Here is a 72,089-nt window from a genome sequence, read left to right as displayed (position 1 = left end):
AAATCCATGAAGCTGGGAAAAGCTTTCTGTGAGAGTGACCAGAGCTTTATCCATAGAGGAAGAGACAACTTCTCCTTTGAAGATCTCTTCTGCTGTACCCTGTGTTTCCTCTTCTCCTTGATATTCAAACTGTCTCTGGCCAACTCATTTCTACCTCAATCTCCTGTGTGATTTCACTGGCATCTGTTTTCATGGAGCTGAATCCCATTTATCTGAATTCCTGTAAGAAGCCTGTAACTGTGTTGATTTCTCTCCTCAGTGTATCTACAAACACTGCTGGACTCTGCAGAAGCTTGCTGACTTTACTGATGTTGTACATAACCTTGTACCATACAATAGTGCTTACCAGGAGAGGCCATGTCTGCATCTCCTTGAAGATCCCTCTGGCTGATGAGGCAACTTCTGCATCCCTCTTTTCCTTGGCATGGTCTTCTAGTTCAGTCAACGTCTTTAGGATGTCAGGAAACTGATGACGGACCGCTTTGACAGCTTCAATTAGACATTCTCACCTGGTAGACAGTGCTTTTAGGGTGAAGGTCTTGACATGGTCTTTAAGGATTGTCCAGCAGAGTACTGAGGAGCTGAAGAGAGAGTAGAGACGCTGCAACAGCCCAAAGAAACTGGCCGATGCCACAGATGACTTGGCAGCATCACCAACAACACGGTTTAGTGTGTGATCAGCACAGGGAACACATAATGCCTCGCTGTAGAGATCTAGCACTCTCCTCTGGACCCCCTGGTTCTTACCCTGCATATTGCTGCCATTACCATATGACTGGCCATAACAGTTAGCAAAGACCAAGCCTAGTTTTTCTAGGTGCCCTAAAAATGCCTGTGGTATCAGGGGCCAACACAATCTTCATGGACAGTGATGCCTTTTTTTAAAAAAAAAAATCCCAGTTTACGATTCACAGCCCCACTGAGAGCTGCTGGTTGTGACTCTAATCGGTTATACATACTATTATTATTGAACAATGTTGGGCTTTATTTACTCTACCAACAATTCCATCTGTTGTGCACTTGGCCACAAGTGAGATGACTTCATGTTGGATCCGACTACTCAGGTGGTTCTTTCAGCTTCTTGCCTGGTCAGAGAGACGAGCTCATAGCTGCAGCATCTCTGGGCGTCTTTCTCCATCTCCTGTCCAGAAACAAACTAAATTGGGCAGCAAAAAAACAAAAAACATGTCTTCATGAAGCTGTGTCTCTGCTGCCCACGAGCAAAGACACTCAGGAGACACTGAACTCATGTCTTGGGGGGAAATATTGCAGTTCTTTCTCCACAGATTGACCAATAAAATCACAGCAAAAATCTGTCACTCACCCCCAACCAGAGCGCCGTTAACTTGCATCAACATGAGCTGCGACCCTTGACCCCTCTCACTTAATAAACTCATGGTTCTGTTGAAACGACTCAAACTCTGTTCATCCACAACACTTCAGATCCAGATGCAGCTGCATTTAAAAGGTTTCAGGTAAAGAAAACCAGCAGCTTCAGTCATGCAGTGATGTTGGAGGAAAAGTCATTCTGAGAGCTGCTATCCTGAAGCTTTTCTCCAACACACCTGGATCAGACCACACATGGGTTTAAACGGCACCCTGTGGTTAAATGCATGCATTTTTAATATTGTTCAGTATTTATTTAAGCAAAATTAACATGATGAAGTCCAGATTAACTCCTAATTGAGACATAAAGTATTCATCTGGCGTGTGTCTTGTTTCAAAACTATATTCAGTCAGTGGTAATTGTTTTAGAACATGAAGCATTTTAATTTACCTGAAGGGAATTTAACTTAAAAAACCTGAGATCATTTTGAATTCAACCAAATAGTTACTTTTATTAGTTACTCCCCAGATGTCTGGTTATGCTCAGATATCAGGAAATACACATTAAAATGACCCTTTGTGACGCTACACTGAGGAAAATATCAGTTTAAAGGTTTTTAGTCAAAATTTGAAATTATGAGGAGTGTCTTTATGCTGAAGCAGATAAGATCTTTTCTTTTCTCCTTCATCAAGAACACACTCTCCTCACACTTAGATTTTATTATTGTAAAGTCTGAAAAAATCTTCTTTTAAAACCTCAACAAAACAAAAACAGATCTGGAAAAAAACTTTTTAGAAACATTAAATATTTAAACAGTGAACCAGTAGGTCAAAGGTTTGTCTAACAGCTCTGCTCCTTATCCTGCAGGCTGTAAAACCTGATAACCCTCCCTGTTCTTCCTGCTCTCAGACACTCCTTGAAGCTGGTGGAGCAACATCTGCTGGAGGTGAAAGCTGATTGGCTGCAGCCTCTCTGCTCTGACACGTGATTCGTAGATCAGAGCTCAGAGCTGTTGCTGTTTTCAGGAAATGAAACTCACACAGTCACTGTGACCGAGAGGAGAAATGGAGCAGAACCAGCTGGACCGAGAAACCTTCTCCTGTTCGATCTGTCTGGATCTACTGAAGGATCCGGTGACTATTCCCTGTGGACACAGCTACTGTATGAAGTGTATTAAAAACTTCTGGGATGAAGAGGATCACAAAGGAATCCACAGCTGCCCTCAGTGCAGGGAGACCTTCACACCGAGGCCCATTCTGAAGAAAAACACCATGTTAGCAGCTTTAGTGGAGCAGCTGAAGAAGACTGGACTCCAAGCTGCTCCTGCTGATCTCTGCTATGCTGGACCTGAAGATGTGGCCTGTGATTTCTGCTCTGGAAGAAAACTGAAAGCCACCAAGTCCTGTTTAGTCTGTCTGGCCTCTTTCTGTGAGAAACACCTTCAGCCTCATTATGATGTGGCTCCACTAAAGAAACACAAGCTGGTGGAGCCCTCCAAGAACCTCCAGGAGAACATCTGCTCTCGTCATGATGAGGTGATGAAGATGTTCTGTCGTACTGATCAGAAGTGTATCTGTTATCTCTGCTCTGTGGATGAACATAAAGGCCACGACACAGTGTCAGCTGCAGCAGAAAGGACTGAGAGGCAGAGAGAGCTGGAGGTGAGACGAGAAAACATCCAGCAGAGAATCCAGGACAGAGAGAAAGATGTGAAGCTGCTTCAACAGGAGCTGGAGGCCATCAAGCACTCTGCTGATAAAACAGTGGAGGACAGTGAGAAGATCTTCACTCAGCTGATCCGTCTCATCCAGAAAAGAAGCTCTGATGTGAAGCAGCAGATCAGATCCCAGCAGGAAACTGAAGGGAGTCGAGTCAAAGAGCTTCAGGAGAAGCTGGAGCAGGAGATCACTGAGCTGAAGAGGAAAGACGCTGAGCTGAAGCAGCTCTCAGACACAGAGGATCACAACCAGTTTCTCCACAACTACCCCTCACTGTCAGCACTCAGTGAGTCTACACACTCATCCAGCATCAAGATCCGTCCTCTGAGCTACTTTGAGGATGTGACAGCAGCTGTGTCAGAGCTCAGAGATCAACTACAGGACATCCTGAGAGACGCATGGACAAACATCTCACTGAGACTCACTGAGGTGGATGTTTCACTGTCAGAACCAGAACCAAAGAGCAGAGCTGGATTCTTGAGATATTCATGTGAAATCACACTGGATCCAAACACAGCACACAGTTATCTGTTACTATCAGAGGGGAACAGGAAGGTGACAAGGATGGATCAACCTCAGTCTTATTCTAGTCATCCAGACAGATTCACTGGTTGTTGTCAGGTTCTGAGTAGAGAGAGTCTGACTGGACGTTGTTACTGGGAGGTGGAGAGGAGAGAGAGAGTTAATGTAGCAGTCGCATACAAGAATATCAGCAGAGCAAGAGGGAATGAATGTTTATTTGGAGCTAATGACAAATCTTGGGCATTAAATTGTTACCAAGGAGGTTATAAATTTGGTCACGACAACATCTGGACCTCCATCTCAGGTCCTGGTTCCTCCAGAGTAGGAGTGTACCTGGATCACAGAGCAGGTATTCTGTCCTTCTACAGCGTCTCTGAAACCATGACTCTCCTCCACAGAGTCCAGACCACCTTCACTCAGCCGCTACATGCTGGAGTTTGGGTTTACTATTGGAGCACTGGAGGTTCTGCTGAGTTCTGTAAACCCAAATAGACAGAATCCACTGAAGGTTCAGTGAGTTTGATTCTGGTTTTTAAATCTCCAGCAGATTATTTTCTTGATGGTTGTTGTTTTATTTCTAAACTGCTCAGAAATCAATAGTCAGAGATTGTCAGCACTTGTTTTTCTCCAGAATTGATGTTCTGGTTCTGTTGGGTTTAAAATTTCTCATCATTGTTTTCTAAACCAGCTGATTAGCACCAGAATATTTTCTGTTTTTCCTCCTTGTTCCTTTTAGCAGTAAAGACTGTGAACTTACTAATAAAATGTGTTGGGTATCTTTCCTCTTTCTGTTTTTTTTTGTCCAGAAAATGAATTAACTGCACGAGCGATACGAGTTCTAAAATGCTACCAAACAATCCCCGCTGTCACTGTAATTTGTGTGTGGGGTGCAGAAATCAATCCACACACTTTGTTTTAATATTTAAGTAACCAAAACTTGGCCTCTCCTTCCTGACCCTCCCAGTTTCTCCTGCTCACCATGTGGACCTCTGCAGAAACATCTCCATGTTCTAATCTCCATCAGGACGCTGTCCTCTGTTCTCATAGAAAGATTCACTGCAGAAAAGCTTTTTATCGTGGTCTGATGGTGCTGTTATCACCGTACCCTGGGGCATCTCCAGACGGTAACCTCTGCGATGCTTCAGAGGTTCTTTTGGATCAGGAGACGGCCGTGGTGAACCTAGAACCTGCTTCCAGCTCCTTCACCCTCCCTGAAGAACAGAGCCGTGCAGAGACCACTGAAGGAGCAGGTGCTCAGAGTAAAAAAGGGATTCTAGAGATGAATATTAGCACAAATTTCACATCTTTACAGTTCAATGTACCATGATGTATTATAAAATAGTTACCAAAGTTATACAACAGATTTAAATCTAGAGGAAATGATAGAACACAACACCACACATAGGTTTGGTCAGTATTTTATTACAGTCAGAATTTAACTCTGCAGGACTGCTTTGATTACAGGGAGGTCATTAGAAACCTAGACCATAGAACATATTCTGGTTTTACACAACTGCTCTGCTAAAAAGATAAACAGAGTGGCCACAATAAAGCCTGATAATGAACTGTATTAAGATAGATAAGATAGGCTTTATTGATCTCACATCGGAGAAATTCACTTGACACATCGGCTCAGTAATCAATAATCAGAGGAAGGTGCCAAGAGTAGGAAAAGGTGCATTAGTTATATACAGTGTGTCCTCATATATACAGTGGATGAAAAAAAGAAAATAAGAAAAATTTGAATAAAAATACAAAACAAAATAGGAATAAAGGCAGATGTTGTCATGTAAATTCACAGTGACTTATATACATGTATTGACATATTCACGTGGTGATAGCAGCAGGAGTCACTTCTTTCATAGTGCAGCATTATATAATCTGGTAGCAGCAGGAATGAATGACCTGCGGTAACGCTCCTTCTTACAGACAGGGTGTCTAAGTCTGTCACTAAAGGAGCTGCTCAGCTCCTCTACAGTCTGGTGCAGGGGGTGGAAGGTGTTGTCCATGATGGATGTGAGCTTGGACAACATCCTCCTCTCAGCTACTTCCTCCACAGAGTCCAGAGAGCAGCCCAGGACAGAAGTGGCCTTCCTCACCAGCTTATTCAGCCTCTTTCTGTCCCGCTCTGCGCTGCCAGGAGCCCAGCAGACGACAGCGTAGAGAAGGGCTGAGGCCACCACAGAGTCATAGAAGGTCTTAAGCAGAGGCCGGCTCACTCCAAAGGACCTCAGCCTCCTCAGGAGGTGGAGGCGGCTCTGGCCCTTCTTATACAGAGCGTCTGTGTTATGAGTCCAGTCCAGATTATTGTTGACGTGAACACCCAGGTATTTGAAACTCTCCACGGTTTCTATGTCCTTCCCCTGGATGTTCACAGGTGAGTGAGGTGGGGGTCTTCTCCTGAAGTCGATCACCATCTCCTTGGTCTTACTGGTGTTTAAGCACAGATGGTTCTTCTCACACTAGTCCACAAAGTTCATGATGACCGACCGGTACTCCAGCTCGTTCACTGCAAAAACAGAACTAGAAATAAGTAAAATCTTCTTATAATGAGTGTATTTGTGCTTGATTTGTGCAGGAAAATAAGATGATTTGCCAGTGGAATAAGATTTTTGTACTTAAAATAGGAACAAATCATCTCCATCATCTTATTTCAAGTGCAGGATGTCTAATTATCTTATTTTAGGGTCAAAATACTCATTCCATTGGCAAATAATCTTATTTACCTGCCCAAATCAAGGATAAATACACTAACTTTAAGAACATTTTACTTATTTTTAGATCCGTTTTTGCAGTGTTCCCCTAAGACACACAGCCCACAATGGCCGAGTCATCAGAGAACTTCTGAAGGTGGCAGCTGTCCGTGTTGTATTAAAGGCCCTAATAATAAATTAGGCAGCCCAGATGTTCTCTACTTACAGTGGAGGTGTACTACTACTAGTAAACTGACTGTTTGTGAAATTCTACTTAGGTTCTCTACCAATACAAAGTTTTTCTAGTCACTGTACAGCTGGTACAGGGACTAGAAAAACTTTGTATTTTTCTTTTTACCTGTTGAACTCCTTCTAACCCAGCTGGTTAACGTCCCTTTGGCTGCCTCAAGCAGTTCCTCATTTTTTAGGTTAAGAAATTATTCCTTATGAGGCAACATTCACCTTAAAAAAACATTATACATGATAATCTAAAAATATTTTTAAATATAATGTTTTCACATTATACCCTCCCCACTGATTCATCCAAAAAGAAGTGTCCTCATCTGAAGAATGAGTTTCTTGTTGAAATAAACAAATAAACAATGTATTTGGTGCCCTTTACTAAATAACAACACAGCTTTCCTTTTAACAATTTCTTTCAAGCCCCTCACATTCAAAGAACCAACATAAATTTTAACATTCAACATGAACTCAGAAAAGTTTTAGGAAGTCACAACTTCTCTCCAAATAGAACAGTAAGAGATAAAAATTAAAAAAAGATTGATAATATTGATTGATAATGTCATTCACCTATTACATTTCCAATCATCGCCCTGAAAAAAGGCCTTCCTTCTACCTTCCACTCTTCCAGGTCTTCTTTTGGTAACTTCTGGTAATTTTAATGTTTTTAGGACCCTTTCTCTCTCTCTTAAAACTTTACTTTGAGAATCTTGGCATCAGCAAATCTTTCATATCTAACAATTTTCTCATTTGTTGCTCAAATGAAAGAATAGCCAGGGAGGTCAGCCTTTCCTGTGTCATGATGGTTTAAGATAAGATAAGATAGGCTTTATTGATCTCACAGTCGAGAAATTTACTTGTCACACACCGGCTTAATAAACAAAAGAAGGTGCCAAAAGGAGGAAAGGTGCATAAGGTATACGGTATATACATTGTGTTCACATATGTACAGTGTATCAAAAAAATAAAAAAATAAAATAAAAGTAATAGTACAAGGGAAATAAGCAGATATTTAGGATGAATTGTTTACACTCAGGAGACTCGTATACAAGTAGGATGATGTTGTGAATCAGGTGGTACCAGGTAAGAACAACAGTGAGGCAGTGAGATATCTATGCAGCTGAAGTCGCTTATTAAACAGGATTATTTAACAGTATTATTGCACAGTGTATTAAAAAGAATTGCATAGTAGTTATTACAGTTACAGTGCAGCATTGTATAATCTGGTAGCAGCAGGAATAAATGACCTGCGGTAGCGCTCCTTCTTACAGACAGGATGTCTAAGTCTGTCACTAAAGGAGCTGCTCAGCTCCTCTACAGTCTGGTGCAGGGGGTGGAAGGTGTTGTCCATGATAGATGTGAGCTTGGACAACACCCTCCTCTCCGCTACTTCCTCCACTGAGTCCAGAGAGCAGCCCAGGATAGAAGTGGCCTTCCTCACCATCTTATTCAGTCTCTTTCTGTCCCGCTCTGCGCTGACAGGAGCCCAGCAGACGACAGCGTAGAGAAGGGCTGAGGCCACCACAGAGTCATAGAAGGTCTTAAGCAGAGATCTGCTCACTCCAAAGGACCTCAGCCTCCTCAGGAGGTGGAGGCGGCTCTGGCCCTTCTTATACAGAGCGTCTGTGTAACCCACCTCTTATTTCTTTTAAGAATTAAATGTAATTTTGGGTTTCAGGTTTACAGTTTTGGACCAATCATCAGAATTGTAAGGTAACGCTCATGGAGCCCAGGACGAAACATCAACATTGACCACACTCACACACAACTTACGTTCAAAAATGTATTGTCAATCATGAATGTAAACAATATGAACAATATGACAACAATATGAAGAAATAAAGTTGCACAATGTAAAGAAAATTAGAAAATAAATGAGCTCAGTTTAGTTCTCGTTTGGTATCGTTGGGGCCCTCTAATGCGTTTCACTGGTCCTACCACACCGCAGGTTTGGGAGAGTCGCCATCCAGTTCTATGGATCTCGTCACTCCAACAGATGCTTGGAATCAGCCCGATGGCTATCCAACGCTGGTATCCTTTTTATTGTGGACCATTGGTGTCGCTGATGCCTCTCCCTCAGCGTCAAGAGTCACCAAGTCTTATCTCAGAAAAAAAACCTGACCTGTAGGACAGGCCACACTCATTCATTTATTCCGTAAATTAAAATACTACAGGCCATAATTCCTTAATTAAAATAAATAACACAAATATGACCTATATATCAATTTAAATGAATTAACAAAAATAGGTAATTCTCATTTCAGTCTTACTTCAACAGTGTAAATGAAATAAAATACTCAAATTACCCTCTCCTTTCATACAATACACACACCACTTTCGATAAAAGATATTCACAAATAATAGCCTAGTAATTTATCTGAACTACCCTGACATGTTAGGACTTAGAAAATTCGTCAGCTCTGTTAGCTGAGTTCAATGATAGTTCATCCTGGCTGCTACACTAACGGCTAACGCATATGGTATCGACATTAGCAGTTAGCGGCTAATTAGCGCTGACGTTAGCACACGTTTATTCGGTGTTACATCGCTCAAAGTGCATATTAAACTCACCGCCGAGTAGGCAACATCAAATATGAATCCTGGAATTTGCTTGCGAGGTTTTTTTCAACCGCTAAGTTTACGTATCAACTTTTTTTTTCTTTTTTTTCCGAAGCAGAGAGCCTCTCGTGCAACCGGAACATGTGTCCTCCTTCCAACTGTCTCTCAGAGCGCTGTGCGCAGCCGCAGTACTGAGACGCGCCCGTCTCTCTCAGCGCTGTACGGCTGAGTTAACCCCATAAATGCCAGCTCTCTCTCTCTCTCACACATTCAGACAAACTAAACAACAGGCTTTTACGTCTAACAGCTTATGAAGCCTGGGCTACATCTGTGTTATGAGTCCAGTCCAGATTATTGTTGACGTGAACACCCAGGTATTTGAAACTCTCCACAGTTTCTATGTCCTTCCCCTGGATGTTCACGGGGGAGTGAGGTGGGGGTCTTCTCCTGAAGTCCATCACCATCTCCTTGGTCTTACTGGTGTTTAAGCACAGGTGGTTCTTCTCACACCAGTCCACAAAGTTCATGATGACCGACCGGTTCTCCAGCTCGTTCCCCTCAGACACACAGCCCACAATGGCCGAGTCATCAGAGAACGTCCGAAGGTGGTGTGCATGTTTTTATAAGTTTTACTTTAGAACAGCTTCAACCAGAAGCTACAGTGACTGGGAGAGTAAGAAGGAGCTTGAGTGCAATGCTTAAACTTGGATCCAGGTCAACAATGTTCTCCTTCTAGATGGGATTTAGCATCTCTGATGGTGGGAAGGTGTGTGTGGGGAAGGAGTGAACTGACCCCTCTACCTCCAACCTCAGGTCCTGAGCTTCAACATCTTCTGCTGTCTGCTCTGATTTGTGGCAGCATTCAACAAGCCTCCCTTAATCCTTCCTGCTTTTCTTCTGCTCCTTGGAGTACAGAAATCCATGAAGCTGGGAAAACCTTTCTGTGAGAGTGACCAGAGCTTTATCCATAAAGGAAGAACAACTTCTCCTTTGAAGATCTCTTCTGCTGTACCCTGTGTTTCCTCTTCTCCTTGATATTCAAACTGTCTCTGGCCAACTCATTTCTACCTCAATCTCCTGTGTGATTTCACTGGCATCTGTTTTCATGGAGCTGAATCCCATTTATCTGAATTCCTGTAAGAAGCCTGTAACTGTGTTGATTTCTCTCCTCAGTGTATCTACAAACACTGCTGGACTCTGCAGAAGCTTGCTGACTTTACTGATGTTGTACATAACCTTGTACCATACAATAGTGCTCACCAGGAGAGGCCATGTCTGCATCTCCTTGAAGATCCCTCTGGCTGATGAGGCAACTTCTGCATCCCTCTTTTCCTTGGCATGGTCTTCTAGTTCAGTCAACGTCTTTAGGATGTCAGGACACTGATGACGGACGGCTTTGACAGCTTCAATGAGACATTCCCACCTGGTAGACAGTGCTTTTAGGGTGAAGGTCTTGACATGGTCTTTAAGGATTGTCCAGCAGAGTACTGAGGAGCTGAAGAGAGAGTAGAGACGCTGCAACAGCCCAAAGAAACTGGCCGATGCCACAGATGACTTGGCAGCAGCACCAACAACACGGTTTAGTGTGTGACCAGCACAGGGAAAAACATAATGCCTCGCTGTAGAGATCTAGCACTCTCCTCTGGACCCCCTGGTTCTTGCCCTGCATATTGCTGCCATTATCATATAACTGGCCATAACAGTTAGCAAAGACCAAGCCTAGTTTTTCTAGGTGCCCTAAAAATGCCTGTGGTATCAGGGGCCAACAAAATCTTCATGGACAGTGATGCCTTTTTTATTAAATCACAGTTTACGATTCACAGCCCCACTGAGAGCTGCTGGTTGTGACTCTAATCGGTTGTACATACTATTATTATTGAACAATGTTGGGCTTTATTTACTCTATCAACAATTCCATCTGTTGTGCACTTGGCCACAAGTGAGATGACTTCATGTTGGATGCGACTACTCAGGTGGTTCTTTCAGCTTCTTGCCTGGTCAGAGAGACGAGCTCATAGCTGCAGCTATCTGGGCATCTTTCTCCATCTCCTGTCCAGAAACAAACTAAATTGGGCGGCAAAAAAACCCAAAAAAAACATGTCTTTACAAAGCTGTGTCTCTGCTGTCCACGAGCAAAGACACTCAGGAGACACTGAACTCATGTCTTGGGGGAAATATAGCAGTTCCTTCTCCACAGATTGACCATAAAATCACAGCAAAATTCAGTCACTCACCCCCAACCAGAGCGCCGTTAACTTGCATCAACATGAGCTGCGACCCTTGACCCCTCTCACTTAATAAACTCATGGTTCTGTTGAAACGACTCAAACTCTGTTCATCCACAACACTTCAGATCCAGATGCAGCTGCATTTAAAAGGTTTCAGGTAAAGAAAACCAGCAGCTTCAGTCATGCAGTGATGTTGGAGGAAAAGTCATTCTGAGAGCTGCTATCCTGAAGCTTTGCTCCAACACACCTGGATCAGACCACACATGGGTTTAAACGGCACCCTGTGGTTAAATGCATGCATTTTTAATATTGTTCAGTATTTATTTAAGATAAATGAACATGATGAAGTCCAGATTAACTCCTAATTGAAACAGGAAGTATTCATCTGGCGTGTGTCTTGTTTCAAAACTATATTCAGTCAGTGGTAATTGTTTTAGAACATGAAGCATTTTAATTTACCTGAAGGGAATTTAACTTAAAAAACCTGAGATCATTTTAAATTCAACCAAATAGTTACTTTTATTAGTTACTCCCCAGATGTCTGGTTATGCTCAGATTATCAGGAAATACACATTAAAATGACCCTTTGTGACGCTACACTGAGGAAAATATCAGTTTAAAGGTTTTTAGTCAAAATTAGTAGTTATGAGAAGTGTCTTTATGCTGAAGCAGATAAGATCTTTTATTTTCTCCTTCATCAAGAACACACTCTCCTTACACTTAGATTTTATTATTGTAAAGTCTGAAAAAATCTTCTTTTAAAACCTCAACAAAACAAAAACAGATCTGGAAAAAACTTTTTAGAAAAATTAAATATTTAAACATTTTATTGCGAACCAGTAGGTCAAAGGTTAGATTTACAGCCCTGCTCCTTATCCTGCAGGCTGTAAAACCTGATAACCCTCCCTGTTCTTCCTGCTCTCAGACACACCTTGAAGCTGGTGGAGCAACATCTGCTGGAGGTGAAAGCTGATTGGCTGCAGCCTCTCTGCTCTGACACGTGATTCGTAGATCAGAGCTCAGAGCTGTTGCTGTTTTCAGGAAGTGAAACTCACACAGTCACTGTGACCGAGAGGAGAAATGGAGCAGAACCAGCTGGACCGAGAAACCTTGTCCTGTTCGATCTGTCTGGATCTACTGAAGGATCCGGTGACTATTCCCTGTGGACACAGCTACTGTATGAAGTGTATTAAAAACTTCTGGGATGAAGAGGATCACAAAGGAATCCACAGCTGCCCTCAGTGCAGGGAGACCTTCACACCGAGGCCCGTTCTGAAGAAAAACACCATGTTAGCAGCTTTAGTGGAGCAGCTGAAGAAGACTGGACTCCAAGCTGCTCCTGCTGATCTCTGCTATGCTGGACCTGAAGATGTGGCCTGTGATTCCTGCTCTGGAAGAAAACTGAAAGCCATCAAGTCCTGTTTAGTCTGTCTGGCCTCTTTCTGTGAGAAACACCTTCAGCCTCATTATGATGTGGCTCCACTAAAGAAACACAAGCTGGTGGAGCCCTCCAAGAACCTCCAGGAGAACATCTGCTCTCGTCATGATGAGGTGATGAAGATGTTCTGTCGTACTGATCAGAAGTCTATCTGTCTTATCTGTTTAATGGATGAACATAAAGGCCACGACACAGTGTCAGCTGCAGCAGAAAGGACTGAGAGGCAGAGAGAGCTGGAGGTGAGACGAGAAAACATCCAGCAGAGAATCCAGGACAGAGAGAAAGATGTGAAGCTGCTTCAACAGGAGCTGGAGGCCATCAAGCACTCTGCTGATAAAACAGTGGAGGACAGTGAGAAGATCTTCACTCAGCTGATCCGTCTCATCCAGAAAAGAAGCTCTGATGTGAAGCAGCAGATCAGATCCCAGCAGGAAACTGAAGGGAGTCGAGTCAAAGAGCTTCAGGAGAAGCTGGAGCAGGAGATCACTGAGCTGAAGAGGAAAGACGCTGAGCTGAAGCAGCTCTCAGACACAGAGGATCACAACCAGTTTCTCCACAACTACCCCTCACTGTCAGCACTCAGTGAGTCTACACACTCATCCAGCATCAAGATCCGTCCTCTGAGCTACTTTGAGGATGTGACAGCAGCTGTGTCAGAGCTCAGAGATCAACTACAGGACATCCTGAGAGACGCACGGACAAACATCTCACTGAGACTCACTGAGGTGGATGTTTTACTGTCAGAACCAGAACCAAAGAGCAGAGCTGGATTCTTGAGATATTCATGTGAAATCACACTGGATCCAAACACAGCACACAGTCTTCTGTTACTATCAGAGGGGAACAGGAAGGTGACAATGATGAATCAACCTCAGTCTGATTCTAGTCATCCAGACAGATTCACTGATTTGTGTTTTCAGGTTCTGAGTAGAGAGAGTCTGACTGGACGTTGTTACTGGGAGGTGGAGAGGAGAGTTGACGTTTATGTAGCAGTCGCATACAAGGATATCAGCAGAGCAGGAGAAGGGAATGAATGTTTATTTGGAGCTAATGACAAATCTTGGGCATTAATTTGTTCCCAAGGAGGTCATAAATTTGGTCACAACAACATCTGGACCTCCATCTCAGGTCCTGGTTCCTCCAGAGTAGGAGTGTACCTGGATCACAGAGCAGGTATTCTGTCCTTCTACAGCGTCTCTGAAACCATGACTCTCCTCCACAGAGTCCAGACCACCTTCACTCAGCCGCTACATGCTGGGGTTGATGTTTGGATCATTGGAGGTTATGCTGAGTTCTGTAAACACAAATAGACAGAATCCACTGATGGTTCAGTGAGTTTAATTCTGGTTTTTAAATCTATTCAATTCAATTCAATTCAATTTTATTTATATAGCGCCAAATCATGAAACATGTCATCTCAAGGCACTTTACAAAATCAAGTTCAATCATATTATACAGATTGGGTCAGATTATACAGAATGGTCAAAAATGTCCTATATAAGGAAACCAGTTGATTGCATCAAAGTCCCGACAAGCAGCATTCACTCCTGGGGAACCGTAGAGCTACAGGGAGAGTCGTCTGCATTGTACATGGCTTTGCTGCAATCCCTCATACTGAGCAAGCATGAAGCGACAGTGGGAAGAAAAACTCCCCATTAACGGGAAGGAAAATCTCCGGCAGAACCGGGCTCAGTATGAACGGTCATCTGCCTCGACCGACTGGGGTTACAGAAGACAGAACAGAGACACAACAAGAGAAACAAAAAAGCACAGAAGCACACATTGATCTAGTAATCTGTTCTACATTAGATGGTAATAGCGGGTGAGCCGTCTTCTCTGGATGATGTCACAGTTAACAGAACGCCAGACCAGGTGTACCTACTATGAAGAAAAAAGAGAGAGAGCAAAAAGTTAAAAGCTGAAATGATGACAGTCATTTCAATGTAATACAATGCAAAACTGGAGAACAGTAGAAATCAGTAGAGTGAGAAAAATTAGACCCTGATGTCCTCCAGCAGCCTAGGCCTATCACAGCACAACTATAGAGATAGCTCAGGGTAACATGAGCCACTCTAACTATAAGCTTTGTCAAAAAGGAAAGTTTTAAGATTAGTCTTAAAAATAGATAGGGTGTCTGCCTCACGGACCAAAACTGGGAGTTGGTTCCACAGGAGAGGAGCCTGATAGCTAAAGGATCTGCCAAAAAAAAAGGTAAAAAACAAAGCAACTGGACTTGTTTTCCGTAGTTGAAGACGTTTCGCTTCCTCTCCCGGAAGCTTTCTCAATTCAAAAAGTCTGGAGTAATGATGAGTAACAAGCTTTATATCATTCCAAACAAAGGCCTGTAATGGCTTAGATAACATGCAAATTCAACCGAAACAGGACCACCCCTTAGTAATGGGCGGTCGTTAAAACCATTAAGCCAGCGGAATGGACCGAAACTGGTCCACTCCTCTGTAACGAGGAGTCGTTAGAGTTGTTATTGGCTTGGCTTAAAGGAACAATGTTTTAATCACCTGAATGAGGGTGAGAGTTAAGTTGACGATTGGCTGGAATTAATCCTATAGCTGTGTTGTAAGTTTTTGAGAGTTTTTGAGAGCAACACAGCTATAGGATTAATAGGGTGTTTTCAGCTGACGTCACGCTCACGTGACTACTCAGCGCGTCCGCCATATTGGGTGGCAGTCGTTTCGCACCGTTGACCTGCATTGTATGACGCCTTAGGCAGTATTGGAAGTGAACAATGGGGAAAACGTGTTTAATGGTTGGTTGCACGGCCCGTGGAGGTGGAGATCAACGCTTTCTATCGCCTACCAGCCGTAATAGTGAATCAGTGTGAAAAAAAAAAAAACAGCTGTCTGAACAACGCTGTCACCTATGGCTGACACGGATATCCAGGTCCGATTTGGACGGTGTTAAGCTGGAATACGCCAGAGTCTGCGGTGCTCACTTTGTCACAGGTAATTAACTGTTAAGTATTTAAAACATATAAGAAGAATATATTAATAATAGGGCTTGGGCGTTATGACTTATTACTTTCCGCGGCTGTCGTGTTGACTGCCTCCGCCGCCTCTACTGCCTATTACTACCGCATACTGTACTCCCTCTCTCAGCCGTGTTTTAATTTGATTAATTTCACCTTAACTTGATTTCAACCATGGTAAACCGTTGCTGTATTGTGGGCTGTAACAGCGCAACACATGATCGCCATGGGAAAAACATAGAAACAGATTAATTTTCCACCGCTTTCCTGCCTGGAGGCGCAACCACGGAGAACAACTGTTAGCGATAACAAAGAGTCGTCGGCTCGCTTGGATCGCGGCTGTAAGTCGACCGAACATAACTTTCCACAGTATCCCGATGTCAATGAGAGTGTGTTCTAAACGTTTGAAACACATAGCAGCTAGTTAAAAGTACATTACATGCGCGAGTGGTTGTTAGCGCTAACGGTTAGCATGAGCCAGAGCCCGGCTGAGCACAGCTTACCTTTGAACGAGTTACAGAGATAAAGAGATCGTCGGCTCGCTTGGATCGCGGCTGTAAGACCGAACATAACTTTCCACAGTATCCCGATGTCAATGAGAGTGTGTTCTAAACCTTTGAAACACATAGCAGCAAGTTAAAAGTACATTACATGCGCGAGTGGTTGTTAGCACTGGCGGTTAGCAGCTACTAAACTAGCATGTGCCAGCCCGTCTGAGCGCAGCTTACCTTTGAACGAGTTGCTGTGTTCCCACTGTTTGCTGGCTTTATGATCTGCAGCTCCTACCGGCGCCAATACGGTAAATACAACTTAATTTTGCACTGGTCATTGTTCTGCTTAAATAATTAAAGCCGCGAGCAGCGTCGATCGGCCTTGCAGCCAAGCGCCTTCGCGCACCGCCCGCCGCTGGCGGGCGGTGCAACACATTTGCGTCGGATTGTTTACATTTTTACCATCTTATTAAAACTCACCCGTCCACGTATGATGGCGATTTCCTTGATGTACATAACCAGATGTGAACTGGTTGTGAGCCTCTAGATCCTTGTAAGCTCTCATTTCCTCAAGAGTGTGCAGAGGGTTTTCACTGAACACCAGGTAATGCACTATGTCGCTGTGCTCTACATTTGGCCAATCATCTGGATTACGGCTAAACAAGGCACCGTGGAGGGCATACGGGTCCATATGGTCGATCACGGAACATTTCCTCAGATATACGTCCTTATCTGGTCGCTCTAGCGTGCTGGCGTACTTATCCATTCGCGATACGATAATACGTGTAAGACAACTAGAGATAAGGAAGTGTGCCACCCAATATGGCGGACCGGAAGTTGGCCAGTGACGTCAGTGAAAACACCCTATTCCAGCCAATCGTCAACTTAACTCTCACCCTCATTCAGGTGATTAAAACATTGTTCCTTTAAGCCAAGCCAATAACAACTCTAACGACTCCTCGTTACAGAGGAGTGGACCAGTTTCGGTCCATTCCGCTGGCTTAATGGTTTTAATGACCGCCCATTACTAAGGGGTGGACCTGTCATGGTTTAGGTTTTGTCTGTGAAAAAAGGAAACTCTGGAAACCTGTTTAATATGGGATTTAAATGACATGTCTTGGTCAAAAACAACACCAAGATTTTTAACTTTATTACCAGAGGCCAAGTTAATGCCATCCAGATTAAGTGATTGATTAAGAACTTTATTTTTTGAAGACTCTGGCCCAAAGATTACAACTTCTGTCTTGTCAGAATTTAAATGCAGGAAATTTAAAGTCATCCAGCTTTTGATGTCATCAAGACATGACTGCAGTCGAAGGAACTGATTGGATTCATCAGGATTTATGGATAAATATAGCTGAGTATCATCAGCATAACAGTCGAAATTAATCCCATGCTGTCTGATAATTTTGCCAATCGGAAGCATATATATATAGTAAATAGAATTGGTCCAAGGACTGAACCTTGTGGTACTCCACAAGTGACCCTAGAGTTTGAGGAAGATTTATTATTAACATGAACAAACTGGAATCTGTCCGACAGATAAGATTTAAACCAGCCTAATGCTTTTCCCTTAATCCCTACAGTATGCTCAAGTCTTTGTAGGAGAATATTGTGATCAACTGTATCAAATGCAGCACTGAGATCTAACAGGACAAGTATAGACACAAGTCCATTATCTGAGGCCATGAGAATATCATTAGTGACCTTCACCAGAGCTGTTTCAGTGCTATGATGAGCTCTAAAGCCTGACTGAAACTCCTTAAGTAGGTCATTACTTTGTAAATGTTCACATAGTTGATTAGCAACTACTTTCTCAAGAATTTTAGATAAGAAAAGAAGATTAGATATAGGTCTGTAATTTACTAAATCATCCTGATCAAGAGAAGGTTTCTTAAGTAAAGGTTTAATAACAGCTACTTTAAAAGCCTGTGGTACATATCCATTTACCAAGGATAGATTAATCATGTCTAAAATAGGACCACTGATCAGAGGGAATACCTCCTTAAAGAACTTGGTTGGGATTGGGTCTAACATACAGGTAGAAGGTTTAGATGAAGCTAAAATTTTAGATAGCTCAGAAAGCTCCACTGCTTTTAAACAGTTCAGACACTGCGCAGGTTCTAAGGATTCCTCCAATGCTGCCTCACTTACTGAGGACGAGGTAATCATGTAATCTCCAGCAGATTATTTTCTTGATCGTTGTTGTTTTGTCTAAACTGCACAGAAATCAATAGTCAGAGATCGTCAGCACTTGTTTTTCTTCAGAATTGATGTTCTGGTTCTGTTGGGTTTGTTCATTTCTCATCATTGTTTTCTAAACCAGCTGATTAGCACCAGAATATTTGTAGAGTTTTTCCCTCCTTGTTGCTTTCAGCAGCAAAGACTGTGAACTCAGTAATAAAATGTGTTGGATACCTCTCCTTTCACGTTTTTTTGTCCAGACAATCAGTGAATTATGTGACCCATACGAGTTCTAAAATGCTACCAAACAATCCCCGCTGTCACTGTATTTTGTGTGGGTTGCAGAAATCACCCCACACACTTTGTTTTAATATTTAAGTAACCAAAAGTTGGCCTCTCCTTCCTGATCCTCCCAGTTTCTCCTGCTCACCATGTGGACCGCTGCAGAAACATCTCCAAATTCTAATCTCCATCAGGACGCTGTCCTCTGTTTTTTTTTTTCCAGTGTCCTGTCTAGCAATGTGGTAATAAGAATTCATGTCTTAATGCCAAATAGAGCTCGACAGATTTTGCTTTCACAAGTGGAGCAAACAGCTCCATTCTGCTGCTATCATCACCTGAACATAAGTCAGCCCACATGTATGTATGTATGTATGTATGTATGTACAAATGTATACAATGTATATGCACGTACATACGCGTAGGTGCGTATGTAAGTAGGCGCATAGATATATGTATATATTTAAGTATATAGATATGTTTATATATATATATATAGACCACTAAGAATGTAAATGAGACATCATATGCCCATTCCTATTTCCTTTTTTTTTTTTTTTTTTTTTTTGTATTTTTTTGGTATTCTTTCTGATCCATTGTATATATGAAGACTCACTGTATATAATTGAATGCACCTTCCCTACTCTGCACCTTCTTGTATGAGCCGATGTGACGAGTGAATTTCTCCATTGTGAGATCAATAAAGACTATCTTATCTTATCTTATCTTAGCTTTCGCCATAGTGCTCCGCTTGATTTATGCATGTAAATAGCTTTGTTGTGATTCCTGCAGGGAGAATTTCAAATTATATGGACACTACAATGGGAAAGTAGGAGAGTAAAGGAAGATCAAGAAGAGAAAAAAGAAACAGAAGAGGTGAAAGAAAGAAGAGATAAAAGGGAGAGAATGATAAAACGTCCTCCGTCTTCTCCTTCACCTGGAAAGAGACGCAAAAAGAACAGCACAACCAACAGACATAAAGCAACAGATACAATCGAGTAACACCTTGATGCCATTGCTAAATCATATGTATTATTATTTAAGCTGACATGTGTAAAGTGATACATGAAAAAAGAAAGTGAAAGAAAATAAATAAATAAATAAATTACGGGCTTTCTGTATATAAGTGAACACTTAATAACTGAAACCCTGCACCTGTGGGAGTTTATGAGAGTGCACTAGTTTAGGTGAAAATTATCCAGAAGGAAATAGCTCGATAGTGGTTGTGGAGAACCAAAGGCCCGCCTTCCCTGAGCACAGAGTCAGGGGTCAGGGGACCCATAACCCCGGACTCGCAAAGGGGCCCCCAAAGCAGGGCACCCAAGAGGGGCCAACACAGGAAATCTGCAACCCCCCCCCCCCCAAGGAAAGAGGAAAGACGACTCCGAGTGAATCCCCCAGCCACCGCAATGTTGACGCCCCCAGGAGCCGGAGCGGACAAGCCCGTGGGCTCTGCCGGCAGCCAGCCGCCCTTAAGTGGTCCCGGCCATGGGCCCTGAGGGCCAGAGGCCCCAGGGGCACCCCGCCCCCACGGCGGGGGCCCTGGTTGACCCCCGGGGGGCCAGGCCCTGCGAAGCAGCCACCAGGAATGGGCCTGCACCCACCTGGGAACCCGCCCCAAACCCGAGGACCGTCAATGCGCCAGAGGGCCAAGGCACCTGCCAGCGCAGCTGAGGGGGGCAGAACGTGGGGGGATGGGCTCCGCACCTAGCGGAGACTTGAGATCGGACCGGACCCATATCTGGTAGAAAAAAAAAAACTAATTCACACCATCCCTCCCTAGTGCCCCACTCACCACACTCACCAACCATACGACTGCCTGTGCCCGACCCCCGGCCCTGCCCCCGGACCAGACGCCCCCTGGACCAGGGCCCCCAAAGAGGGGGGGCCAACACGACCCGTACGGGCCACCCAACCAGAACCCCTCTAAATACCTAATAAACCCCCTCCCTTCCCCACCTTACCCTGCCCCCACCCCTTTCTGGGGAGAGAAGAGGAGTCAGCCCCAGACCAGGCAAGCCGCTGGCTACCCACAGCAGCCCCCCCGCCAAGACCCCGGACCCAGTGACCCACTCCTCCTCCAGGCCCCAGACTCCGTGCCGCGATCGGAGATCAGGGGTGTGCAAAAGACCCTGATCCTCCCTACGCCCGCTCAGATGTTGTGTTTTTGCATGTTGTTCTCAAGTGTGTTTACAATAGGGAGCGCCAAAGAGGGTGCACAGCACAGCCCACCCCCTCTCTGGAAGGAAACTGGTGCCAGCGCCCCCCCTCCAAGCAACTGCCCAGAACCCTAAATGTCTAAATGCGAGAGGGTGTGAAGGGAGCCGTCCGAGACAAGGCTCACACAACACTAGCCCCCACCCCCCAGACGTCTTCACCCCCACCCCCCCATACCGTGGCCTACATGAATGTGCGTTGTGAAAATGTTTGGAGTGAAAGTGTCTAACATGCATGATAAAATTGGGGAGAGGGACGTCATCAGAAAGTGGCAACCTCCAGTAACGCCCCCCTCCCCAAGGACCTACATGTGTGGTGATGTGATGGAGCAGGCAGAGGGAGGAGTCCGGGGATGGGGAGCAAAGGACTGGGGAGCCATCCCAGGGAGCCAGCTCCCCTACTGACTCCAATAGGCACCCTCGCTCCCCGAAAGCCCCACCCGGAGAAGGGGGCCCCGCCAGCAGCACCACCATAGCCCGGGGGCCAGGGACAGGCCGCAGGGCCCGCCAGCCAACCACCCACCAGGACTAACCCCTCCCAGATGGGGGCAACAGACCCTGGAGTTAGACCCACCAAGCTCCCCACTCCGAGTGCCCCCAGAGCCCCAGGAACCCCTCCATCCAGCCACTGCGCCCTGCAGGAAGCAACCCACCGCCCCCCATTCCACTAAGTGATGGTGCTGATCAAAGGAGCCCAAAGAGATCGATTAGATGTGGATGCAGATGCTGTCTCAAGATTAATATGATCCAACAAAAGATCTCTATACTGATTGATACTGAGATTTTCCTTACTTTTCCAAATTATGAGGATAGTTTTCTTTGCGATACATAATGCAGTGAAAACCATGTAAACTATTTTTTTCCCGGAGGGCTTTCCTCCAAATTACAGCGCAAGCAAACTGATAGCGAAGGTGAAATTTTACAACTCAGGCACTTTGATAAGTCCTTACATATCTGTGTCCAGAACCTCTGGACTGGTGTGCATAACCATAACGCATGAATATAGTTATCAGGATGGTTGCCTATGCAGTGTGGACAGATATTAGATTGTGCCAAACCCATCTTGAATAATCTTTGTCCTGTGTAGTGTACTCTGTGAAGGATTTTGCATGGTATTAGTTGTAAGTTGGTGTATCTAGTCAATTTGAAAGTTCTTAGACATATCTGAGCCCAGAAGTTTTGTTCAAAGCTAACTGATATATCCTCCTCCCATTTCATATTAGGAAGATATATTGAATCATCTATTTTAGTCAGTGTCCTGTATGATTTAGACAGTAGTTTGGGGGGGGGGGGGGGGGGGGGGGGGTTAAATCTAGGAACTCTAATATATTAGTTGGGATTTGTAAACCACCTTTAATATGCTTAAATTTATTTCTAATTATAGATTTAAGTTGTTCATATTCTAAGAATTTATTTTTACTAATGCCATATTGCATATTTAGTTTGGCAAAATTGACGAACTCGTTTCCATCAAGTAAATGTTCCAGATATTCAATACCTTTATTCTTCCAGTACGTAAAGTTTATCATATTATTATTTTATAGGATGTCTGGGTTATTCCAGATGGGTGTACGACTGCATGGGATAAGTGATGACTTCATCATTTTAAGAAACTCCCACCATGCAGTCAGAGTAGAGCTGATATTGATATTTTTAAAGCATGTATGCCGTTTTATATTTGAGCTAATAAACGGCAAATCTGAAATCGGGATATTATTGCATATTTTCTGTTCTATATCTATCCAGGGCTCGTCTAAAGGATTATGCTTTATCCATTTAGTGATATATTGTAGTCTATTTGCCAAGTAGTACTTATGGAAGTTAGGCAGATCTAGTCCCCCTCTGTCTTTAGTTTTCTGTAGCGTCTTTAAGCTGATACGGGGCGGTTTATCTTTCCAAAGAAATTTAGAGATTGAAGAGTCTAGAGATTTAAACCAGTCAGATGATGGTTTATTGGGGATCATTGAAAATAAGTAATTAATTCTAGGTAATCCCATCATTTTAATTGAAGCTACCCTACCCATGAGTGAAATTGGAAGCGATTTCCATCTATCCAGGTCATCTTCTATCTTTTTTAAAAGTGGGATGTGGTTAGATTTTACTAAATCTGCAAGTTTAGACGACACAGTAATACCCAAATATGTAATATTTCCTGATTGCAAATGTAAATCTAGGGGGTTCTGGAAAGAGCAATTAATTGGCAGAACCGTAGATTTAGACCAGTTTATAGAGTAATCAGAAACCTTTGAGAAGGATTCTAGTAATCTAATTACTTGAGAGAGGGAAGAGTTTGAGTGCTGAATATAGAGTAATACATCATCAGCATAAAGACTAATCTTATGCTCTATATTCATGCATTTTATACCTTTAATAACCTTTGTTTGTCTAATTGTTGCTGCTAGACAAAGAAGGTTTTATCATTCTCTCCCTTTTATCTCCTCTTTCTTTCACCTCTACTCTTTTTTTTCTTTTCTTTCACTTTTTGTTCTTCCTTTACTCTCCCATTGTCATGTCCATATAATTTGAAATTCTCCTTGCAGGAATCATAATAAAGCTATTTACAAGCATAAATCAAGTGGAGCACTATGGCGAAAGCCGTTTGCTCCACTTGTAAAAGCAAAATCTGTCGAGCTCTATCTGGCATTGAGACATCAATTCCTATTGCCATATTGCTAGACAGGACACTGGGAAAAAAAATAAAAATAAAATAAATTGTTGCTGCTAGAGGTTCAATAAAAATGGCAAAAAGTGAGGGGGAAAGTGGGCATCCTTGCCTAGTGCCCCTCTGGAGACAAAAGCTGGAAGATGTTTGATTATTTGTCCTGACACAGGCTGTAGGAGAGCTGTATAAAAATTTTAACCAATTTATAAAAAAATTGCCAAAACCAAATTTATGTAGAGTAGCGAATAAAAAATTCCAATTTACTCAAATGCTTTTTCTTCATCTAAAGACATTATAATAGTTTTATTATTTGTACTGTAGGAATAATCTATTAAATTAAGTAATCTGCGTGTGTTTGTGGATGACTGCCTTCCTCTGATAAAACCAGTTTTGTCTGGGTAGATTATGAAAGGAGTGACTTTGTCTAAACTTTTTGCAAAAGCTTTACAGAGTATTTTAATATCTACGTTGATTAAGGCTATGGGACGATAACTGGTGGGAAACATGGGATCTTTGCCTGGCTTAAGCAGAAGACTGATGGTGGCAGAGTTTATACTAACTGGAAATCTGCCATTTTCCTGAATTTCTTGCAACATTCTCTGAAACGTTGGTGCCAGAATATTCCAGAACTCTTTATAAAACTCAGTAGAGAGTCCATCTGGACCTGTAGCCTTTTCATTGGGCATGCTTGTTAAAGCTTCCTGAACTTCAACTGTTCAGCGGTGAGTCCAGTGTCGTTCTTTGGTTATCTGATAGTTTAGGAAGTGTAATTTTATCCAGAAATTGGTTGATGTCATTGTCTGATGGATTTATCTGTGATGTGTATAAAGATATGTAGAAATCACATACCCTAACTGGGTACCTGTGGGTACCCAGTTAGGGTACCCACAGGTTTGGAGGGCAAAAGCCTCATCTAACTGGGCTTTTGTCAAATCAGCAAGAAAATCCAAAAGACCCGCTGCAGAACATAATGGTGAGAAGAATAAACGCAGAAACATCGTCATCCCAGATGTTGCTGGAGTCTCTGAAAAACTCAAGAGGATTTTCTCCAAACACAAAGTCCCAGTACATTTCAAACCAAACAGGACCCTCAGACAGAGGCTGGTGCATCCCAAGGACAAAACCCCCAAACCTAAGATGAGCGGAGTGGTGTATGCAGTTCAGTGCAGTGAGGAACGTTCTGATCTTTATATTGAAGAAACCAAACAACCTCTCCACAGACGCATGGCTCAACACAGGAGAGCTACCTCCTCAGGACAAGACTCTGCTGTCCACCTACACCTAAAGGACAAAGGACACTCTTTGAGGACCAAAATGTTCCCATTTTGAACAAAGAAGACAGATGGTTTGAAAGGGGTGTGAAGGAAGCTATCTACGTCAAGAGAGAAAAAACAACCTTAAACAGAGGAGGAGGCCTTAGGTTCCAACTCTCAAAAACTTACAATACAGCTTTAGGATTAATTCCGGCCAATCATCACCTTAACTCTCAAACTCATTCGGGTGATAAAAACATTGTTCCTTCAAGCCAGGCCAATAACAACCCTACAGACTCCTCGTGACAGAGCAGTGGACCAGTTTCGGTCCAATCTGCTGGCTTAATGGCTTTAATGACCGCCCATTACTAAGGGGTGGACCTGTCATGGTTTAGGTTTTGTCTGCCTTTAGTGTGCAATTCACTCAGCCCTCCCTCGCTCTGCTCCATACACTAATTAGCCTTAACTCCCCGTCACCTGTCAGGCAGCAATTAACCCTGATCTGCCATCACCTGTTTCCACCGCTTTATAAGACTCACCTCTTTCTTTTCCTGTCGCCGGTCCATAGCGTTCACTCCCGCTCAGTCTCTGCCAGTAATCTTGTCAGCTCCGTTTTTGTTACTGTCAGCCTGAAGACTCTTTTCAACCTGGTTTTTGTTACAGTCAGCCTATAGACTTTCCGTCAGCTTTGTTTCTCCAGTGCACGGCTCAGACGTTCAGCTCTCCGGTGCACGGCTCAGACGTTCAGCTCTCCGGTGCACGGCTCAGACGTTCAGCTCTCCGGTGCACGGCTCTGACGTTCAGCTCTTCAGTGCATGGCTCTGATGTTCTGCTCTTCAGTGTTCGGCTCAGAGGTTCTGCTCTCAAGTCCACGTCTCCTGAGTTACTCCCGGTCAGGCACGTTACACGCCTCTGCCGGCCAGCTTCTGTGCCCTACACCCTCATCAGCAGTAAGACTCTGGTTCCACGTCTTTCACCTGCTACACCCTTCAAAAAACTCACCCATAAGAACTGACTCTGTGTGTGCGTGCTGTGTCCGGGTTCATCCCAGAAAAAATATCCTAACAGGACCTGTTTCTGTTGAATCTGCATGTTATCTAAGCCATTACAAGGCCTTTGTTGGGCAATGGTATAAAGCTTGTTACTCCACATTACTCCAGACTTTTTGAATTGAGAAAGCTTCCTGGAGAGGAAGCGAAACGTCTTCAACTACAGAAAACAAGTCCAGTTGCTTTGTTTTTTACTTTTTTTTGAATGACCATGACCTGGATGACTGAGAATCTTCACCAGCTAAACATGACTCACTCTTAACATAGTTGGGAAGGTGTTCAGTTGTTAATACAAACAGGATTCAAACTTGCCAATTATAAAAGCTCAGGCTGCCTTCTTCCTACCCTTACTAGCTCTGGAACTATTCAATCTCACATAGGTCATCCAGGTTTTTGATATCATCAAGACATGCCTGTTGTCAAAGTAATTGATTTTTCAATCAGGATTTATGGATGAATATAGCTGAGTGTCATCAGCATAATAGTGGAAATTAATCCCATGCTGTCTGATAATTATACCAAGTGGAAGCTTCAGTGGCAAACTTAGTCATTTGGGGGCCCTGTGTATACCAGTCTACCTCATATATGCATGTATATTGAATACTGACATTTTCTTAAAGCATGGATGTGACCAAATAGATTGAAATGTATGTCTATGTTAGATTTCCTGTTATTTTTCAACCCTTAACTAATTTAATTTAATGATTTTGATAGCGCCCAAAATCACAGCCAAAGCTACCTCATGCTCTTTGTGAGGATAATCTTGATTGTTATACTCATGACAACGATTCATATGATCTTGGTAATACATCATTACAAAAAACTGAGTTGACATTAGTTATTCCAGGGTCCACTAAATATTCATTGGTTGTGGGATAAAACCCTTCAAACAGAATGTGCCTTGTGGTCGATTTTGTGTTACCCGTAAAGAGAAAATCGCACACAAAACCATTAGATCTGGTATGTGACACATATTACAGTGAATATTAACCTAATATGTCACTTAGGTCAAGTTTCCAGTCTGTCACAGCAGAGGGTTGGAGCAGTATTGATTATTTAAAGTCATCTGCAAAACAAAGATAGCAGAGAAAACATGATAAATGATGGTGAGACATAAATCACTGATTATTAATCTGTCATCATTCACCTCTTCAGCATTTTTATTATCTCTCTCTCATTTGTTCTTCATGCTTCTTGTCTTTTCTGTTTTTCTCTGCTTGACATCATCTCTGAAGTTCCTCATTCTCAGTTTGTCCTCATCTCTCTCTGTGTTTCCTCCTCTCCTTCAATTTATCCTCAATTCATCCTGATTATTCTCCTTCTCTTTTTCAGTTTATCCTCATCTTTGTGATTTTCTCCTTCTCTCAGTTTCTCATCATCCCTTTCTCTCTCTCTAAACTTTACTTTGAGAATCTTGGCATCAGCAAATCTTTCATATCTAACAATTTTCTCATGTGTTGCTTAAATGAAAGAATACCCAGGGAGGTCAGCCTTTCCTGTGTCATGGAGGTGTGCAGGCCAGTTTTTATAAGTTTTACTTTAGAACAGCTTCAACCAGAAGCTACAGTGACTGGGAGAGTAAGAAGGAGCTTGAGTGCAAAGCTTAAATGTGGATCCAGGTCAACAATGTTCTCCTTCTAGATGGGATTTAGCATCTCTGATGGTGGGAAGGTGTGTGTGGGGAAGGAGTGAACTGCCCCCTCTACCTCCAGCCTCAGGTCCTGAGCTTCAACATCTTCTGCTGCCTGCTCTGATTTGTGGCAGCATTCAACCAGCCTCCCTTAATCCTTCCTGCTTTTCTTCTGCTCCTTGGAGTACAGAAATCCATGAAGCTGGGAAAACCTTTCTGTGAGAGTGACCAGAGCTTTATCCATAGAGGAAGAACAAGCTTCTCCTTTGAAGATCTCTTCTGCTGTACCCTGTGTTTCCTCTTCTCCTTGATATTCAAACTGTCTCTGGCCAACTCATTTCTACCTCAATCTCCTGTGTGATTTCACTGGCATCTGTTTTCATGGAGCTGAATCCCATTTATCTGAATTCCTGTAAGAAGCCTGCTGTAACTGTGTTGATTTCTCTCCTCAGTGTATCTACAAACACTGCTGGACTCTGCAGAAGCTTGCTGACTTTACTGATGTTGTACATAACCTTGTACCATACAATAGTGCTTACCAGGAGAGGCCATGTCTGCATCTCCTTGAAGATCCCTCTGGCTGATGAGGCAACTTCTGCATCCCTCTTTTCCTTGGCATGGTCTTCTAGTCCAGTCAACGTCTTTAGGATGTCAGGAAACTGATGACGGACCGCTTTGACAGCTTCAATTAGACATTCCCACCTGGTAGACAGTGCTTTTAGGGTGAAGGTCTTGACATGGTCTTTAAGGATTGTCCAGCAGAGTACTGAGGAGCTGAAGAGAGAGTAGAGACGCTGCAACAGCCCAAAGAAACTGGCCGATGCCACAGATGACTTGGCAGCAGCACCAACAACACGGTTTAGTGTGTGACCAGCACAGGGAACACATAATGCCTCGCTGTAGAGATCTAGCACTCTCCTCTGGACCCCCTGGTTCTTACCCTGCATATTGCTGCCATTATCATATAACTGGCCATAACAGTTAGCAAAGACCAAGCCTAGTTTTTCTAGGTGCCCTAAAAATGCCTGTGGTATCAGGGGCCAACAAAATCTTCATGGACAGTGATGCCTTTTTTATTAAATCACAGTTTACAATTCACAGCCCCACTGAGAGCTGCTGGTTGTGACTCTAATCGGTTATACATACTATTATTATTGAACAATGGTTGGCTTTATTTACTCTATCAACAATTCCATCTGTTGTGCACTTGGCCACAAGTGAGATGACTTCATGTTGGATGCGACTACTCAGGTGGTTCTTTCAGCTTCTTGCCTGGTCAGAGAGACGAGCTCATAGCTGCAGCATCTCTGGGCGTCTTTCTCCATCTCCTGTCCAGAAACAAACTAAATTGGGCAGCAAAAAAAACAAAAAAACATTTCTTCACAAAGCTGTGTCTCTGCTGCCCACGAGCAAAGACACTCAGGAGACACTGAACTCATGTCTTGGGGGGAAATATTGCAGTTCTTTCTCCACAGATTGACCAATAAAATCACAGCAAAAATCTGTCACACACCCCCAACCAGAGCGCCGTTAACTTGCATCAACATGAGCTGCGACCCTTGACCCCTCTCACTTAATAAACTCATGGTTCTGTTGAAACGACTCAAACTCTGTTCATCCACAACACTTCAGATCCAGATGCAGCTGCATTTAAAAGGTTTCAGGTAAAGAAAACCAGCAGCTTCAGTCATGCAGTGATGTTGGAGGAAAAGTCATTCTGAGAGCTGCTATCCTGAAGCTTTTCTCCAACACACCTGGATCAGACCACACATGGGTTTAAACGACACCCTGTGGTTAAATGCATGCATTTTTAATATTGTTCAGTATTTATTTAAGCAAAATTAACATGATGAAGTCCAGATTAACTCCTAATTGAGACAGAAAGTATTCATCTGGCGTGTGTCTTGTTTCAGAGCTATATTCAGTCAGTGGTAATTGTTTTAGAACATGAAGCATTTTAATTTACCTGAAGGGAATTTAACTAAAAAACCTGAGATCATTTTAAATTCAACCAAATAGTTACTTTTATTAGTTACTCCCCAGATGTCTGATTATGCTCAGATTATCAGGAAATACACATTAAAATGACCCTTTGTGACGCTACACTGAGGAAAAAACATCAGTTTAAGGTTTTTAGTCAAAATTTGAAAATGTGAGGAGTGTCTTGATGCTGAAGCAGATAAGATATTTTCTTTTCTCCTTAATCAAGAACACACTCTCCTTAGAGTTAGATTTTATTATTGTAAAGTCTGAAAAAATCTTCTATTAAAACCTCAACAAAACAAAAACATATCTGAAAAAAACTTTTTAGAAACATTAATATTTAAACTGTCTCTTGTGAACCAGTAGGTCAAAGGTTAGATTTACAGCCCTGCTCCTTATCCTGCAGGCTGTAAAACCTGATAACCCTCCCTGTTCTTCCTGCTCTCAGACACACCTTGAAGCTGGTGGAGCAACATCTGCTGGAGCTGAAAGCTGATTGGCTGCAGCCTCTCTGCTCTGACACGTGATTCGTAGATCAGAGCTCAGAGCTGTTGCTGTTTTCAGGAAATGAAACTCACACAGTCACTGTGACCGAGAGGAGAAATGGAGCAGAACCAGCTGGACCGAGAAACCTTCTCCTGTTCGATCTGTCTGGATCTACTGAAGGATCCGGTGGCTATTCCCTGTGGACACAGCTACTGTATGAAGTGTATTAAAAACTTCTGGGATGAAGAGGATCACAAAGGAATCCACAGCTGCCCTCAGTGCAGGAAAACTTTTCTACCGAGGCCTGAGCTGAGTAAAAACACCATGTTAGCAGCTTTAGTGGAGCAGCTGAAGAAGACTGGACTCCAAGCTGCTCCTGCTGATCTCTGCTATGCTGGACCTGAAGATGTGGCCTGTGATTTCTGCTCTGGAAGAAAACTGAAAGCCATCAAGTCCTGTTTAGTCTGTCTGGCCTCTTTCTGTGAGAAACACCTTCAGCCTCATTATGATGTGGCTCCATTAAAGAAACACAAGCTGGTGGAGCCCTCCAAGAACCTCCAGGAGAACATCTGCTCTCGTCATGATGAGGTGATGAAGATGTTCTGTCGTACTGATCAGAAGTCTATCTGTTATCTCTGCTCTGATGGATGAACATAAAGGCCACGACACAGTGTCAGCTGCAGCAGAAAGGACTGAGAGGCAGAGAGAGCTGGAGGTGAGACGAGAAAACATCCAGCAGAGAATCCAGGACAGAGAGAAAGATGTGAAGCTGCTTCAACAGGAGCTGGAGGCCATCAAGCACTCTGCTGATAAAACAGTGGAGGACAGTGAGAAGATCTTCACTCAGCTGATCCGTCTCATCCAGAAAAGAAGCTCTGATGTGAAGCAGCAGATCAGATCCCAGCAGGAAACTGAAGGGAGTCGAGTCAAAGAGCTTCAGGAGAAGCTGGAGCAGGAGATCACTGAGCTGAAGAGGAAAGACGCTGAGCTGAAGCAGCTCTCAGACACAGAGGATCACAACCAGTTTCTCCACAACTACCCCTCACTGTCAGCACTCAGTGAGTCTACACACTCATCCAGCATCAAGATCCGTCCTCTGAGCTACTTTGAGGATGTGACAGCAGCTGTGTCAGAGCTCAGAGATCAACTACAGGACATCCTGAGAGACGCATGGACAAACATCTCACTGAGACTCACTGAGGTGGATGTTTTACTGTCAGAACCAGAACCAAAGAGCAGAGCTGGATTCTTGAGATATTCATGTGAAATCACACTGGATCCAAACACAATAAACAGTCGTCTGTTACTATCAGAGGGGAACAGGAAGGTGACATTTATGAATCAGCGTCAGTCTTATTCTAGTCATCCAGACAGATTCACTTTTTGGCCTCAGGTTCTGAGTAGAGAGAGTCTGACTGGACGTTGTTACTGGGAGGTGGAGAGGAGAGAGGGAGTTTATGTAGCAGTCGCATACAAGAATATCAGCAGAGCAGGAATAGGGAATGAATGTGGATTTGGATGGAATGACAAATCTTGGGCATTAGATTGTTACCATGAAGATTATAAATTTTATCACAACAACATCTGGACCTCCATCTCAGGTCCTGGTTCCTCCAGAGTAGGAGTGTACCTGGATCACAGAGCAGGTATTCTGTCCTTCTACAGCGTCTCTGAAACCATGACTCTCCTCCACAGAGTCCAGACCACCTTCACTCAGCCGCTACATGCTGGAGTTTATGTTGGAGGTTCTGCTGAGTTCTGTAAACCCAAATAGACAGAATCCACTGAAGGTTCAGTGAGTTTGATTCTGGTTTTTAAATCTCCAGCAGATTATTTTCTTGATCGTTATTGTTTTATGTCTAAACTGCACAGAAATCAATAGTCAGAGATTGTCAGCACTTGTTTTTCTTCAGAATTGATGTTCTGGTTCTGTTGGGTTTGTTCATTTCTCATCATTGTTTTATAAACCAGCTGATCAGCAGCATAATATTTGCTGTTTTTCCTCCTTGTTGCTTTTAGCAGCAAAGACTGTGAACTCAGTAATAAAACGTGTTGGGTACCTTGACTTTTTCGGGGGGTTTTTGTCCAGAAATCAGTGAATTATGTGATTTATACGAGTTCTAAAATGCTACCAAACAATCCCCTCTGTCACTGTAATTTGTGTGGGATGCAGAAATCTATCCACACACTTTGTTTTAATATTTAAATAACCAAAACTTGGCCTCTCCTTCCTGACCCTCCCAGTTTCTCCTGCTCACCATGTGGACCTCTGCAGAAACATCTCCATGTTCTAATCTCCATCAGGACGCTGTCCTCCGTCTCTCACAGAAAGATTCACTGCAGAAAAGCTTTTTATCGTGGTCTGATGGTGCTGTTATCACCGTACCCTGAAGCATCTCCAGACTGTAACCTGTGTGATGCTTCAGAGGTTCTTTTGGATCAGGAGACGGCCGTGGTGAACCTAGAACCTGCTTCCAGCTCCTTCACCCTCCCTGAAGAACAGAGCCGTGCAGAGACCACTGAAGGAGCAGGTGCTCAGAGTAAAAAAGGGATTCTAGAGCTGAATATTAGTACAAATTTCACATCTTTACAGTTCAATGTACCATTATGTATTATAAAATAGTTACCAGAGTTATACGACAGATTTAAATGTAGAGGAAATGATAGAACACAACACCACACATAGATTTGGTCAGTATTTTATTACAGTCAGAATTTAACTCTGCAGGACTGCTTTGATTACAGGGAGGTCATTAGAAACCTAGACCATCGAACATATTCTGGTTTTACACAACTGCTCTGCTAAAAAGATAAACAGAGTGGCCACAATACAGCCTGAAAGTGAACTGTATTAAGATAGATAAGATAGGTTTTATTGATCTCACATCGGAGAAATTCACTTGACACATCGGCTCAGTAATCAATAATCAGAAGAAGGTGCCAAGAGTAGGAAAAGGTGCATCAGTTTTATACAGTGTGTCCTCATATATACAGTGGATGAAAAAAAGAAAATAAGAAAAATAAGAATAAAAATACAAAAAGAAATAGGAATAAGGCAGATGATGTCATGTACATTCACGGTGACTTATATACATGTATTGACATATATTCACGTGGTGATAGCAGCAGGAGTCACTTCTTTCAGGATTATTGAACATTAGTTATTACAGTTACAGTTTTGGTTACAGTTATAGTTCAGCATCGTACAATCTGATGGCAGCAGGAATGAATGACCTGCGGTAGCGCTCCTTTTTACAGACAGGATGTCTAAGTCTGGAACTGAAGGAGCTGCTCAGCTCCTCTACAGTCTGGTGCTGGGGGTGGAAGGTGTTGTCCATGATGGATGTGAGCTTGGACAACACCCTCCTCTCAGCTACTCCCTCCACTGAGTCCAGAGAGCAGCCCAGGACAGAAGTGGCCTTCCTCACCAGCATATTCAGCCTCTTTCTGTCCCGCTCTGCACTGACAGGAGCCCAGCAGACGACAGCGTAGAGGAGGGCTGAGGCCACCACAGAGTCATAGAAGGTCTTAAGCAGAGGTCGGCTCACTCCAAAGGACCTCAGCCTCCTCAGGAGGTGGAGCCGGCTCTGGCCCTTCTTATACAGAGCGTCTGTGTTATGAGTCCAGTCCAGCTTATTGTTGACATGAACACCCAGGTATCTGAAACTCTCCACAGTTTCTATGTCCTGCCCCTGTATGTTCACAGTTGAGTGAGGTGGGGATCTTCTCCTGAAGTCGATCACCATCTCCTTGGTCTTACTGGTGTTTAGACACAGGTGGTTCTTCTCACACCAGTCCACAAAGTTCATGATGACCGACCGGTTCTCCAGCTCGTTCCCCTCAGACAAACAGCCCACAATGGCCGAGTCATCAGAGAACTTCTGAAGGTGGCAGCTGTCCGTGTTGTATTAAAGGCCCTAATAATAAACTAGGCAGCCCAGATGTTCTCTACTTACAGTGGAGGTGTACTACTACTAGTAAACTGACTGCTTGTGAAATTCTACTTAGGTTCTCTACCAACCAGCTGTACAGTGACTAGAAAAACTTTGTATTTTTCTTTTTACCTGTTGAACTCCTTCTAACTCAGCTGGTTATCGTCCCTTTGGCTGCCTCAAGCAGCTCCTCATTTGTTAGGTTAAGATATAGTTTAGTTTAAGATATAATTCCTTATGAGGGAACATTCACCTTAAAAAAACATTATACATGATAATCTAAAAATATCCCCTCCCTGGGCTGCCACCTTACCGTGGTGGAGGGGTTTGAGTGTCCCAATGATCCTAGGAGCTATGCTGTCAGGGGCTTTAAGCCCCTAGTAGGGTCACCCAAGGCAGACAGGTCCTCTGGTGAGGGACCAGACAAAAAGCAGCCCAAAATGCCCCTTATGATGAATAAGATTATTGGACCTCGTGTTCCCTCGCCCGGACGCGGGTCACCGGGGCCCCACTCTGGAGCCAGGCCTGGAGGTGGGGCACGTTGGCGAGCGTCTGGTGGCCGGGCTTTTGCCCATGGAGCCCGGCCGGGCTCAGCCCGAAGAGGCAACATGGGTCCCCCTTCCGATGGGCTCACCACCTGTCGGAGGGGCCAAAGGGGTTGGGTGCATTGTGCAACGGGTGGCAGTAGAGGGCGGAGACCTTGGGGTTCCGATCCTCGGCTGCAGAAGCTGGCTCTTGGGACGTGGAATGTCACCTCTCTGGTGGGGAAGGAGCCTGAGCTTGTGCGCAAGGTTGAGAGGTTCCGACTAGAGATAGTCGGACTCACCTCGACGCACCGCTCTGGCTCCGGAACCAGTCTCCTTGAGAGGGGCTGGACATTCTTCCACTCTGGAGTTGCCCATGGTGAGAGGCGCCGAGCTGGGGTTGGCATACTTGTTGCCCCTCATCTCGGTGCCTGCACGTTGGGGTTTTCCCCGGTGAACGAGAGAGTGGCCTCCCTCCGCATTCGTGTGGGGGGACGGGTTCTGACTGTTGTTTGCGCTTATGCGCCAAACAGCAGTTCAGATCACCCACCCTTTTTGGAGTCCTTGGAGGGGGTACTGGAGAGTGCCCCTCCTGGGGACTCCCTCGTTTTGCTGGGGGACTTCAACGCTCACGTGGGCAATGACAGTGAGACCTGGAGAGCCGTGGTTGGGAGGAATGGCCCACCTGATCTGAACTCGAGTGGTGTTTTGTTGTTGGACTTCTGTGCTCGTGGATTGTCCATCACAAACACCATGTTCAAGCATAAGGGTGTCCATATGTGCTCTTGGCACCAGGACACCCTAGGTCGCAGTTCAATGATCGACTTTGTTATCGTTTCATCTGACCTGCGGCCGTATGTCTTGGACACTCGGGTGAAGAGAGGGGCGGAGCTCTCCACCGACCACTACCTGGTAGTGAGTTGGCTCCGATGGCGGGGGAGGAAGCCGGTCCGACCGGGCAGGCCCAAACGCACTGTGAGGGTTTGCTGGGAACGTCTGGTAGAGTCCCCTGTGAGGCGGAGCCTTAACTCCCACTTCCGGGAGAACTTTAAACATGTCCCGATGGAGGCGGGGGACATTGAGTCTGAATGGACCATGTTCCACGCCTCTATTGTTGAGGCGGCTAGTTGGAGCTGTGGCCGCAAGGTTGTCGGTGCATGTCGCGGCGGCAACCTTCGAACCCGCTAGTGGACACCAGCGGTGAGGGAAGCCGTCAAGCTGAAGAAGGAGTCCTACCGGGCTTTTTTGGCTTGTGGGACTCCGGAAGCAGCTGATGTGTACCGGCAGTCGAAGTGGCAGGCGGCTCGGCTGGTCGCCGAGGCAAAAACTCGGGCGTGGGAAGAGTTCGGAGAGGCCATGGAGAAAGACTTCCGTACGGCTTCAAAGCGATTCTGGTCCACTATCCGGCGTCTCAGGAAGGGGAAGCAGTGGAGTACCAACACTGTTTACAGTGGGGATGGTGTGCTGCTGACCTCGACTCGGGACGTCGTGCGTCGGTGGGCGGAATACTTTGAAGACCTCCTTAATCCCACCAACACGTCTTCCATTGAGGAAGCAGAGCCTGAGGACTCTGGGTCGGGTTCCCCCATCTCTGGTGCTGAGGTTGTTAAAAAGCTCCTCGGTGGCAAGGCCCCGGGGGTGGATGAGATTCGCCGTGAGTACCTTAAGGCTCTGGATGTTATGGGGCTGTGTTGGTTAACGCGGCTCTGCAACATTGCGTGGACATCGGGGGCAGTTCCTCTGGATTGGCAGACTGGGGTGGTGGTCCCCCTATTTAAAAAGGGGGACCGGAGGGTGTGTTCCAACTACAGGGGAATCACACTCTTAAGCCTCCCTGGTAAGGTCTATTCAGGGGTTCTGGAAAGGAGGGTCCGTCGGATAGTCGAATCTCGGATTCAGGAAGAGCAGTGTGGTTTTCGTCCTGGCCGTGGAACACTGGACCAGCTCTACACCCTCAGCAGGATTCTTGAGGGGGCATGGGAGTTTGCCCAACCAGTCTACATGTGCTTTGTGGATCTGGAGAAGGCATTCGACCGTGTCCCCCGGGGGATCCTGTGGGGGTAGTCCGGGAGTATGGAGTACCGGACCCTTTAATAAGGGCTGTCAGGTCTCTGTACGACCGGTGTCAGAGTCTGGTCCGCATTGCCGGCAGTAAGTCGGACTCGTTTCCGGTGAGAGTTGGACTCCGCCAAGGTTGCCCTTTGTCACCGATTCTGTTCATAACTTTTATGGACAGAATTTCTAGGCGCAGCCAAGGTGTTGAGGGGATCCGTTTTGGTGGCCTTAGGATTGCGTCTCTGCTATTCGCGGATGACGTGGTCCTATTGGCTTCATCAGGGCGTGATCTACAGCTCTCACTGGAGCGGTTCGCAGCCGAGTGCGAAGCGGCCGGGATGAAAATCAGTGCCTCCAAATCCGAGACCATGGTCTTGAACCGGAAAAGGGTAGAGTGCCTTCTCCGGGTTGGGGAGGATGTCCTGCCCCTAGTGGAGGAGTTCAAGTATCTTGGGGTCTTGTTCACGAATGAGGGGAAGATGGAGCGGGAGATCGACAGGCGGATTGGTGCAGCGTCTGCTGTGAAGCAGGCGCTGTACCGATCCGTTGTGGTGAAGAGAGAGCTGAGCCAAAAAGCGAAGCTCTCAATTTACCGGTCGATCTACGTTCCTACCCTCATCTATGGTCACAAGCTTTGGGTCGTGACCGAAAGAACGAGATCCCGGATACAAGCGGCTGAAATGAGTTTTCTCCGTAGTGTGTCTGGACTCCCCCTTAGAGATAGGGTGAGGAGCTCAGTCATCCGGGGAGGACTCAGAGTAGAGCCACTGCTCCTCCACGTCGAGAGGAGCCAGTTGAGGTGGCTCGGGCATCTGGTCAGGATGCCTCCTGGACGCTTCCCTGGTGAGGTGTTCCGGGCACGTCCCACCGGGAGGAGGCGCAGGGGAAGACCCAGGAAACGCTGGAGGGACTATGTCTCTCTGCTGGCCTGGGAACGCCTTGGGATTCCTCCTGAGGAGCTGGCCCAAGTGGCTGGGGAGAGGGACGTCTGGGCCTCCCTACTGAAGCTGCTACCCCCGCGACCCGACCCCGGATAAGCGGAAGAAGACGGACGGACGGATCTAAAAATATTTTTAAATATATATATATTTAAATATGTTTTTCACATTATACCCTCCCCACTGATTCATCCAAAAAGAAGTGTCCTCATCTGAAGAATGAGTTTCTTGTTGAAATAAACAAATAAACAATGTATTTGTTGCCCTTTACTAAATAACAACACAGTTTTCCTTTTAACGATTTCTTTCAAGCCCCTGACATTCAAAGAACCAACATAAATTTTAACATTCAACATGAACTCAGAAAAGTTTTAGGAAGTCACAACTTCTCTCCAAATAGAACAGTAAGAGATAAAAATTAAAAAAAGATTGATAATATTGATTGATAATGTCATTCACGTATTACATTTTCAATTATTGCCCATAATATATCCCTGAAAAAGGCCTTCCTTCTACCTTCCACTCTTCCAGGTCTTCTTTTGGAAACATCTCTCCAAAGCTGATACCTTCCTCTCTGCTAGTGGTCGGTCCTCTGCTCCGCTTCCATACTTCTTTTATTCTAGTCTTTGAGTGACTAGGATAAATACAATCCTGATCCTGTTGTTTTTTTCCCTTCTCCCCATCCTGTGGACAACATCCATACCTTTCATCCGGAGGCTCCACCTCATTCTGCACCTATCTTGCTCTTTTATCGTTTCTGTGATTCCACTTCTCCAAACTCATAAAAGCTTCAAGTAGGGATGCACGATATATATCGCACCGATAAAATATCGGCCGATATGGTGGAATTTTATATCGGCCCGATAAGTAAATTCTTCCGATAAAAATAGCTGATAAATTAATTAAATGTGGTGGAATTTTATTCAGGCAGAGTCGCCCCAAAGCGGGACAAGACCTGTGGATTTTGCGTTCCTTACTATCAGGACCCAGGCTTGGCTCCATTATTGCCTAACTATAAATAAACAAATTGGGTATTAGAAGATGGCAACAGCAATGCAGTTTGCAAAACCTGTTCAGCAAGAATTTCGAGAGGAGGAGAGAAGGATTTGGGTTTTAACACAACAAACCTAATAGCTCACCTGAAAAATTGTCATCATGGTACCTCATTTTTAAAAAAGCACTTTTATTGACTTTATTGAATTTTTTGAATTTTTATATGCACGTTAGTACAGATAATTTCATGTTTGAAAATTATTTGACTTGACTTGAAAGGTATTTGAAATACCTTTGCTAATAGCTTTCTGAACACTTTTTTCTTTGACCTATGCTGTGGTTATTATTTTTTGACTTCACAAATGGCTTTGCAGTTAAGCCTTGTTCAGTAATTTTTAAAGGATGCTCTTTGTATTCTAAATTGATTTGTGTGGAAATTGATTTGTTATTAAAAGCAAATTACAACTTTTTTGTGTGATGGTATAAAAAAAGCAATTTTTGAAGAGCCAAAACCTTTTGTTTGCTGTTATAAATAAGCCACAGCTGCTAAATAATTTGTTTTTCATAGCACAAGCTGCAGATTATGCAAAAACTATATTGAATATAAGCTTATCGGTATCGGAATCGGTATCGGCCATGAAAAGCAGATCGGTTATCGATATCGGTTGAAATTTTTAATATCGTGCATCACTAGCTTCAAGTATAACCTCAATGGAAACTTGGGCAGTCCTCGGCTGACTTTACTCTTTTCTAAGTCTGTGACTGCATCGGGGTAGTCGGTGCCAAGCTATCACATTCTCATTTGTTTTGCATTGCATTTGATCGTGTTCAAAGTCTTTCACCTGTGATGTTACTTTTGTCTTTGGGCGTCCCGTTGCCGTCTGACAGGCTTCATTAACTTGTTAGCATCCATTGGAGCTTCTTAGGTGGAATAGCACACATCCAATAGAGACATTTGCAGTTATTTATGGAGCTGTCGCTACAAGCGACTGCTCATGCCGCCATCTTGGTACCTCCCTGGTACAGATCGGGTAGTGACAGGGTATTCTGATTGAGCTGCAGATTTAAATAGTGAGGAGAAATGTAATCTTATGGAATTACAAACTAAATTAGACCAAATCAAGTCGTATGCAAAATCTGTAAGTTTTGTGAAAGAGAAAAAATGCGTGCAAATTTCTTTGTTTTCTGATTAATTCTGATAAATTACTTCCCTTTTCCCATGCAATGCTTTACATAACACTGGCCTTGGCTTTTTGTTAAGTATTTATATGTAATTCTGTTTTTTAAATTATATGTTATAAATTGCCCTTGCAGTTTAAGAATTTCATTGTAAATGATTGGTACCTAAAATGTTAAACAAAGGTTATACTGGGAGCAAAGGTGCTCCCTCTGGTGGATGTTACAGTTAAAAGGTGCTTGTGAGCGTGTTATAGATAAATCCTGTCCTGGGACAGCCGCCCCATCTGCTGTTTGGTCTGAGAGTCAGTGAACAACAAGAGATTCTCAGTATTCCTCAGCACATGTTGGATCATTTCGCTCCACCATTTATTAAACCACATTTATTCAGGTGAATCGGTGGAAACCAGAAGTGGTTCGGCCGACGTCGGAAGTCAGATTTCTGCCCATAAAAGCATCTAAAAATCTAGCTAAAAGTATCGGATCACTTCTCACTTACATTTTGATACACTGCCCAACATGGTGAGTTAATTTTGAACATTGTAAACATCTTGGAAAGGTGTTGCTTTGGCAAAACATTTTGTGGCCCAACTGATATGTTATATACTACACTTTGCAAAAAAGTAGTTTACTTGAAGTTCATTTTATTAAGCATAAGCTTAAGTCTTACTTGCTTAGGCTCTTCTATACTATGCAGTATAAGTCAACTCACCGGCCACTTTATTAGGTACACCTGTCCAACTGCTCGTTAAAGCAAATTTATAATCAGCCAATCACATGGCGGCAACTCAATGCACCTTGGCATGTCAACAGGGTCAAGGCGATCTGCTGCAGTTCAAACCGAGCATCCGGTCTGAGTATTTTAGAAACCGCTGATCGATTTTCACCAACAATCAACTCTAGGGTTTACAGAGAATGGGCTGAAAAAAAAAAGATAATATCCAGTGAGCTGCAATTCCCTGGGCGCAAATGCTTTGTTGATGCCAGAGGTCAGAAGAGAATGGCCAGACTGGCTCCAGCTGATAGAAAGGCAACAGTGACTCAAATAACCACTTGTTACGTCCAAGGTCTGCAGACGAGTATCTCTGAACGCACAACATGGATGGGCTGCAGCAGCAGAAGACCACACTGGATTCCACTCCTGTCAGCTAAGAACAGGAAACTGAAGCTACAATTCACACAGGCTCACAAAAACTGGACAATAGAAGATTTGATTGGCTGCAGCCATATTTGGAAAACTGCTCAAATGCACCTCTACACCCTTCTCCCCTCCACCCATTGTTATTGTCTGAGTTTTAATGCCCCTGTTTTTATTGTGTTTATTGATTGATTGCCTGTAACACTTTGAGGTTTTTTGATGCTATACATAAAATGTATCACTATTATACCTACAGTCCTGCAGGCCTCACCTCACAGCCTCTGAGTCGCTCAGGAACTTGTCAAGTTACAACTTGCAGGTAATCCCTAAATAAATGAAATAGGATTCTCAGTTGTTTGAGGACTTTACTGAGTCCTATAGAAGAGGCTAAGTGTTTCAGGAAGCTAAAATGCAGTAAGACATCATTACAGAGTCCCCAGCGTTGAATATAGATGTGTCCTGGTGTTATCTGTGGCAGAGACATTCTCCACCATACATATAAATGCCAATATAAAGATTATATTTAAACTCAATCAACCTGTAAAGCCATTAAATTTTTGTTTTTAAATCAGCGTATAGCTGAAATGGCAAATAAAACTTGAAATCTCCACAGGAATAAATTCAACATTAAAACTAGGATGAATAATTAATGGAGATTAATGATTTAGATCTAACTTCCTCGTACACATCAAGTGGAGCAGAATATGTTCCTGTGGCTACGTTAACAGCTAACTTTAACACACATCTAATGTGAAATACACTAATGGCGTTTTCAGCAAAAGCATATGCAACAAACATTGGGTGCAAATCTTTTCCCGTCCCGTCTGAGCTGAGTGCAGTTAGGGACTTCTGGCGTTAGACAGTGACAGATGTATTTAACAGATGCAGATGTATTATTTCCATATAAATGAGGCCGTTGTTGATCCTTTCTTGGCATCAACAAGCAGCACAGAGAATAGAACTGCCCCGTTCTTTAACTTGAAGAACAAACAGTGTGGCAAACACTTTGCTCTCTCTTCCCTTTTCATCATTTTCCCTTTGATTTGACGACTACCCGGTTTTAAACGGCCGCCCGACGATTCGGCCTCCGGTCCAAACTGAGCCGCGCCATAATTCACCAGACAAAGGCGAACAAAGACGGAGCTCCCCTCGGGTCTCTTTATCTTTCTTACTTTAATTGAGCTACTCCATCAAAGACGGATGTCTTGCCATTGAAGCTCTGTGTCATTTTAATTTTCCCTCATTACCGTTTATATAACTTAGCGGCTCTCCGATGGGAGACCAGTCATTTTTAAAATAAAAATGAAAGAGTCACTTGGGGTAAAACATTAAAAAAGAATGGCTCAGAGAGCTGCTTTTTGTTATCAACAACGTCTGTGGGGGGATCTTTGATCTGTGACCTCTCAAATGGGAGATGTGGTAAAAGCAGGAGAACAATAACTCTGAAAAATGGAAATTATCCACTTTTTCCTCTTGATTTCTTCCAAGAAAGACGAAGCATTTCATTGTTGGAAGAAATTACCGCTGTACTCTGGGGCCCAGTTTAGTACTACGGGTACGTAAGTTGGACCTTCAGAGTAGATCCCAGCATTGCTGAATCTAAGGAGATGCAAAATGCTATCGACAGAGAAAGGTTGACCATGTTTGCTCCAAACCTGCCTGGCCTGCAGAACACAGTAAATTAACACATGAGAAAATTAGGAAACCCTATGTTACTTCTTCTTTAGACATGTGGATACCCTTTGTCATTTATAAAAACACTTAAACGTTAATGTAAACCAGTGCTTCTCAATTATTTTCTGTTACGCCCCCCCCTAGCAAGAAGAAAACTGTTCGCGCCCCCCACTCCCCACCCTGACTATCCATCCCTGCATAACATTTTATCCTTATTAACATTAAAGAAAAAAAGAAAGACATATGGTCAAACTTACAAAGAATAACTTTATTAAATCGTGTTTTAAGAAATTAAAAATAAATAAATCCTTGTTTAAACTGTAAACATGTTTGACCAACTAATTGCACCATTGCAAAATTAAATCAGATCAATAAATATTTAATTCCTATAATAACTAATAAACTACAAAAACTATATACTATATATATACTATATATAGTATATACTATAAAAATAATAACTAATATATATTCAGTTCAGCAACATTAACTCAGGAGCACAATATATAAAACAGTTGAACCTACAAAACCAAAATGAATTAAACAATTTATGCTCATTTTTTCTTTCTTTTTTTGATCAAAATGAGGAGGCAGTATCAGCTCCTCTGCTATGGTGTGGGGCTTTTTGCACTGCGCAGTTTGGTACGCCATCTTATATGATGCTAACAGCGCTCGGTGGTTTACTGAAGTAGCCTTCACAAAGCGGGATGACTGTTGGCAATATTCAGCACGTTTTCGCTGAAAAAACTCTAGCGGCTTATTGGCGTGATTGGGGTGTAACGTATTTAGGTGACGCGCTAATTTATTTGGATTCATGCTGTCCGCTGCGAGCATTTTTAGACACAGCAAACACAGCGGTCTTTCCTCTTCTCCAACAGTAGTCACCGTGAAGCCAAGCGCTAAATACGCTTCGTCGTAATTCCTCGTCTTAGCTTTCGGGTGACTTTCTTTTGTCTCATTATCTTTGTCTCCCTCCGCTTTCCTTTTCATCCCTGTTAAAAACTTTTTCATGTTGGGGGTTGTTATGTTGAATAACGGAGGCTGTAGACAGAACGCAGACGGAGCTTTCTGTTGACTCAACACTGGTAACCAAGGCAAACCTGTAAGTCGTAAAATGTTGCACTGTCGCAAACGTGACAAAAGTAACAATGAGAGCGCCACTGCCCCTACTGTAGTGGAGCGCAATTACACTTTATACTAGTACGGCCAAAAAAAAAAAAAATAAATAAATAAATAAATAAATAAATAAAATAAGCCTGTTCCCCAGGGTCACACGCGCCCCCCCAGGTATTGCACCGCGCCCCCCCTAGGGGGCGCGCCCCACCATTTGAGAAGCACTGATGTAAACACAAAGGCTGCAGTTTGCAAGAAAGAATACAGACAAAGACAGAAACTTCTGGAAAGACGAATCCAAATTTGTTCTATCCATCCATCCATCCATCCATCTTCTTATCCGGGGTCGGGTCGCGGGGGTAGCAGCTTCAGTAGGGAGGCCCAGACGTCCCTCTCCCCGGCCACTTGGGCCAGCTCCTCAGGAGGAATCCCAAGGCGTTCCCAGGCCAGCAGAGAGACATAGTCCCTCCAGCGTGTCCTGGGTCTTCCCCTGGGCCTCCTCCCGGTGGGACGTGCCCAGAACACCTCACCAGGGAGGCGTCCAGGAGGCATCCTGACCAGATGCCCGAGGCACCTCAACTGGCTCCTCTCGACGTGGAGGAGCAGCGGCTCTACTCTGAGTCCTCCCCGGATGACTGAGCTCCTCACCCTATCTCTAAGGGGGAGCCCAGACACACTACGGAGAAAACTCATTTCAGCCGCTTGTATCCGGGATCTCGTTCTTTCGGTCACGACCCAAAGCTCGTGACCATAGATGAGGGTAGGAACGTAGATCTACCGGTAAATCGAGAGCTTGGCCTTTTGGCTCAGCTCTCTCTTCACCACAACGGATCGGTACAGCGCCCGCTTCACAGCAGACGCTGCACCAATCCGCCTGTCCATCTCCCGCCCTATCTTCCCCTCATTCGCAAACAAATTTGTTCTATTTGGAACCAAATAAAACAACAAAGGAAATGTTTGGAATACCTTCTATCCAGCATTCCAGGAAAAGAAAATCATATCAACTGTGCAGCATGGAGGTGGACGTGTCGAGGATTGGGGATGATTTGTTCTTGCAATACCTGGTCATCAAGTTCAAAAGTTAAGGTCAAATTAATTTACATAGCACACTTTGCATAGCTCATACAGCACTAAGTGCATTACAAGCAAAGTCAGCCAAAAAGTTAGCAATATCACAGTGTTACAGAAGTAATTTGACAGCTTATGTACAAATAATCATAATGCCAAAGCAGAAGTGGATCCTGCAACATGACAATGGCCCAAAACCTGCCAGTAAGTAAATAAATTAAGTCTCCCAAGCCCAGTCAAAGCCCAGACATTGATTTAATTTGGATGCTGCTGGGGGGGGGGGGGGACTTAAAACAGGCAGTAAGATTTCGCAGCTGAAAGTGACGGGTGTCCAAAGTTTCCTCAGACAGATGTCGGAGATGGTAGACGGACGGCTGCAAGAAGTCAAGCTACTTCCACCAGGGACGGTACAACTAGCTATTAGGTGGCAGGGTGTTTTTTCTTCAGCTAAAAAAAACACATTCATATTTATTAAAACAATTCAATTCAATTCAATTTTATTTATATAGCGCCAAATCATGAAACATGTCATCTCAAGGCACTTTACAAAGTCAAGTTCAATCATATTATACATCCGTCTTCTCTGGATGATGTCACAGTTAACAGAACGCCAGACCAGGTGTACCTACTATGAAGAAAAAGAGAGAGAGCAAAAAGTTAAAAGCTGAAATGACGACAGTCATTTCAATGTAATACAATGCAAAACTGGAGAACAGTAGACTGAAGAAAAGTAGAAATCAGTAGAGTGAGAAAATTAGACCCTGATGTCCTCCAGCAGCCTAGGCCTATCACAGCACAACTATAGAGATAGCTCAGGGTATGAGCCACTCTAACTATAAGCTTTGTCAAAAAGGAAAGTTTTAACATTAGTCTTAAAAATAGATAGGGTGTCTGCCTCACGGACCAAAACTGGGAGTTGGTTCCACAGGAGAGGAGCCTGATAGCTAAAGGATCTGCCTCCCATTCTACTTTTAGAGACTCTAGGAACCACCAGCAGACCTGCAGTCTGAGAGCGAAGTGCTCTGTTAGGAACATACGGGGTAATCAGAGCTCTGATATATGATGGAGCTTGATTATTAAGGGCTTTATACGTTAGAAGGAGAATTTTAAATTCTATTCTTGATTTAACAGGAAGCCAATGAAGGGAAGCTAAAATTGGAGACATATGATCCCTCTTGTTGATTTTCATCAGAACTCTTGCCGCAGCATTTTGAATCAGATGAAAACTTCGAACTGCATTTTGTGGAATTCCTGATAGTAAAGAATTACGATAGTCCAGCCTTGAAGTAACAAATGCATGGACCAGTTTTTCAGCATCACTCCTGGGCAGAATGTTTCTAATTTTGGCGATATTCCGCAGGTGAAAAAAGGAAACTCTGGAAATCTGTTTAATATGGGATTTAAATGACATGTCTTGGTCGAAAACAACACCAAGATTTTTAACTTTATTACCAGAGGCCAAGTTAATGCCATCCAGATTAAGTGATTGGTTAAGAACTTTATTTTTTGAAGACTCTGGCCCAAAGATTACAACTTCTGTCTTGTCAGAATTTAAATGCAGGAAATTTAAAGTCATCCAGCTTTTGATGGATGACTTTACAAAACAGGATTATTTTGTGTATCTTAAGTGCAATCAAATCTGTTTCCTTTCCAGAGATGAATAAAAAGAATAAAGATTCAAACTCAATACTGTTTTAGTATAGCCTGACATGGTCATACTCAATTCTAGTCAGAATTTGAGTCTGATACTGCTCCATAGAGCTGTGATTATGGGGCGTATTTCGAACGAACCAGGAAAAAAAATTCCTCTGCACTCAATTGGATAGACCTACAACCAATAAGAGCAACGGAGTGTATGACGTATGTTAAGCGACACATAGTTGTTGTCAACGGAACTCAACTGTTAGCCTAGCATAAGAAGATGAGCGTTAACGATTTTTGCCAGTGTTGCAAAGAGAATGTAAGGATCCAAGGAGTCCTTCAACACACGAACCTGTCGATATCTTCTAGAACAGACCTAATAGCAGAATCTACACACCTCAACTCTCCAGCGGCAGCCATCGTTGTTGTAAACGAATTCAACCCAAGCGCGCTTTGGTGACGTGATTGATTACGTTACTGTTGATCATCTGTCCATCATCGTATAAAGCCCGCCCTGACAATTTGATTGGCCCGCCAGATATTGGGCGAGCATACTCGCGCTACTACTGAGCAATGCCAGACTGAACTTCCCGACCTAAAACGTTGTGGGCGGGACTAAGTTCGGAATGGCACCCAGGCTAGTTTTAGTTAGGATTTTGGGAAAAAAATTTAAATTACACCATAGTTATTAGACAACATGAAATAGAAAAGGGATCGGAGGGCTTACTTTTTTTTAATCAGATCTGAAGGTAAAATTGTTAGGCTCAGAACCGGTGGACCCAGAATTCAAGGCAGACAAACCGTTCAAGTTTAACAGTTTATTTAAATCAGGTGCGGAGCGGGAGGCGTCAGCGTCTACAGCGGGATCCTCTGCAGAAGGAGACGGCAGGTTAGTGACCACGCTTATCTGAAGGTGTTTGCACACAAACGTGTCGGTCACTAACCTGGTCTTAATGTTCAGTTCAGTCCCAGTGGGTCCCAGCAGGCGGGTCGTCAATTCGCTGCGGCGGTTGCCGCTCATGAAGTCCCAGCGGCAGGTGTTTCGGTGGTCGGAGGACAGGCAGGAGATCAGAACCGTGAGAGCAAACGTCAGCAGGATGAGCCGTAGAGCGAAGCCGAAGTCGGGGACGTGGTCGAAGGTCGGAGCCAGGAGATCAGAGAGCCAGTGAGGTACCGAAGGATAATCCAGGACGGAGTCGGGTCACGGTTCCAGGTTCGGTACACGGGGCAGAGATCCAGCGGGTAGTCAGGACAGGCAGAGGTCAGATCGGGCAAACAGAATCAGACGGGAGTAAGCAGGCTCGGAGGTCGAAAGGCAAACAGGTCAGGATCAGGAATCAGAATTATAAACGCTGGAATAAGTCTCACACAAGGATCGAAATAAACTGGCACTGTTGCCTGGTCTTAGAGCTGGTTATATACTAGTGAGGACAGGTGGAACAGATCTGAAGTGATGAGGAACGGGCGGAGCTAGAACAGGTGTGTGACATGAGAGATCAGACCAGGCAACAGTGCCGAAATCATGACAAAAATAGAGACAAAAGGGATGAAGAGCAGTTGAAAATTAAAAAATTTGCAACTTTCATTTAAAATTGTTGGCTGTTTTTTTCTATAGCAGAAACCTTTAGGATGGCAGCTGCTAAAACCTACAAAATAATAATAACAAATCCCAACATTTTTAATGAAAGACACAAAAAGACCCAAACTGGCGTAGGGGTGGCCTAGTGGTTAGAGCATTGTTCTGGTGGTTCTGGGTTCAACTCCCACAGACTGCCACTCTGAATCCCTGTGCAAGACCTTTAACCCCAGATTGCTCCCCAGGGGCCACTGAGTGGCAGCCCACTGCTCTCCAAGGGGATGGGTTAAATGCAGAGAACAAGTTTCATTGGAATGTATGTTGCAATGACAATAGAGACTATTGTTGTTTTTAAATAGATCATATTACATCAACCTGAGGCACAAATGTTTGTGGTGAAGATTCTTATTGACGCCTGCTGCGTTATTCTTGATTATTGTTTTATTTTTCACAGCTGAATGAAACTGACTGCCTAAATTAATGAAAAGTTTATGCTTTTTAAAATGAAATAAGAATAAGAGAAGCTAACTCTTATTTAACAGATAATCAACATGCTAATGGTATCACCATGCTACTTGTGATATTTGACCAGCTTAATATCATTTTAATGGGCCGATTCTTTCCCCAGAGGGAGATCATTTTATGTGAAATCTCACATGGTAGCATTTTAGCATTCAAGATATGGTTTATGTTATGCTAATTATAACCTTAGTATGCTAATAAATGACACAGGGAAGGAAAAGCAGAGTTCATACTGTAAAAATAACTGCAAGACATTATATTTTCACTGAGACGACAGAAAACACACAAGTGGAAGGCATTTCCTGCATGGTTTCTACCTGTCCCACCGCCTCTGGTGCCCGTGGGTCAGCTGCAGGGTCATCAGCCAGGAACCACCGATCACCAACGTTTCAACCCTTCAATCCTGGAACGTCCCCTGGTGGTGGGGCAGTGACAGTGACGTCTCCCTGCCACACCCTGCAGCTGACAGGTGATGCATCCTGCAGCTGTCGTAAGGGTTAATTGCTCTTTCCCCAACGCTTGTCCTTCCTCCTCAGCCGGAGCCAAAAGCTACCCTTTTCTGCCTCCTCCTCTAGTTCCCTCACCGCCTTCTTTAGCCTTCTTCCAGCACTGCTGCATTCCTCAGGAGGCGCGTGGTGGACAGCCCTACAAAGCCGTGGCATCCCACCTCTACTGGGTAGATGGTGGTCTTCCAGCCAGCCTGGCGGCATGTGATCTGAAGCCGCCTCAATTCCCTCCTCCTGTGGGATTCGTCAGTTCGATGAGGTGCACTGTTCTTGGGTTGATGGACCAAATAACAATGTCAGGATGGAGAGATGTGGTGGTGATCTTTGTGGGGAACCCAAGTTGTATGTTGAGGTCGACCCTCACGTCCCACTCCTTATCAGAAAAGGGTCTCATGTTTCTCCTTCTGGCCTGACGTATCTTTGTATAGTGACAGTTTTAATAAAAACACAAAAAACATTGGTTTTGTGTAACAGGAAGCAGCGAGGAAAAAGCAACCAGTGAGCTAATATGCTGTGTGAAGGGTGGAGAATGACATTGAATTCAGGTGAGTTGATCAGGGATGTAGGTATTGCTGTTTAATTATCTAAAGTGCATCAGTTGATTTAACAAGTTATGTGAATAAATACTTAGATACTTCTATTCCATATTGCGTTATTCCAAGTTAAAATGCATAACTCAACCTTTAACAGAGAAGGAAAAATAATTTCAAGCAGAACGTCTGAAGCAAACAAACAGTTCCTATAGAATGATTTATGAGAAATGGAGATACAACGCGAGGTTAAGTAAGGAGATGTTATCAGGTGAAGCGTCTGAAGAAGCACCGAAGGAGCTCATTAAGGATGTGGAAAAGACCTGCGCTGAGGTCAAACTAGTCTATAAAAAGCTACCTCGACTGGAAACCCTGGAAACAGATTGAAGAGTGGACACATACAGCTCTCTCTCTCTCACACATTTTATTATCCAAAGAGCAGAAAGGCGACTTAAAGGAGAAACAGCTAATGATGTAGAAGACGCTTGGCATGATGTTGGATTAGTCCTAAATTCATCTAGTCATTTATCAGAAACGCAATCTCTACTGTCCAAGGGTAGCTCCTTCCACTCACTCGTTTAAAGCCAAGGAGGCTGCAGCTGAAGCTGCATCAGAGGAAGTCCTAGCAGTCTTAGGAAAACACAGTTTGAGTCTGAAAGCCCGGAGAGACAGCAAGCCATGCAAGAAAAACACAGAAAACTGGAGCGCTTAGAGGATATGAAGACATTTACTGCATCAAGAGCTCAGGTGAAAGTTTATGATCAAGAAGACAGATTTAAAAGATGTGACAAACAGCTAGACATGAAGAGAGAGAGAAACACTAAGCTTCTTAATCCCACATGTCCTCCATTTGTTCCCCAATCTTCTCCCCAATCTTTACCAGTCACATTGCAAACACTCTATTTACACGAACAAACATTCTCTCAGCCTTTGCAGCATTGGTTGACAAACACATACCAAAAAGTGAAAAGCTTTACTATCTGAGATTGTACTTAAGTGGTGCAGCAAAGAAAGCTGTTAAAGGATTCTGCTTACTCGGCAAAAAAGCAGACTCGGCCTGGACACTGCTAGAGAAACGCTTTGAAGATCTGTTCGTAAATGGAAAGGCTTTTGGAGACAAGCTGCAAGCATGGCCAAAGATAAACTCTAAAGATAGGAGACTTCAGGGAGTTTGCTGGCTTCATCGGAAGTTGTGAGGCAGCTATGCATCAAATAAAGCCTCTAGAGGTTCTGAATGACTGTAACTAAAGTCAAAGGATCCTCCTTAAGCTTCCAGACCGACAGGTATCTAAGTGGAATCACAGAGTAATTACCATCAGTCAAGAAGACTCAGACTACCTAAAATTTAGGGAACTTGTGCAACTACTTTCCAGAGAGGCTTATCTTGCTTTTCATCCAAGATATCTTCTATTCAAGCACTCAGAGAAATAGAAGGTGAAACGCCGAAGAACCCTCAAAGTCAAACCTTCCAAGCAAAGACCCTCTCCACAAACACCTCACAAGGAAACATCCCAGTCTGCATCCTCTGTAAAGGGAATGGATACCTCCTTGCTAAATGCAGACAGTTTGGAGAAATGCCAGTTCAGGATCGGGTGGAGTTTGTTCAAGCAGACAAGCTTTGCATTGGATGCTTAAAAACTGGCCGCCGTTAAAGGGAGTGTGAAAACAGGACTTTTCTCAATTCAAAAAGTCTGGAGTAATGATGAGTACCAAGCTTTATACCACTGCCCAAACAAAGGCCTTGCAAAGCTTCCTGGAGTGGAAGCAAAACGTCTTCAACTACGGAAAACAAGTCCAGTTGCTTTGTTTTTTACTTTTTTTGGAATGACCATGACCTGGATGACAGATAATCTTCACCAGCATATTAGAAGAAGCACCCAACATGGTTACATGAGCAAAAGTTCAAAGAACAGCAGAAACCAGTGCCACCAAGATCTGACAATAACATAAAGGAGAAAGACACGACCAAAGGATCATCTATCCGCTACGACTAACAGAGTCATAAGAGAGACCAACGGTTCTCAGGCATCCTCTGTAGTACCAGTCTGGGTTTCTTCAACGACAGAGCCCGAAAGAGAAGTTTTGGTGTATGCACTTTTTAGACCCAGAGAGCAATATGTCACTCATTTTGGATGGAGCTCCTAATGAATTTGACACAGCTAAGGAGAATGTGAGCTTGCCTGCAAAATATACTGTCATACAGACTTAGAAACTGACCAATCTTCACATAAGAGGGTATAATCTGGGAAAAAGGATTGCTTTGCCACCGACACTCACAAGATAATTTATTCCATCAAACAAGTCACAGATTCCAACCATGGGAACAACTCTGAAATGAGCTCACTTGGAACCATTTAAAAAGATCATAAAAGTGTTCATCTGCTTCTGTTGCTTTTGCTGAAGGGAGATTTTCTTACCATTGTTGAACTGCAGTTGGGGGCCACACAAAATTATTCCAAGGTTCCACAAATGTCTGCTGGGCCACATTTTGGACATGCCTGATCTGAGAGAAATAAATCCAGTAGCACAAAAAGCAGAATATAAGAATAAACTAAGAAACTGAACTCAAAGGAATGAGGTAATATGGAAACACTTTAATGACAACTACAGAATATGGCAAAATCTTGACAAACATAAACAAAATAAAAGCACAAAAAAAGAACAACCCAAAAAGCTTTGGATAATAACACAATAAGCAAATAAATTAACAAAAACGTTTTGTACAATTTGTGTCATTTAGTCTAAAACACACTCAAAGTAAATTAGCATTTTCTTATGACCTTCATATTTAAAATGCTTCACATTTCTGGCCAAAGTGCTTAATAGCCACTGTGGACTAGAACTTTATGTGGTTCTACTGGTCTGAAATGGACATGTTTAGGGTTTTATTGGTAAACCTGGTGAAACCCTTCATAAGAGCAAGTTTTCATAAATGTTAACTCTAAACTCCAAAAGCTTTTCACTGAGTGTTCTACTTTTTCATGTAAATGATCAGCATTTAGTTCATTAATTGTCTATTTTTTGGTTTTTGTCACCTTTTTTTAAATTACCACATTCCCTCCTCCACCTGACTCAAAGCTGAACCAACACACTCTGCTTGTTCACACAGCGTTGCCTTTTCATGGCAACATATAGAGCAACCTACTTTTACTCATCCAGAAGCTGATCGTAGCTCCTACTGATTGGCTCACAGGGCACAAAGGAGTTCAGCGATGAATCATTGGGTCGGATGCTGTTGCATGTCTTGTTGTTCATCGATGCTGCAGACGTTCAGGAGATAGTTTGAATCTGATTCAGTCAGATAACCTTGGCTTTTTATCACTCTGGGCACAAACATTTAGAAAGATGAGCTTCCTATTTTATTTCACTTTATGTCCCTTCGTTAAAGCTTCAAAGAGTTATGATGCATCCAATCCTTATTCCATTAACAGGCTACAGCAGTCCAATAAAAAATGAAACAAATCTATCTGTATGTCGTGAATGAGATCTCCAGGCACTCCAACCCTCCTACAGCGCCAGTAATTCTCCTTCTGCAGCAGTAAGGGGTTGGAAAAAAGAAAACTTTGCCTCCTCTCTAGTCTAGACTGTATTAAACTCTTGAAAACAAGCAGCTTCAACATGAACACTTTTGCAAACGGATCTTTCTGTTTACCTTAATAAAACTCGTAGAATAGCAGAATCTCCATCCTGTTTCAAGTGGGGCTTGATGTTATTTCTACAATCATAGCTCACATACCTGCACAGAATATCTCTCACATGCATTGGCTCCCCTGGTAAACATGTGAAAAGTGCCTGAAAATAAAAAATCTTTTATCGTAGCAGAACAATCTGGACCTTTAATCATTAGGATGAAAACACATTTAGAAATAACTGTTCTTAATAAACATTATAATGCTAATGGGCCCTTTGTTCAGTTTTTACTTTTTAATTTTAAACAAGGGCCCAAGCTCTCCTTTTCCCCTGATGCACAATGAGACTCTGGAAATACCAGAGAAACATGCTATTTATGTTAGAAACTACAACTGTGACAAACAATTCTGGACATAAAATGCATTTGTCTTCTGCAGACAGTGATTATAATAGTGAATAGAGGTAAAACATCTGTATAGAACAGCACCTCCTCTCCTCTGTTAGGCATGGTAGTAGATCTGTAATGCTGTGAGGCAGTTTTTGCTGCCACAACATAATAAAAAAATATATTATGTTTTTGGTTTGAAATAAAACCATGTAATATAAGTAACAGGTTCTGAATCCACCTTATTAAACTGCAATATAATTTGTTGGACTCTTGGGAACGAGGTCATCTGAATTTGAAATTAACCGATTTCTACATAAGTGGATTCGTTCTGAACCTTTTTGTATTGTAAAGTGCTTTGAGAGGACATTGGTTGTGAATCAGCTCTTTATAGAAGAACGATTGAAGCACATCATCATAAATAAAACATCCAATCGCATAAGATTTGATACAAGACATGACCTGTAAAACGGGTAAAAACGTGTCACTAGTCAGACATGGTGTAGTGCTTTAAAAGGTTTAGTAACAAAAAGCTGGTGCAGACGTGTAACCTCTGCAGAAGCAGGCAGGAACCTGGCAATGCTGCAGGCAGGCTGACCAGCACAAGGTAACAGGGAGGATGGCTGAGGCTGGATCTCAGTCCAAGGGAACAGGCTTGGCTCATGCACTGCAGGTCTGAAGAGAAAAGCAGACAGATCCAAGGGACTAGGCAAGGCTGTGGTCGTGATATAATTTCAGGTCAGGGTCCAGAAGTCAGAAAGCTTGGTAGATGTCTGATAGAAAGGCATCAAAATATGTGGAACATATTGGGGTAAAGAAATCATGGGAACATGCATGAAAAGCTCTGGATATCTACTTGCTAGGGTTTCAATAATCTGGCACTGTCTTTCTCTCTTAGGAGAGATAGTAAAGACCATGAAACAGGTGCGTGGAATGTGGCTGATTGCAGAGCAGCGGGGAAGCAGGTGAGGAGCATGAGGCTTAATTAGCCACAGGGGTCTGATGGTCCATTCAGACAGGACACGATTTGTGCTGTGCATGCCGCATGGTTCAGCACATTTAGGGAGCGCTTCATCAGTGGGGTTGCCAGGTCCAGTCATTAGATTGTTTGTTGTCAGCAGCAAAGTGCTGGCAGTAGCCCTCCTGGTTAGAAGAAAAAGAGCAGCAAGGGAGAAGAGGCTGTGGGTGCATGAAAGCCAAAGGTCCAGAGAGCAGCTTGGGGAGTTCTGGCTTGTTTAAGTGTCCAGTTTCTACAGCGATACCATCTCAGACTTATGTCATGCAGGTTAAGGAATTCAGACACACAAAATATTAACTTCTCCTTGATTTTGCTGATGGCTGGATGGCCCAGTATTTATTAGCCACGCCTATATTCATCACTGAGCGGTGCTGTTAGAGTTGCACATAGTTAAAGATTGACTGTGGCGTGCATGCAAGTTCGCCAAGTGGTGCACTGCTCTTTGCCCAGCGCAGAGATAAACCACCCTTGCAAGCCATTGAAACTAATTGGTTTCACAGTGTAGCGGTGAGCCATAAGGAAGAAGACAGCAGACATGGCAGATCATAACAAAAATGACCTGCAGAATACTGACAGTTTTGCTTTATGAATATTTCTATTGCTCTAGATCTTAATTTGCTGATCTAAAGGACACTAAGGCCATGTTCACACAACAGGGAAAGGTGACTCAAATCCGATCTTTTTGCCCATGTGCCACCCATATTCGTCTTTTTCTTAGCAGTGTGAACGGCTCAATTCTGATATTTTCACCTCCCAAAAAATCCAATTTGTGCCACTTCCATATGTGGTACTAATTCAGATATGTATCGTATATTTTTTTCATGTCACATTTTATCCGTCTTTCACGTCACTCTCCACTCTTTCTTCTTATCTTACTTCTATGCTATGATGTGGTCTTAATATTGTCGGCTCCCGTTGCTCTACAATTTCCTAGTAATAGAAAGGAGAGATGCCGGCTGGTATCAGTGGATTTTTTTTACACAACTTTGTTGAATACTTCTAGAAACAATTACACTCACCATCACTTCCGTAAACAGCGCGCTGCTGTGTGACGTCTCCTCCTTTTATCTGCTCCGGCTTCCTCCCACAGCCCAAAAACATTACTGTTAGGTTAATTGGCCTCTCTAAATTCTCCTTAGGTGTGAGTGTGTGCGTGAATGGTCATTTGTCCTGTTTGCCTCTATGTCCAGGGTGATCCCTGCTTCTCGCCCATTGACAGCTGAAGACAGGCACTAGCACCCCTTCGTGACCCCAACAGGGATAGATGTGTTAGAAAATAGATGGATGGATGAACAGCCCGCTAAAAAAAGACCTGCGGTGTGAACGTAGCCTTATCTTTTTACAAAGGGAGGTTAAATGGACCCCCACAAAGCAACTGATCATCCACAGATAATATGTATTTAAGACCAGACAGCGTCATGTAAAGTGGGCTCAATAAAGTTATTTGGTGTTGGATAATCTGCACCCAGCAGGGTCCTCGAAGGAGAACAAGGGAATTATAATAAATAGATGACTGCTGACGGGCAAAGCTAAGTGTCACTTTTGTTGTCTCTCTTAGTCTGAGCATATGGAAAACGCAACAGATGTGCTTTAAAAAGAGTGCCTGGTGAGGAAGGCTTACCGTTAAAGGTAGAAAATGTGTGTAAATAGAGATGCAACTGCACTGAAAAGTGTGGATTCTGGGTGGTGTTTTTCTCCCACTGAGCACCAGGTGTCCCCGGAGGCCGAGGCTGACGGCGTGCTTCAGCACACCTGCTCTTCATCCAGTTCATCAGCTGGAGTAAACGAGGAGCTGGGTACCAGTCATTTGGCTCTGAAGTGTCAACCTGTGCAGCACCTACAGCCCTCCAGTCATTTTTCATGTGTTCATCTCCCAGGGATCCACTAACACCAAGCTCATGTCCAGCAGAACCCAGCTCACCACACGGACCACCATCCTCTACCTCAGCAGTGAGACCAACTCTCTGACGCAGTCACCTCAGTATTCACCTTTTTATTTGCTCTGATCATCTCTCAACCTTTTTCTGCAGATGCTGCAGATTTCAGTCAAGCTGAAGAGCGTCGGTTTTGAAGTGGAGACATCTTTCTCTGTTCGTCATGTAAACCCAGCTTCACTGTGGACGGTGGACTGGTGATCTGATCCAGGCCAAAGCAGGGCCGATCCTCCTTGAACATAAGGACAAGTTTCCTTCCAGCTTATTTGGCTTAACGGCAATTGTTTTAAATTTCATATTACACATTAGCTTTGAAATTTCTCCAATATACCTTCTGAACTTGTCTAAAGTTTACTTCACTTTACTGAGTTCCAGGTTCTTCCATTGTTCTGCTTCTTGGTCAAAACAATGAGCGCTGCGTAACAAATCTTTTTTGTGCTGCAAAGAGAAACTAGTAACTGCACAAAAATATGAATACTAACCTAAAATTTAAATTATTTGCCCTTGTAACAATAAAAAAACACTCCAGGGCATCTGTGACCATTTTTTAAACCATTCATGTGAATGCAGACATAAATACAAATACAAGTACAGCTCAAAACATGAAAGTACTGTGAAAAAGTTTTTGTCGCTCATTTCATAGAGCGAAACAAATATACTTATTAGACCTGTTACAGATAGAGTGAACAATTTCCTAAGATTTTATTTCCTGATGATCATAGCTGTCAAATGATAAACTAGAATATTGTAAAAAATATAGTCATAGAAAGTTGAGTGGAAGGAAAAAGTGCACCAGAAACAGGAATGATTGCAGCCTTGATAGGATTGTCGGCGAAAGCTGTTCAAAAACTTAGGCTAGCTGCACAAGGAGCGGACTGAGGCTGGATTCGGAGCGTCAGAACCACCGCATTCAGATGAATCCTACACATGGACTACAGATGTTGTCAAGCCACTCCTGAACTAAAGAAGATATCAGAGCATATTATCTGGGCTAAGGAGAAAAACAACCAGACTGTTGCTCTGTGGTCCAAAGTCTCGTTACCAGTTATATTCTGAAGTCCACAGTCAACACAGACGGGACATTTTATTGCACTTCATGCGCACCTCTTCTAAAGCGCTTTATGGAGATGCTGCTTTCATTTCCCAGCAGAACTCATCACCTGCCCACACTGCCAAAAGGAACCAGAAGCTGCGTCAATGACCATGATATTCCTGTCTGATTGATTGTATGGTTTTCTCCCTGTATGGATATAGATTCTATAATAAAATCAAGCTTGAAAAATTAAAGTGATGAAACACAGACCGATAAAAAAATGCTAAACCAGATATCCAAAAGTATTCTTTTGATCTCTAAGATGTTACATACATACACACACACACCACACACACACACACACACACACACACACACACACACACACACATATATATATATATATATATATATATATATATATATATATATATACATATATATATATATATATATATATATATATATACATACATAAACATAAGAGAGCAGCCTCCTAACCCTTTAAAAAAGTTTTATACAAATGTACAGATATCTAAATGTGTTTTTTTCATGTCTAACACTTTTGTGAAAAATAATATATATATATATATATATATATATATATATATATATATATATATATATATATATATATATGCACACACACATAAGAGATCAGCTTCCTAACCCTTTAAACAAAGTTTTATACAAATAAAAAATGCTCCCCTAAAACCTGGCCTGAGCTCCTGGTGTTTTCCTGCCACTCCTCATTTTATCTGCCCTCCTCTCATGTGCACTGTGCAGCTTTGTGTGCCTCTTCAATCTATCAATTTACATTTCGCTGTGGATGGAGTGAAAGCGCGTCGCAGCCAAAGAGCAGGTGGCTGATTGTCAGACAGATGAAGGCGGCAGGCTGCGTGGCGATAAAGTAGAGGACCTTCTGGAGCAGATAATTAAAGACTCAGCTTGCTCCTAGAAGAGGAAACACCTGTGTTGGATGTTCGATATCTGGGTGCGTCCTGTTTATCAGAGCACATCAGCCATGTGAGCTTACAGACTGCTGACGCACATCTTTTGGTGTTCTGCTCTCATTCAGGTGGCCGCTCCTCTGACGGCGTTTGCAGGCAGCAGGAAGCAGGCCTGCAGCTTGTGACGTCAGACGTTTTAATCATGGCAGGCAGTAAATGCATCTCACCAGGACATAAAAGATAAGACCTGCTGCAGAGTTCCTGTGCTGTCTGAATTACAGCGATGGTTTCCTCTGATAAGAAAACCAATAAAATTCAATTCAGGTTCCTGTTTATTTATATATACAACCAAATCACAACAAATGCCATCTACAGAAAGTCTGCTAATGGGTCCAATTCATTTAGATTCCCCAATTAGACCCTAATTTCTGTTCAGATCAGTTAAGTTCATCACAAAAAAGCCCTGATATGATTTTCCCATTTTTGTTCTCTTCCTTCACCCAAAGGATTTGGGGAAATAAGAAGTGCACAACTGTGTAATTCAGTGTTTGTTAATTATTTATTCATTAGCTAAAGTAATTTCTAATAACAACACAAATATGCATAAGATTTCCAGCTTCCAGAGTTTCAAATATATATATATATTTGAAACTCTGGAAACTGGAACTAGTAACTACCCCCTGTGCAGAGGTGGGTAGTTACTAGTTACATTTACTCAGTTACATTACCTTGAATAACTATTTGACTAAAATGTACCTTTAGGAGTAATTTTGCTACACTGTGCTTTTTACTTTTGCTTGAGTCATATTATTACTCAAGTATCGCTACTCTTACCAGAGTAAAATTACTGGCTACTCTACGTCCTACTGCGAGTAACTTGATGTATAAAGAACAGACCTCAACATTCATCTGTACATGACCAAACCTTCTCAGCTTCTCTGGTTTTATCTCTAGAACATCTAACAGAAGCTGTTCCCTTCATAAACTCATTGATGATCCTCTCTGTCCTCTTTACTTCCAAAGACAACCTCAGCATCTTCATCTCTGCTGCCTCCAGCTCTGCCTCCTGTGTCTTCCTCAGTGTCTCTAAACCAGACATCGCTGGTCTCACCAACGTCTTCTACACCTTTCCTTTCACTCTCGCTGAGACTCTTAAATCCCACAACACACCTGACACTTCTCTCCACCCGCTCCACCCTGCTTGGACACGTTTCTTCCCCTCTTTTCCAGACTCAGCTTTGCTCTGGACTGTTGACTCCAAGTCCTTTGAATCCTCCACCTTCCCTGTAACCTCTCGGCTCCACTTGGGTCCCTCTCATTCACACCCATGTGTTTGGTTTAGCTACGGCTAACCTTCATTCCTCTCCTTTCTAGGGTTAACCTCCATCTCCCTAGATGTTCCTCCACCTGTTGCCTGCTCTCACTGCAGATCACAATGTCATCTGTAAACATTATAATCCAGTCTAACCTCGTCTGTCAACCTGTCCATCACCACAGCAAACGTGAAGGAGCTCAGAGCCGATCTTTGACGCAGTCCCTCCTTGAACTCCTCTGCCACACCTGCAGTACACCTCACTGTTTTCCTACAGCTCTCAAACATGTCCTGCACCACCCTAACATCCCTCTCTGCCACTCCAGACTTCCTCATTCGACACTACAGCTCCTCTCTCGGGACCCTGTCTGATGCTTTCTCTAAATCTACAAAACAAAAAAAACATTGCAGCTTTAACCCTCTCTGTCTGTTTCTTAGCCATCAGGCTGACCTTTGCTTTCATGAACCAGATTTAACTCTCACTCTGAGCTCCAGGTGTGGGCAAAGCACTTTTAACACAGTCTTTAGTACAGGAACCATGCATATCAACCAGCTTTTGGAGTTACATACACCTTGGCTGCATTAATACCAACACAGCAGTGATATTATATGCAACACTCCTCCAATAAGCAGCAACCAGGATTTCTCCAATCAGATTTTCTGGACATATCACACTCAAGACGAGCCCAGAACTGTGTTGAGGAGTCCTAATTCCCTTCTGGTCTTGGGATGTCATGGGTTCCAACAAACGCTAACTGAAAAATGTCTGGGAGAAGGGAATTGCTCTGCCTGAAGTTTAAGGGATCTTCACAGAAAGGTTCCAGGTATTTGATCTACCTTATATTTGCTGTGTGCCTGTTGTTAAACCAGAGAGTTAAACCAGTGTCTGTGTTAAACTAGACAGTTAAACCAGTGTCTGTGTTAAACTAGACAGTTAAACCAGTGTCTGTGTTAAACCAGACAGTTAAATGCAGAAAAAGGGCCTTTCATCTTGTCAATTCCCCCCAATAAGGTCAATGAGTTTTGTTTTGTTACATTCAGCTGCATCGTTTCTCATATAGACTCTCCTAGCAGACTTTCTTGTTAAATAAAGTTCATTACATGCCTGCCACCTGCCTCTCGGTTTTCTTTCCCCTCCAAACCAATATATTTCAGAAAGAGCCAATCAATCTCTGCTACTTTGATGCCCTTCTCCACAGCTGTCAGTGGAGAAACAGTGTACCCCCCCCCCCCCCCCCCCCACTCACCACTGTGTAAACCTCAGCGGTGAGTAGCGCTGGGTGTGTTTGCTCCTGACCTGAATTGAGCGCTGAAGGCCACTGAAGCAAACCGAAGCCCTTCCTGCTGCTCGTGACCTCTCGCTACGCTTATTGTGTTGAAAGCCTCTAAATCCGCCGGTCATTAGAGCTCTTCTCTGATTGCTTTTGTGACCAAAAAAAAAATTAACAAAAGATTCGTGTCATAACACGTCATCTCTATTTTTGTTCCTCATACTCACTGTGAAAAATGGGAGGAAACAGCTTGGAAAGCAGTTTGAATATTCCACCAAATGTGTTGCTTTTGGTTTTTTCTGTGTAGAGAAGAGAAAAATCAGCTCTGAAGCTTCCTGTTCAGTCGTTATCTGAATTATCTGCTAACAGAGCCGAGAGCTTTGTTTACAGTAACAAGATGATCGCTGGTTTTGGTTAGCCTCCTTCTATTCTTTTGGTACTTTGACTAGGCCATTCTGACATGTGAATACGTTTGGATCTAAAAACCATATGATTGTAGCTCTAAGTTTAAGGCTTTAAGTTTAAGGTCCTCCTGCTGGAATGAGAACCTTCGCCCCGGTTTCACATAGTTTTCATGTCTCCTTCATGTCTTGTAGCAGGAACTTCTTATGGTTTTCTTTCAGTACTTGCATTGTTTTTGCCAGTCTTTTATAAAGGTTACATTTATGGAGAGCACACCCAATATTTGTCCTCCCATTTGATGCATGAAACTCTACAGCTCCTCCAGTGTGCTAGGGTCCCCTTGTCTGCTTCTTTGGGTAATTTTCTTGTTGCCTTACCTGTTAGTTTGGGGGGATGACCATGACCTGTCCTTATTCAGATTAAGGATTGTTGAGATTGTCAAAGCTTGAGGCCTTGTTTTATAGCCAGACCTGCTGTAAACGTCTCTGTAAGTTTTCCCTGAGCTGTCTGTTGTGTTCTCTGGTCTGCTGCTTGTTCACTGATCTTCTCTAACAAACCTGTCAGACCTTCACAGAATGTGTGGATTTTTTATTGCCATTAAATAACACACAGGTGGACTCTGAGCATTGACTTGGTTGAATCCTAAAGAAAACATGGATTTTATATGGGGAGTAAAGGGATACCACCCTTTTCAAAGTTCAAAAACAATGTACTCTTTTCCTACTGCTCCACTTTTCTGCATACTTTGTGGTGGTGTGATTGAGAATATCCAATAAAATACAAATAAAACCAGATAATACCATGCACAGCCATAAATAAATTGTTGTCTCACTTTCTAACATTAAATCAGACAAAAGATTTCCTGCTTGTGTTCTGTTAGAATTATCAAAATGATTTCTATTTGCTAAATACTAGAATTGTATAGCATGAACTTTTTACCACTTTTTTACAGCTGAATTTCATACATATTTCCCTAGTACTTGGTAGAGCCCCACCTTTAAAGTTTTTGACAACGACCGTAACTGCGTCAGGTTTGTAGTCCACCTTGCTCACACACACACCTTTCAGTTCTGCCCGCTCATTTTCTGTGGGATTGAGATCAGGGAGCCCCGATAGCTGCCCCAACACATTGAAGTTGTTGTTCTTAATCCACTTTAACTAATTTGGCAGCATGCTTAGGGTCAATGTATGTCTGGAAGACCTATTTATGCCCTATCTTTAATTTCCTGGACAATGACTGAGACGTTCTTTGTATCATGTTCTTTCCTCATGATGGCATCTATTTCGTGAAGTGCACCAGTCCCTCCTGCAGCAAAACACCCTCCACACATGATGCTTCCACCACCGTCCCTTACATCAGAGATGACGCTCTCAGGCTTACAAGCTTCCCCCTTTTTCCTCCAAATTTAACAATGGCCACCCTAACCCATTCATCTCTGAAGCAAAGAACCCATCTCTTTCCTGGACTGTATGATAGGTGGACTTTTATATGCTGTTTATACTGGCATAAGACACTATGAACAGATAACTGTGGCACATTCAGGCCTCTAGATTTCAGACCTGGTTTATGCTTAGTGCTTCACTTCCTTATATCCTGCGTGATTTCCTTTGAATTTCCCATGATTTCACACAAAGAAGCAGTGTTTGCGGTTTAAAATGCATCCTCAGGTGAGCCTCCATTTAAGTCAAATGTTGAAGCTACAAAGGCACGGTATAAACATCTGGAATTTTGTTCAAAGAATCTTAACGAATGCAAACTTCAGGTTTGTAAGAAAGAAAATCCTTTCTCCCCGTTCTGACAAATAGATATAAAGTAGGTTCTCCTAACTTACCTAAATAGAGGAAAACTCCAGGTAAATTTAATATCAATGAAAAAAAAAGCTTTTTAACGTGAGGAAATGTTAAACTGGTATAAATACTTTTATAAAGTGACTTATATAGCCATTGAGAGGTGGAACACGTTGAGTTAGGCAAGAACAATCAATTTAAGGCTCTTATTTAAGCTATTAAAGCAGTAAATCTTATAATGAAACAACTATAACGCAGCTTAACATTGAGTATGACAAGGTGATGACGTTCCAGATAAATTTGCACAATAACAACTAACCACTCTGAAGATAAAACAGCATTTGTTCCTTCACTTCATCTCTTTGTGTTTTAGCTTCGGTTGCAGCTAATTACAGGTTGCGCTCCATGTAATTCAGCACAAGCAGCTTTGGTTTGGTGTAGAGTAGGTATTTATATTTTCTATACAGCCATTCATCCCTCTTTGCTTTATCTCAGATGACAGCTGACGAGGGAAACATTTTTATACATTTTTCTATGAGCGCAGGTTCAAGAGGGGACGTGAAACGCAGCTGACGCTCAGTCGCCATGGAGGAATGTGCAAAGGTCACCTGCTTGTGTCGTTAATTACAGCATGAATCAACTTTCTCATGCAAGTCCTCGACATATACGTCGGTTCCCCAGCATCCAGTTCATTTCAGAAGCCCCCCCCCCTCACACCCCCCGCAGTCTGACACTAGGTCATTTCACTGATTCACAGCCACTTGTATCTGCGGGAGACCGCTGACTACGCTGTTGTCTGCGCCGCCGCTGCCTCATTAAGCGTACTGCTGGGTGTGTTTAAAGGAGAGTGCATTGCTGCACAGCAGATCCTGTATTGCTCCGTTTAACTTTAGTGGATCTCCTGACAGAAGGAAGAAAGCCCGGCTGCGCAGAGTGGAACCCACAACCAGTTTAAGACATCAGCTTCACCTTGTAGTGAGTCTGACTTTAAAACAATGTGGTGTAAAACGGGGCAAAATAAAAGAAAACCTGTTGAGAAAAATGTGGTGGAGGTGCACAAGCCGGCCTGTCTGAGGTCATAGTTTAACTCTACGATGCTGTAGAATAACCTAACCAGAGGTAGGCCTGCATGAGATTCTTTTAGTATCATAGTATCAGAATATTTCCCCAAAAACCTAAAGAAAAACATATTCTTTAGGTTTTTCAAACTTGCTAATAACTGTACTTACTGTTACTGATACGGTTACTGTAGCTTTAAAAATTAGTCAGGTCAGGGTGAGTGATGGGTGACATGCCTTGGTTTACATTCTATGGATGTCCATGTTTGTTTGTCCATATATATATATATATATATATATATATATATATATATATATATATATATATATATATATATATATATATATCAGGGTGCAGTTTTTGCTTGCTGCACCCTAAACATGTTCCAGCAGCTTCCTCTTCTTCTTCTTCTTCTTCTTCTTTTCTATTATGGCGGATCACAAGCAACTTTAAGGTGCATACCGCTACCTACTGTACATGAGTGTGTAGTAGCGTTACTTCACATCTATTAGATTCTATTGTTTAATTTTGTATTCTTAAGATAAATAAACAATGCTTTCCTTGATTTATGAATATCTGTTATGTTTCCTTCATTCCCTAATATACCTTTAAGATTCCATTCATGCCCTATACTTCTAACTATTCTCTTTAATTCTTCCCTTTCAAGTTTATATGACTTACAGTTCATCAGTATGTGTTCTACATTTATTTTTTCTCCACATCTCTCACATTTATCACTATTTTTCCTTCCTATTAAATAAAGCATGTCATTTAAGTAGGTATGACCTATTCTTAATCTACTAATTATTATTTCTTCTCTTCTGTTTCTTTCATTAATGCTTCGAATTCGAACTGACTTTTGCACTTCATATAATCTTCTTCCTTTCTTATCTTCATTCCATATTTTTTGCCATTCCTCCATTTCTTTACTCAGCAGCTTCCTCCTCCCATACAGCCCCATATCTACACTCTCCATTAATCACCTACACCTGTCATGCCCAATCAAGCCAGGACTCATTCCACCTGCCTACCTCTCTATTTATCTGACTCAGGATTGAGAGTCAGCTTTTGAATCAGAGGTTCTGGAGAACCGCTGGGCTGACCCAGCATGCACCATGTCAGTGCCAATCAGAATATTAATTCTGCTGCTTTAATAACAAGTGAAGTGGCAACGTCTGTGACAGAGAGAGCTGTCAGCCACACAGCGGAAGTGACGCTAAAGTGCATTTGCCGTTTCCTGTGACATGAACATGTTCAAACAAACTGAATGCTTGGCCTCTGACCACTGGACTTACAATTCAGCCTTGCAGGAAGTAGCTCTGATTCATTCATCAGGCAGAAAGGATGATCACATTATCAGAGCTCAAGGTTTTATTCCACAAGCCGCCCAGGAGGGGAAAAAAGTCTGAATGGTAATCAACTGAGGTTGGCTCATTACTGCTCAAGGTTGGTGTTTCTCAACAAGCTATTCTGTATTCAGATGGAAATGTGTTTTTTGTGGGTAATAACTGAATAATCTGCTTCATTTAAAAGTGAAAACTGATTGTCTTTCAGAAATGTCAGGATTTATTTTTACAGGCAACAAAACATGCATCTGCAATCACTTTTTTCCAGAACCAAGAACTTTGGGGAGACCAACATAAATTTATTGGTATTTTTAAATAAAATATATGACTGGGTAGGTGTGAGATTCATACAACTCTGCAAGAATGTGAAAGCTTTACTGCATTGTTGTATATACACCAACATTTATGATCTAATTGCTCTCATTGGCAATAATTATTTCAACTACTCTTAAAATTAACATGTTGGTTATGTAGTTTTATTTATACATATGCTTGAAGATCAAGCAAACTGATTTCTTAAACAGAATTGAACAGATTTTGAATTTTTATACTTTTTAAAAAGAATAAAAATTCAAAATCTAACAATCATAAACAGCTGGATTGAGCTAGTTAATTAGCATCATTGTAACTTCGGAGCTTTGTAATTGTAGAGTTTTTTTTGTGTCTTTCACAATTACAAAAAAAAGTTATTTGTGCATTTTAACTTTGGTGTTTTGTAATTGTAGTTTTTGTTTTTGTCAAAATTACAAAAAAATTCTAAAAAAAGTTACACCTCTTAAAATTCCTGAGTACAAGTACACAAATTGTGTTCTGTGAGTTACACATCAAAAATGTCTTCCATTCAATTTTGCTCCAGTTGATCTAAAACAAATGGTGCAACATGTTAAAATCTTTTATTTTTTTTTACCCTTAACACAAATACAAATCAATGAATACAACTGCACAAATCTGCTGCTGTGAGTCTGCTGTGAGCCACAAATTCAAACTTTACAAGTTACACCTTCATTTTCACTTTTGAGACAAATGACACACCGGTAAAAATGATCCATGACTTGTGGGTAGTACCCTTGGTCGTACAGCAGAGGGCGCTGCCTGCTTGGTCAGTCTGTACAAACCGGAAATACATATATGGCCTACTGCCATGTTGCCTTCCCAGACCCATCCCATGTAGACCTTCTAAGGATACAGCCGCTAATATTTATTGTATTTTATGATGTTTCAAAGTTGCTATGCTAGTTTTTAACTCATACTCCCTCCATTACGAGCAAATAAAGGTACATCTTCCAGGTAGGAAGAGTAAACGATGCTGGTGAAGATTCTCAGTCATCCAGGTCATAGTCATTCCAAAAAAAAAAAAAAAATAAATTAAACAACAAACAACTGAACGTTTTTTTTTTTTTTTTTTCGAAGTTTGAAGACGTTTCGCTTCCCATCCAGAAAGCTTTCTCAATTCAAAGGTTTGGAGTAGTGTGGAGTTCCAAGCTTTATATTTTTGCCCAAACAAAGGCCTTGTTTTGGCTTAGATAACATGCAAATTAAACCGAAACTGGTCGACCCCTTTGCAATGGGGAGTTGTTAGAGGCATAGTTGGCCTGGCTTACAGGAAAGATGTTTTGATTACCTGCGTGGAGGTGAGGATTAAGAATTCTTGTACTGAGGAGGTAGCTCTCCTGTGCCATTTTATCTGGCCCACTCATTTACATTGGCTTGCAATCCGGTCATGTGATAATCAGGTTTTCCCCAGCGACTAAGAAAAAAAGGACACGGCTGCCATTTCCTGTCGAAAGGTTAGCATAAACCAAATAAACAACTAAACCATTAGGATACATGGTCACTAATAAAATAACACAAATGGAAAGCAGTTCAGCACCATGGATAGCGACCGCGTCATCTTTATACCCACATTAAAGGAGAAGTCCGGTCAAAATCAGAATTCAAACTGCTGAAAGTACTTTAAATATAAAACTACTACATACTGTGCAAAAAATTATAAGTTTTTTTAATTATGAATAATTTTCATTTAATCATGTTTATGTGGAGGAATCCATCTTGGTCAAGAATAGTACTGTCACCTCCCATTTTTTGACGTCACTCGGCGGACCCGCAGTTGAGCAAGTTTCAACGCTCTGTTTGTCATGGCGCACTATTTTCCAAGATGGCGACGACTAGTGTTCTGTACGAAGCAGAGAGTGATGAAGTACTTAGTGACAGTGATGAGAGTTCCGTGGAGCTATCATCATCCGATAGCGATATGGATTTTTTTAGAAGAGTTTCTTGACAGAAACCGGACTTTTGACGGAATCCAGCGTACCTATTTCCAGTGCAAATTCAGTCGGGTCCTACAGTATATATGTATACACGTGTGTGTGTGTGTGTGTGTGTGTGTGTGTGTGTGCGCGCTCCGCCGCAGCACAGCTTTGCCAGCGCTGCAGCGGAGCGCGCACACACACACACACACACACACACACACACACACACACACACACACACACACACACACACACACACACACACACACACACACACACACACACACACACACAGCGGAGGAGAGATCGCTGAAGTGACTTAAGTTATATATTTGCCCTCTAGTAAATAGGGCAGGTGGTCATTGTTGTATAAATATTAAAATATAAAAGCGTTCCAGCACATCACATGTGGTAGGATACCACATCACATGTGGTATCCCTCCGCCCCTCTGCTCGGTGACCATCCCCGCAAATTCTAAATAAAAAATTCTAAAATAAAAAATAACTTACCGAAAATCCTCGCTCTCACGTCATGTTCAAAACATTCTTCTTCAAAATGGTTGCTGCATATGACGTCTTTTCTCTCTGGCCAGAAGTTAGATGGCAAATCCGCTCTGTTCAAGTTGGCAATCCAGCAATGAGCCCGGTGGCTCATGATTTGGGAAGTTGAAATAAGCAATGTTTTTTCTACTTTTACCAGTTGTGTTGGAACATCCGATGGCCATGCACGTGGGCATTGATGCTTCAGCAATAGCTCTTGGGAATGTCAGTGGTGGAGTCCTCTGGAAATCCGAAAAAAAATTATTGATGATCGCAGCTGTGTAGAACGGCTCCTATTGACTTTGCATGGAAAGCGGAGAGAAATGCTGTCGCCGCTTCCGCTTTTCCACGCCACAGGATGTGATGTCAAACGCCCCTTACTGCTCAAATATGGGCAGTAATGTCAGCCCCCATACACAGTGATTCAGATGACAATTTATGTTTTTATTTTCTTATTAATTAAAGATAAGTTCATTAAATAACCACAAATGTATTAGTTTTAGTTATAGCTAATGATACCCTGATTTTTCGTTGTTGACCGGACTTCCCCTTTAAGTTTCATCTCAGAGTCAAAGTCCCCACAGTAGAACACAGACGTATCCATAGAAATGTCTGAATCTTGGCTAAATGCTAATATAAACCACTACAAACACAATTAAAACGATAAGCATTTGAAAAGCAAACAAAATCCAGAAATGCCATGACACCATCTAGGTCACATCTGATTACCTTACAGCTGTTGACCCTGCATAGTGTCTCAGCCAAACCCAATGAGTGCATAGACTGATAAAGTATCAAGTTTGTCCTCTCTGATGCTCCTCAACCAGGGATTTACCTCTTCTCACACCCATCTGTATTATTCTGAGGGTTTTCGCTTCGGAGTAAAACTGAAAGGATCGCGAGACAGAACGAGGGTTCTGCTTAAGTCCTGCCACAATAATTTTTCTGTCCTTATTTCCTGCGTTTAATTTTGTACATGTTAGATTCAATGTTGATATGAGTGTGACAGACATGTTTATGTGACATTTATCAAAATCCGGAACAAATCGTCCCGTATTGCGTCAAAACAGACGCAACATTAATCAAACAGACAATTCCATATTTTACTGCACAAACATCTGTGCTGTGGTCGGCTGGATAGTAACGCAATGACACAGACCTTCAGAAGGCTGCTAAACTCTTTAATGTAAATTTAAATCACATAATGGCTTAAATGCAACTTTAAGCTGTTGTGTATAAAATATACACTCAGCATAAATGTGATTTAATTTTTTTAATTGTTCTTGGATGGATTTGCTGTTTTTCTCTTGTTGTTAGAGTTTTCCCTGAGACCACGCGCACACAGTGATAAACCCTAAACAGGTTGAGAGAACCTGTGAAGTTTATTCACAGCATCCTGATCCAGCAGTTAAAGCTGACATTTAGAATTGCACACAAGAAATTATGAAACAAAAACTCAGCAGCAACTCTGCCCCCAAAAAACACTCTTTTCATGCATTTAAATATGAGTCATCTTCCCTCTCGGAGCTAATGTGTATCAGCTGTCAGCATCTGCAACACCCCTTCCTTCCATACCAGCCTCGTCCTATAGACGTGTTTACTGAGGAAGATAAATGGGAAGACCAGACTGAACAATAATTAGCTGTGTAATTAGTCCCCAGCGAGGCTGAAAAACCTAATTGAAAACAGTCCTGTTGAGGAGTGGGATTGTAAAACACGAGGAGGATAATGGACACGAGAAGATAGCCGGTCGATGGTCCTGATTCAATCAGACTCTTCTCCTCCTCGTCCCCGTTGACTTGTTGTGACGTCTCTAATTAAAGGAGTGACATTTAAAGGGAGGCTCCTGGAGGTGGAGGCTCAGTGCAGTCTGTCCCTGATGGTGAGTGGCCACCATTGGCTCCGGTCTCTAAACCTCCTCCGGGTCTTTTTGCAACAACAGACTAACGTGTTTGGTAGGCTGGTAATGAGCCTTTACTGTCTACATGCCTCCATGATGTTCTCTATCCACTGGTTGTGCAATCAATTCCTTTTTAGTGTTGATATAAATCCCTTTTTTGTTCTTCTAGTGGATGTTTTTTCTTTCTTGCTGGATTTTGATGACTCTTTTTTTTATTTATTTTTTATTTTTTTGGGCACTGGCAAATATTCCCAACACCCAGCCAAAGATCTTTGGTTTTACTCCTGCTGGAGAAACCTTGTCACTTCTTGGACCCAGTTTATCTGTAAAGTGAACCCAGATCCCCAGAATAAGATGTGTTTTGTTCAAAAATAGTTAAGTTAAAAGCTATTTATTAATCTATTCTTGTTATAATGATTTGCGGTCTACCTCTACTAAAATGAGCCATTTCACTCTATGTGTAATGATCTACATCTGAGCTTTAATTCTGAATTGAGGAACAAAAAATATTGAACTTTTTTCTAATTTGGAAATTTTTTGACATGTTGAACCTCTATGTGATGACAGTTGACAGCTTAAACTCAGGCCTCCTCATTTCCACACCTTCTTATTTGCAAAGCCTTCAAGTTCTGGTGAAGAAACATTCTTTGGAATTTGTTGTTTATTGGATAGAAATCTCAAAAAGTGGATTTTATAGACAACAAACCTACAACAAATTGACAATGGCTGTTTATTTTCAGCGCACCAGACAAACTGCTTGTGCTGTACGGTTTGAACCCTGCAGGTAAAGTTTAAAGTTTGGCTTGATGAGGCAGATTGAGAGCAGCAGACGGCTTCAGGACAACATCATGTTCTGCCAGCACAGTTTTCCTGCCCAGAGTTATTTAAAGGCAGAAAGGTCGGGCCATTTTATTTAACCTCCTGTGACTGACTCCCTGGAAGGCTTTACATTAGCGAGCGTGGGGAGCAGCTCACGCTATGCACTCTTTAAAGGGTGGAGGAAAATCTACAAATCTGAACATATTCATACAAACTGGACTCAGATTGAAACTGACGACTCAGAATTGGAAGTGTAGTTCTGAAATACATTTATTTATTTTTTGTTAACATAGCTTTGCTGCCTCTGGTACTTAAAAAAATATATATATTTTTTTTGTATTCTCTCTGTGTTGCTTTGTTGGTTCATTGCTTGTATTCCAGATTCCACAAATATCTCTCTTATACTTTGCCCTTGGTTTGTAAGTTTATTTGTGTCATTAGTTCTTCTCCACTCCTGTTAATTAGTCTCCTTCCCTCAGACTCCCTGTGGTCCTTCTGCCTCTCTGCTTCACATTATCTCCCGACTAACTCACCTACATTTAATGCCATTCTCCACTTGTCCCTCAGTATAGAAGCTCACCGGATCTCATTGTTCCTTGCTGGATTCCTCCATTATCCTGTCCAATTATTGTAATGCACTCTAGGCTTTGTTGCTCTGTCTTGTCTTTTGTTTATTAAACGCTTCTACTCATTATGCCTCTGCTAAACTCCTGTCTGCACTCTGGTCCTGCAATCAAGCAACCAAACTTGACAGTCATGTTTACAGATTTATTTCTATACATGGAGAGACCTTTAGACTAAGGGAGAAACAACAGCTGCACAGTGAACCAATTTCAACATAATCTCTGATAGTTCCACATAAAAACAGCTCAAGCATCCCCGGTGGTTACCTTCCAACAACCTTCTAGGACCCTAATGCTTGCTGTGAAAGTCTAAATTAAGTCCAAGGTGATTTTATATGGGACTGGAGTCTGACTCAGTTCTTAGTCACATGACCCAAGTCCACGCCTCTGCTTTTATTAAATGCCGTACAGCGTGTACATTAGTCAGCGCTGTCTTTTTAAAAACTTATTCAAGCAGCAGCCTCTTTACAATCAGCTGCAGAATCAATCTGCACCAGTCACTG

General features: G+C 42.8%; 1 protein-coding gene and 1 pseudogene across 1 annotated transcript; both read left to right on the top strand.

Moving 5' to 3' along the window:
* Positions 1 to 2,217: 2,217 nt before the first annotated feature.
* LOC118560322 (E3 ubiquitin/ISG15 ligase TRIM25-like) lies at positions 2,218 to 4,281 on the top strand. The gene is made up of 2 exons (XM_036131261.1): positions 2,218 to 2,851; positions 2,933 to 4,281. The coding sequence occupies exons 1-2, from the start codon at positions 2,392 to 2,394 to the stop codon at positions 4,057 to 4,059; spliced, it is 1,587 nt and encodes a 528-aa protein (XP_035987154.1). The 5' UTR covers positions 2,218 to 2,391; the 3' UTR covers positions 4,060 to 4,281.
* Positions 4,282 to 30,079: 25,798 nt separating this feature from the next.
* Positions 30,080 to 34,969, top strand: LOC118560380 (annotated as a pseudogene).
* The last annotated feature ends 37,120 nt before the right edge of the window (positions 34,970 to 72,089 follow it).

The sequence above is a fragment of the Fundulus heteroclitus genome, unplaced genomic scaffold, assembly GCF_011125445.2.
Source record: "Fundulus heteroclitus isolate FHET01 unplaced genomic scaffold, MU-UCD_Fhet_4.1 scaffold_42, whole genome shotgun sequence".
NCBI lineage: Eukaryota > Metazoa > Chordata > Actinopteri > Cyprinodontiformes > Fundulidae > Fundulus > Fundulus heteroclitus.
This window is presented reverse-complemented; position numbering and strand designations above follow the sequence as displayed.

What these genes read in the sequence shown, in the direction of transcription:
- LOC118560322 (XM_036131261.1), top strand. Translation starts at nt 2,392, where the DNA reads ATGGAGCAGAACCAGCTGGACCGAGAAACCTTCTCCTGTTCGATCTGT. An exon ending in CCAGGAGAACATCTGCTCTC is followed by an intron (nt 2,852 to 2,932) that starts GTCATGATGAGG and finishes ATGAACATAAAG; the next exon opens with GCCACGACACAGTGTCAGCT.